General features: G+C 47.3%; 1 protein-coding gene across 1 annotated transcript; it reads left to right on the forward strand.

The window, feature by feature from the left end:
- Window positions 1-358: 358 nt before the first annotated feature.
- On the forward strand, window positions 359-58,452 carry LOC8035399 (ATP-binding cassette sub-family G member 1-like). Its single transcript, XM_040503620.2, has 13 exons — window positions 359-437; window positions 2,815-2,934; window positions 5,335-5,452; window positions 6,721-6,907; window positions 20,258-20,403; window positions 21,101-21,224; window positions 22,002-22,116; window positions 28,009-28,154; window positions 29,225-29,326; window positions 34,814-34,982; window positions 36,276-36,376; window positions 57,369-57,524; window positions 58,105-58,452. The coding sequence occupies exons 1-13, from the start codon at window positions 359-361 to the stop codon at window positions 58,450-58,452; spliced, it is 1,911 nt and encodes a 636-aa protein (XP_040359554.2).
- Window positions 58,453-72,089: the final 13,637 nt, after the last annotated feature.

Here is a 72,089-nt window from a genome sequence, read left to right on the forward strand (position 1 = left end):
GTCCCTTCCCCCTTTGGCGGCCGTGGCGCCACGGCCAGGGTGTTTACCGAAGCCACCGGAACCAGTTGGCGAGGTCAGAGGCGTCGAACTCGACAGCCCGCCTCGGGCATGAGGCGCATGACGTCAGAAAAACCAGTCCACTGTCACATTCATCGCAGCGACGCATCGACTATCCCGCATTATTTACTTTCGGTCGAGGAAAAAAATAAAAGGAGAATGAGAAGGGGAATCGTTAAGCGAGGGAGTGGGAGAGAGAACTCGAAAAGATTGAGCGGGTGTGGTGCGCAGTTGCGTTGAGAGAGTGCACGCTGAACGTTCGCCAAGGTGCCAACCCTTCGCGTGTCGGTCTGTTTCACCCATGGTTGAGAACGGATGCCTCGGAGAAAGCGAGCGCCTCGGCGAGGTGTCCTTAGAACCGAACATGCGGAACGTCAAAGGTGAGCTCATGCTGCAGTCGCGCGTACTAGGATAGGAGAGTGTTGCGATTCATTATATTTCCATCAGAGGCTATGCGCGAGTACAACATGTGTTTCGGCATTGTTGTCGATTGCCATGATTCTGCGTTTCTGAAAATGACAGTTTAGAAACGCAGGCCTTGAAGCATCTTATACGGAGCGCAAGTTCGTCTGCTTCTTTTTCAGAAGTTCTGGTGACGTCAGAACGCCGAGCTCTGATTGGCTTTGATTGAAGGATAGTGGGTAGACCTTAAAGCAAGCAGCCTTAAGGTCTATCCAGTATCCTTCAACCAGAGCCAATCAGAGCTCGGTGTTCTGACGTCACCGCAACCCCTGCAAAAGTAGCAGAGGAACTCGCGCTCCGCATTATCTCTCTCCAGCCAATGATATTGCTGCATTCGCCGATAAGAACGCAGACAAACGGATTGAAAAGGTAGGGGCGTGAACATGGTATACCACGCCCTGCGCTTTTGAGGCTGTCACTGACCACAGTACTCGTGACATCATATCATCGCGAATCCCAGGATACCGTCTTACCAGGACGCTGCGGCGAGGGGTGTGCTTAAGCCGCGGTCACGCTGCTACTGAATCTTACAAAAGACAGTCTGCAGACACCATGTGAAGCGCGTTTCCTTCCACACTCTCAAGAAAAAGGGCTGTATCGTTACAACCTTTGTCCCATATAATACACCCCAAAGCTTCATTTCGACGTACTGAGCCCTATAGTCGAACAGACGGCCCCAAATTTTACGAGGGGCTTGATAACGGTCCGATATAACTTACTGAATAGCTAAACTTCGTATCAAAGACTACATAAAAAGAACACCGAGTTGTTTTTTTTTTTTTTTTTTTTTTTGCGGTAGTGTCTAGAAAACCCCGATTATTTTTTTTTTAGTCAGTAACACGTACATTAGCTATTTTAATAAGTTGTACCACACGGCTATCAAGCCCCTCGTAAAATTTCGGGCTGCCTGTTCAACTGTAGGGCGCTGTACGTCCAATTAAAATTTTGGGGTGTATTATATAGGACAAAGGGTGTAGCAATACACCCTTTTTTTTTTAAAGTGCAGTATGGCGGCCCTGTCAGACTGGTCATACAAAAAAGTTCTGCGGACATGTTCGAAGCATACATACGCGTGAGGGAAACATGATTCGAACAATGCTTGAGGCTTATCCGTAGATAATGCTTTCATCATGCATGCAGCGAACGCCGCGCCGCCTCTTTCGTATCATACAGGAGCAGGGTGACTGCGACTTTATACCCATATCTGTTGCGCTTAAAGATCAATGTTATCCGAGAGCCAACACTCTTTCCCGATTTCACTGGTACCACACGCATACACACATCTCGTACTCTGGTGCGAACTTAGCAACTTTGTGAATTCTCTGCGATTGCCTTCGCTTTCAATTTTGGAAGTTCTCTAATATTCTTAACTTTATTGTTATTTTGCGGTAAACTTCAATAAATCACGTTTTACGAAAGAAAAAAAACGCTCCACTCTACTAAATTGAACCGTGCATGGGAGCACAATGAGCTGCAGAAGCACATAAACTAAAACCGAAGGGTGGCGAACCCAGAAACTTGTATTCATCAACTGGCTCGACCCCTCATCCTTGTATCTTTAGCTCTGCGATTCCGTCATCATTGAACGTCATGACCGCTGAATTGTCACTACTGAATTCTAAGCCTAACCTGTGGCACTCTGCGCAAATCATTAGTGTCTGAAGCCCTATGTTGCTATCGGCCATTAGCGCTACATCATCAGCATACGTCATACCTGGTAATGACTGCTTCATCTTTGACCTTGCCTGTCGTATGAATGGTAAAACCGAAGATTGTTTTTTCTGACTTTTCTTTTAAATCGCGTGGGGGCGTTGTTGCGCCCCCACGCTGTAGAAGAGCTCCCATTGTTTCTAAATCGAAGGCAAAGGTCGTATGGAATGCCACTGTCTAGCTAACCCCGGCCGGGACTGCACAGGTGGCACGAATTACGAGGCACTATACACAAGACTGTGGTAAACAACGTGGTATAAAACGAGCCAGTTTGCTTGGAGCGTAGCCGGTGTTCACGTTTACAGCAGTGTGACTGCGGCTACAATGATTGGTGTACAACACAAAGCAGTACGCCTAACGTAATGCATTGCAGTGTACGTGGTTAGTAAGGCGTTTACTCTTTTTGACACAGAAACGGCGTTAACATTAGATTATGATGTCAATCATTGCTTCACATTAACTGACCTGACCAAAGAAAAAAAAACGGGAATTTGTATTTAGAGTGTTTTCTGCTAGGTTCTTAAAAACGTTTTTACAGTTCTTGCAGATTTAGTAACCCAGCTTTTTCTTTCCTTATTCTTACAGTTGTAGTCGACACCTCTACCTCCAACGGACACTTCGAGGCTAATCATAATGGCAATTTACGCATTGATGGGATCAGCGTGGAATGGAAAAATCTTACATTTCACACAAAAATCGGCAAAGGTGCGTCGTGGTCAATGCCTTATCAGCTTGCTCCGTTTAGTTTTTAAGAAGTACTGAATGGCCGCGTGATAAGCCGATTATATCTGCTTGACCGGTTCCTTTTTTTAAGGAAACTACACTACCTCATTGGTTACGTGTAACAATTAGGCACATTATTTTCGTTGTCTGGAATCAAATAATAGTTTCAGAAGCAAGGTATCATTCAAAGCCTTCTAGATAAAAGAAACAAAATAGTCGGAGTGTGGATCTTCTAGCATGGATGATTCCTTGTTGTCATAATTACCCACAAGCTAAAAAAGACAAATTCTCAACTAAACGAATTGGCTTTGTGCACCAACAAATATGCACAACAAAGCGCGATTTAGCTATAGTATCATTTTATTTAAGAAAAAGTAATACTATCTTACAATCGTAAGTTCTGTAACAACCGAAACGCCAAAAATATGTTGGTTTAAAGAAAACTTGCACACCTTGTCGCGGCACTGAAACCATTCAGGTGACTTTCGTTACACCCGCGCTAGTACTCCAAGCGTCTTATGCCTTATGGTTCGTCTTAGCGTTCTCCCCGCAAAACTCGTTAAGCCTTGTTCTAACACTCCTGCTCTCTACTCTATACTCCGCGTCATTAGTTGCGCGCAGTACAGGCGAAGGCGACGCCAGGCGAGGGGAGAAAGTGCAAAACACTAAAAAGGCTGGGAAGGAGGAGAGAAACCTCCTTCCCTCTCTAACTTTCCCAGTGCTCTCACTTTCTCCCCTCGCCCTTCATTGCCATCCTTTCTTGTCCCACCTTCCTAGTGCTCGCCCTTTCTCTCTTCGCCTGGCGTTGACTTCGCCTGCACATCACACAACTAGTGACACGGAGTATAGCGCTTGACATTGAATATTTTAGAAAGGGCTCTCTTAGACCCGGCGGATGGAGAGCCATGTTGTGCAAGAAAATTCGAAGCCCCCCCCCCCCCCCCCTCCCCTTAAAAAAAAAAGGAAAACAACCACTACCATTACTTAAATATTTGAGGTCCTCACCGAGCTTTGGTGATGACATATGCTCCCCCAGAGAGGGTGTATATATGCACCTCGTTTTGAGGTGTACTTGTACACCTTTATGGGTGTAGTATATGTGGCAGCACTTACACCCCCTGTGGGTGTACCCACTACACCCTTTTTTCTTAGAGTGAAGTATGAGACGTCGTGCTGAGCTCTACCACACAGGTCAGCATCTTACTTTTTGGCACAGACGGTTTTCCGGTTTACTCGTTTCAGACGCTGTTCGCCCTGTTCAAAGTGTAGGATCAGAGTTTGTGAAGTCCGGGGGCAAGCCAACTTCGTCAAAGATCAAGAAAGATGCACTGAAATATGGCCCGCAGCATACCCCTTGACGCTTTTTGTATAATTATTAAGTTTTGAGTTCTTACTGAGTGCCTACGAAACAATAATCATGTCCATGCTCTTGTTTTATGAGCATTTATATGGCCTTTTGACCGAAGGCCTCGGCGATTTGTAAACATCCTTCAACTTCCTGCTGCTGCAAAGCGTTTACAACCAGCACTTAAATAATATTAATCCATTTGCTCTGTAGTGAAGATATAAATATTGGCGGACAAAGAAATATATTTTAATGTCAGCAACACCGTAATAATTTCTAATTCTATAATTCACATAATATTATTTGAATGATTCAGTTGAGCCGAGGCGTTCCAGAAGGGCGAGTGGTCCATACCTCGGACGCGGGCAACGACACGCGGAAAGTAAAATGGCTGTTTTTGCGTCTCCTCAGAACGAACAGAAAGCTTCTCTGGTGCGTATTTCATTTGATTTAAAGCGCACTTCGCTTGAGCCAACGCCCCATTTCGACATCAAGGCGACAACCTCACCGTCGATTACGTTGTTTGTGTCTAAGTTTTCTTAATATAACATCAATCCTCGGCCAATCTCACAATTGGGTATGCGCCAACAACTCAAGGCGAACGACAACAATAACAAAATATAGCGGAGAAATGATTCATAGGTGCCATAATACATGTATACAGGCAGGAGAAAAAAGATTTAGGTAGATTTGTATTTTGTTTGATGATGTGCTCGATGCACAATAACTAATGTCGATGTTAATGAACAAAGGCAAATAAACTCTACCAAGGCAAGCAATTATCTGACAAAATAATAACATGCTGTCACTCATTCGCGTAAGCAAAGAATGGAGGGTATCTGAAAAGCTGAAGGAGTTTCGCTGACCTCCCTAAGAGTGAACGTTATATGGCGTGAAGGTCATTGTCAGACGTCGTTGAGACCCATGTATGTAAAGGCCTTTAGCGCGAGCGAGACCTTTGGTTGTCCGTGAAGCGGACGCATGCGCGTACCTTGCCATTACGGTGGCATGATGGTCAGTCTCTGCCGATTTGACAGAGCGGAAATCCCTGGTGAGCAACCTGAGCGGGGTGGCTCGGCCCGGAACGCTGACAGCCATCATGGGTTCCTCTGGCGCCGGGAAGACGACGCTGCTCAACATCCTCACGGGGTTCTAGTGAGTGCAGAGCACAACCTGCATGATCACATTGCGAGTGCTGTCGCGGTGGGTGATAGAGAAGGGGCGACGCTGGGATTGGCCTCGGCCAGCCAATCAATGCGTTGAAACGAGGTACGTGGTAGCGCATATACCGTCGGAATCCACTCTTTTGAGAAGTTTCACAAATCTACCGTTTTAAAAATCGTGATTCCGTAGGTTCTAGAATAAAAACATATGCCAGCGGGAAGGTAGCCAGCCTCAACGGGCTTCTGGGGTCCCTGCCGTAGATGAAAGATTTAGCCACTTGAGATTTTGCGTCGTCTTGTTTATTATTTTATTTCCTCCGTGACTCAGGGTTTAGATACTAATGTCTCCCAACCAGCTCGCCCATACAATTTCGCATGTCGCAATACTACCGCTGCTTGCCTAGTGTTTTCAACGTGCATCACGATACACGATGTACGCTTATACAAATTCAAACGAACATTGATTAGGTCTTAATCCAGTTCCCTGGGTTCTGCAGTGCGAGCTGTCGCACTACGTGCTCCGGGCCGCGCTGGGTTAACGTATTAACCCACCGATCCCCCGAGTACCCGTAGAGTTCGCTCTTTGCCAAGTTATTACTCAAACAAGGTGCAGATTACCAATCGGGCATCGCTGTGTCGTACACACAGCGATGCCCGAATGGTAATCTTTATTTTGGTAATGAAGATGACCATGACAACGGTTAAAACGAGCTGACCAGGCTTTAGACGATTGATAGGTGTAATTGTTCGCGTATGCTGATATAAGTTTGAGCTATGATGACGTGGATAGGTTAAAACAGACATTAATTATTTAACTTGAAAAAAAATCAATTCGAGGATGAAGCCGCCCGCAAACTTCGTGCGTCAGAAAGGACTCTCAACGTCGTCGGGATAGGCAGGAAAGAGATGACGATGTCAGCATTTTCTGCAATTTACAAACGTACTGTTCCCCAACCCCTCGCAGTACTTTTATCGTCACTAACAGCTTAAGGAACGCTGGGCGTGGAAAGTCTTTACCAGTTTATTTTTGTTCCGAAGCCAATCCAATGAGACCGCGACATGAGACGCCAAAGAACGAATCGGGAAGTGGGAAGCGCAAACGTAATAAGCCGTATAACCTGCGCCTCGTAAACTGTCACTGACCATAGGTGAGCGCAGGCAATTCAGCCCTATGACTCTGCTCTGTGGGTTGCTTACAGCACACTTTACAACTGCCTCTCACTCTCGGCTTATTCCCATCCCTCCTTTCATGTTCAACAGTGACGACAGTTACGAGGGCGAGGTTCAAGTGAACGGTTACGTGCGGGATCGGCAACTCTTCAACCGGCAGAGCTGCTACGTCATGCAGGAGGACCGTCTGCTACCCGTGCTCACGGTTCAGGAGGCCCTCACCATGAGCGCGGACTTGCGTCTGCCCACGCTCACCGAGCGAGAGAAAGCCAACGTCGTGAGTTCACCAACTCCATGTAACGCTCAAGCCGCGGCCACGCTGGTGATACGTCATGCGAAAGACAGTGTGTCCGTTGCAGACATGATGACAGAAATGTCTGCGGACAGGCCTCACGCAAGTTTGAAGCATGATTGCTTCTTAGATGCGTCATTTGAGTATGTGTGCAAAGGTTTTCTATGGCCAAAGTGACAGGACCATCGCACCTGGAAAACACCTGCCTCAGACACTGTCTTGATACAGTCTTTTCTTTGATGCATTACCGGTTTGACCGCGGCTTCAAGGCACGGTTCGTGCCTCTTGCAAGTAGCGACATATTTACGGTGTCTACTGGAGGATTTAGGAATGAAATGACGGAGTTTTCAATAGAGATGTGTGAATAGTGGTTTGAATCGAAAAGTACTGCTTCATTCATATAGTCTTCACAGCAAAAAAAAAAAAAAAAAAAGTCATGGCGTACCGGCGTTTGCAGTGTTAAAGTTGGAGTCCCTGCCAGCAACGCAGGGCGTTGCTTATACTGTTGAAACGTCTTCATTGGTGGTTGAGCGTTCTTGTCGTATACTGTCGCAAACTCACGGAGATATAATAAGGTGCTCGACTCCCCGCGCCCTGCCTTTGTTAAGCTGACAGCGACGTTGGAGTCTACGCCTTCAACCGGGCGCCAACTGACCATGTCATCCATAGCTCTTAAATCAACAAACTATAGGAGCGCAATGAGTAGCCTGACTCAATAGAGAGTTTTAGGAAATTGTTCCGATGCCTCTGATAACGACACCCGATACTCCGCCGCCGCTTCCGCGCATGCATAGCATTATTATCGGGTATAAAAAAAAATGTAAAGAAAAAAAAAACGTTATTGGGTATCGTTATCGAGGGTATCGGAGGTATCGGAACGATACACTAAAACTCGCTATTAGAAAGGGTACACCGCTTGACGCAAGGACACGAGCAAACTCGAGAAAAACTGGCGTTGTAGGCGCTGACTGGCATCTGTGAGAAAACACGCACGTGCCAACAAGCTTACAAACAAAACGAAAACATCTTTTTGGCGCGTCCTTGCCGCTTGCGGGCTTTTTTCCTCGTTTCCTGCCCCGTAGGCCTGTCTAACAGCCGCACTGGCCTTTGAACACGTCCCTTTCCACAATATTTGCTGCTAGAAGTTGTCGAGATTCCTCCGACGGCATTCCGAAACAATTTTATTACCGCTGGTCGTTCGTTTTGACGCCGTAAACGCCGCCATCTTGAAAACAGTCGGTGAAGTTAATTGAAGTCCTTTGACTCCATGAATGCGTTGGGGTTGTCTAATTCCGGTACAGTCAAGGGAAACCGAACCACGCCGGGCTCCGTTTGGTTGCCACTATAAAGTCACAAGACACTTCTGGGCCCGTTTGCTCGAAACGCTAACCGCAGCAAAAGTTAGCCGCAGTACCTAGGAGTGGGATTTTGAAATCACGTGACTGGCTCTGTAGGGATGCGGGGAAATATGGCTGTGCCCCAAAGAGTGAACGCCGCTCGCTTTAAAAATACTGTGCTTAAAAAAGTACTGGACTAAAAAAAAAACTTTAGAAGGCTTGGAGTGACAGTCGATGCTTGGTTAAAAGACGTAGCTTCTTGGGATTTCTGCTGTGTGAATACATATTGAAGAAGCTAAAACCTTAAAAAACTGTGCCTCTTAGCAAAGTATTTTTTTGCAAAAGGTTTCTATCTATGTTTTCTCTACCAGCTTCAACTTAACTTTATGTTTATTTATTGGTGCTCAGCAACATCATGCCTTCTATGTGGTGCGTCCCAACAGAGACGAACAAGGAACACACAAACACACACGTAAACACAAACACACACGTACACAGAAACACACACATACACACATCAAAACTTTACCACTCTACACAAAAAATATCAAGTTAAACATATACAGACCAGAAATGCATATATCATTTTATAGTTTTGACCTTACCAAGTTTATCTCTTTTTTTTTGATAGCTGAAAAGCAGGGAGATATCAATTGAAGGTACCGAAATACCAAAAAACGAAACTTCCATTCAGGTTACAGAGGGAAACTGGCTGTCACCCGCTGGGGTGACAGTGAAAGTATATGCGCACACTAAAACATTTCGCATCCTTAATTAAGGGTGAATATATGGCGTTCCCGAGACGTACCGCCCATGGCGAAACGTTTTCGGAAATCTTCTTTCGAGTAAAACGTCCTCTTTAATTATAAAATAAAATGATGTTGCATGAAGCACTCGTCAATTTTTGAAAAGCATGAAAAGATATGGAAAAGGGTGCTACTTCGGAGAGAGACGAACACTATCCTTGAAGGGTGTTCGCCCTTCAAAAACAATTTTAGCGGAGGTTACTTTAGCGACAATGTCGAATAATTATTTTCTAATGCTTTTGACCAGGAGATACATTTTTTGAACTTAGATATCTATTAAGCATTACGTAAAATATTGTCGAGAACAAACCAACGTACTTGTAACATTCGTAACTGCGGATGATGTCAACTGCGATTGATTGTCTTTGATTTGTCGAGTATACGCGCCGAGAAACTGATGGAGAGGAGCAGAGCCGTATATGTAAAGAGTTTGGCCATTCGTTGGGAAGTATAGGAGACAAATAAGGAGGCGCCATTGGCCGAAAGCGGGCTGGGCGTGTTCCAGTGCGTCTTCAGAAATTTGAATGTGACCAACCAGAAGCCGGGAATAATACCCTGGCGGTGGTCGCGAGAAACGAACCTGATAACTGCATTGGAGTAACTCTCGATGGCTGAAAATATGGTACACGTGATGTTTCAATCACGCTCATCCAAATTGATGGTGGAAGAGTGCGACTAGCGAAACGATCGACATAATGTGTACGCCAAGCGCCGAGGGCCGGGAATCTGCCGTCCGAGCGGTCACACTCTGTCCGCGCAAAACAGAGTTGAGCGGCGCATTCGTTTCTTACATCTTTCTGCATGATCATGATCAAAAGAACACGTGCACCCTATTTTCAACCACGAAGAGTTACTACACTTCACTCTTACGCGCCTATTTAAAACCATATACGAACATAGACCTTTGATCAGGCTTGTTTCTGGCTACCACCGCTAGGGGATTCTTTTCGGCTTCTGGTTGGTCAAGAGAGCATGCCAAGCCCTCTTTCCGAGTCTGCCGCACGCCCTGACCCTGCCCGCGCCTCCCATTGACCAAACTCTCTACATATACGGCTCTGGAGAAGAGGAGAGGGGAGGCACAAACGCGCGGGGACGTCGGAACGCCGAGCTCTAGTTGGACTGATTAGTGGGTAGACCTAAAGCTAGCAATCTTTGTCACCCCTGCACTCGTCGAATGCGTTAGAGCTCGAAACACCGGCGTCCGTCGTCTGGCTCTCGCATTCGAACGCGCTCGACGAGTGCAAGGGAGATAAAGACGGTTGCATGGTTTCATTTGCAATGGAACACGCGTGTAGGGGTGGGCAGGCTCTGGGGGTGGCTATTTTGATCTGCCTGAAATTATACGGATATTATAGCCCCATTTCAGCAATGAACGAGACATTTTGTTTAATACTTCGTAGAAAAATTATGAAATTGAGCATGGTGAAATGCTACGTTTAGGCTTCTTGATTTTTGTACCCGGTTCTGTCGGTTGTTATAAATAAGTCAAAATTAAAATACTGATAGTAATTTTTCTTTTTAATGTATGATTATGTGGCCTACTCTTTGCTTTAAACTATATAAATCTGGCATATTCCAAGCCAGAAAAAAAAATCCATCTTTGAGTTCTCGTTGACATATTTGAAGCGTTGTATCTTAGGATTCACCTTACATCTTGCTTATTGAATAGTATAAACTTCTAGGCCTATACATGTGCTTACGACTGGTACCACTTTTCTTCAATTTATTTCATAAAATAATTTATAAAAATTGTTTACTTTCATTATAAAGTAAATCTAGAACTAATTAAAAAGCCCCCGTTATTAAAAAAGGCCATCATTATTAATATTTTTTGTTATATCCCTGGAGAAGATGTTAACTTTGTGTGCGCATAATCAATGTTTTAACTTTTTTTGTTCTGTGTTTTGTGGAAGTTCTTAAACACGCATACGTACAGCTGAATGGGCAAAGGGGTGGTTTCGAAAGTTGGCCTCACTGCAGGGTGTTTCAGCCTTGAAAAGACACTGAAGTGAAAAAATAAAATGCAACCATTCAACTTTGGTACACTAAAGTGAAAAAAAAAAAACTTTTTTAAATGGTTTAATATTTTTGTCTTAAAATTTTTCATTGAAGTTTGTTTTTTCTTTTAATATTTCCGCTGTTAGGCGCAATGTAGGCGGAGATTTCGGCCCGCTCTAAGATCAGATAAGATCAGATTTATTTTCCTCAAAGGTATCCATTGGGATACATTACATGAGGGGGGAATAAATACAACATTCAACGAACAATAATAAAAGTAAACGGCAAAACAAACAAAAAATCATTAATTGATCACACTTTACAAATGAGAATTACAAATGTCGCGAAATTTATTGGTATTAGTTTCATGGACGATGTGAGCGGGTAAGGAATTCCAGTCGGCAATCGCAAGTAAAAGGGCGGAATTTTGATATTTGTTAGTTCTGGAGAAGAGAGGTTGAATTTTGAGTGGATGATCGCTACGCTTTGAAATGTAAGATGGATCTTGGAGATAGAGGCTACGAAATTCCGATGATGAGTAGTAGATGCCATGAAGGAAAACAAGACGGGCTAGTTTGGTTCTAACGGTTAGAGGTTTCAACTCCAGGCTGGTTTTAATATTAGTGATACTCGAGGTTCGTGAATAGTCATGCATGATGTAGCGTGATGCCTTGCTTTGAACAGATTCAAGCTTGTTAAGAACGTATGCTTAATGAGGCCACCAGATGATGTTGGCGTATTCGAGTTTGGATCACGCAAATGCTTTGTATGCGGTTAGTTTGACTGTCTGAGATGATCGGAAAGGTTGCGTTTGATGTATCCGAGTATTTTTACATGCACTTGAAACGGTGTTATTGATATCATCGCTCCAGGTGAGGTCCTCTAAAAACATTACTCTTAAGTACTTGTATGTTCGAAATTTTTCTATGTCTTCGTGGTTAATAGAGTAATTCCTTTGCGTGGAAGAAGGCTGACTGGCAAATGTTATAAACCTTGTCTTGTTAGTGTTCAATCTAGTTGCCTTTTGCTGCACCAAAGTGAAATCATGTTGAGGTATTGCTGTAGCAGTGCTTCATCATCTGGGTTGGTGATGCGCCGGTAGATAACACAGTCGTCTGCAAAAAGTCTTATGGAGGATGTTAAGCTAAGGGGAAGGTCGTTTATGTAAATGAGAAATAAAATCGGACCCAATACGCTGCCATGAGAGACACTGGACTTAACGGATAATTTTGAAGACTTCCTCTCTCCGACAGACCTAGCCTGTTTACGATTTTCAAGAAAAAGGGCGATCCATTGTATGATAACAGGATGAATGTTAAGTTGAGACAGTTTGTACAACAAGCTCTGGTGAGGTACGGAGTCGAAAGCTTTTTTCAAGATCAATAATTATGGCATCAGTAAATTTGAAAGAGCGGATGTGCTCGTGCAAATTAGTAACAACTTCAAAAAGTTGCTTTCACACGAAAACCTTGTTCTGAATCGATGTTGGTTAGTACAAATTAGGTCATGGTCAGATATGTAGCTAATGACATGAGAATATAAGACACGCTCCATGATTTTGCATGGACACTTGGTAATGAAGTTGGCCTACAATTAGAAATATGTTTTTATCACCAGATTTAAAATTGGTAGCACTTTCCCAAATCTCCAATCCTCCGGAAGGTACATCAGCTCTACAGACTGCTTGAAAATGAGATATAGTAGATGAGAAGATATGGTTCGTGTTACCTTCAAACGTTTGGGCAATATTTTGTCTTCGCCAGGTGCACAGCTTGGGCAGAGTCGATCAATAATTGCCAAAATGCCTTCTTGTGTAAAGGTCACAGATTCGCATAATAAGGTTGGGGGTAGTAAAGGATGCGCCCCTCCCTGAGGGCGCAGGTTGTTTTGTCCCGGTCCTTCCTAGAAGTCGTATGTCAGGGCCGGGCGATCGTGGACAGCCGCGAAGGATGGTCGCTTCTTGCACGTTGGTGGTGGTGGAGCCTCGAGGAAAGACGCTCAAAGTCGAGAGTAACGATTGATAAAAACAAATATATTAAAACGACAACAGCAAACTTGGTTACAGGACTCTACTGTCCGCTCACGGAAGCAGAAAGGCGAAAAAAAACGCGCCTCGGCGCAAAGTGCCCACCGCGCACGGTGAGGCTCAAAAGAAACTGCTCGTCGCTCGCGACTAAGCTACGCGGACCGGCGGACCGCGGGAGATAACTTGCTCCGCGCACGGGCTTGTTCAAACTCAATGTTTCCTCGCCAGCGCGGACGAGAAAACTCCCCGCTGACAAAGGGCCTGTCCAATCAGGACGATTATACAATTCTATTGGCCCCAGTGCCAGCGGGTCCTTCACCAATCACAGAAAGACCACAGAACTCGTTATTTTCCTTTTCTAAGAAGAGAAACAATGCTAAACCCCTAGGGGAACTCTTCAATCGGGGCGATACTTTACCGCTTTACGGGGAAAACACCCCCCACTTCGCTGCGTCAAAACAAATTGGCGCCGTGACCTTCGAACTTAGCGAGTAAAGCGTAATAGAGTCCAAGTGGACCCAGACCGGCGCCCCTCATCGCTAAAACCTCATTGTAGTAGTCTCCCGACTGGACAAGCCGTCACTGGGAACGCGCCGTGACGACAAAGCCGGGGAGGATGCCACTACCTCGCGGCGACAGGCAAGAATGTCTGTCTCCTTCCCGGGCCAAAGATTAAAAAGGGCTCAAGCCGCTCATCCCCCTATGCTCGGGGCGAGCCGTCGGGGTGCCCCCATCCGAACGGTTGAAGGTCGATTCACTCAGTTTCCAGGAAACGACAAAATTCTCAAGCGATCCCTACAGGGGTACACAAATTAAATCACAGGGCAACGAAAACTGTTCCTCAGTGAAAACATATACAAAATACTCGTTAGAAACGGTTGCTGAATCATTGTTGGAGAGCTCCTGTCTTTGCTCGTCATAAATCTTAGGCAAAGTTCGCTCCTGTTTAGGACCGATGGTCTTCCCAAAAATTTTGAGGTTTGTTTTTAATAAATTTAAAAGGTCACTCGCGTAATATTTATTTTTTGCCTTTCTAATTTCAGATTTGTACTTTTTTGTAGCACTCATTATATTTTGACCAATCTATAGCTAGATTACTTAACTTTGTTTTAGAAAACAGACGTTTTTTTCTTATTAGATAGTCTTTTAACCAGTTAGTGAACCATGGCAGCAATCGTTTTTCGCACAATTTTTGGAACGAAAGTGTGATGCTCAAGATGAAAGATAGGGCACCGTGGCTGCGTGCCCGCACTATCTCTTGGCGAGAAGCTCGAGTGAAGCACGTGTTCCTCCGGCCATGACGGTTGGTGCAACGAAGTCCCATGCAGCTCGGTTAGATCCGCGGCGACAAACAGGAGCGGGACCTGGGTTGTGAAAGGTGTTAGGTGCAGCATGGCTGTGTCGTGCCCCCTACTGCCCACAGATCAGTGGCCCCGCCCGTTACTACAAGATTGACTTGACTGCTTAGTCGAACACACCCCGAAGTCTAGTGCCTCCCTTTCGTGACATCCGGTGCGTCTAGTCTGGTGTCTCACTTCGCTGGCTAGTCGTGCGAGCAAACGCGCGGCAGCCTCCACCATCGCGTGCTATTTCACCACCGGCTAACCGGCTATCGACGTCTGCGATGCCCGTGAGACGCGGACACGAAAGCTGCTCGTCGGCGTCCGTTTCCGCCCCCGCCTAAAAACTTCTGCAACACTCAGAAGACTTGACCATGAAAGCGACGTTTTAGCGTTCCATCATGCACGAGCCACGGTTCTATAGAAGCGTATGTCAGCGTCTATCGATGTGCGCTAATAAGCGACCGAGGAAGAAGAAAAATCAACAAACTTAATATGCAGTCCTACCAGCTTTACTGTCCTTGTTGTTCTTTTTTTTTTTTTTTTTTTTTTTTTTCACATGGCATCCCCGAGCAATGGGGGTGAGTGTCATGACGCACAATTAAGACGCGACGTAAAAATGTTCGCTTTGGTAGGCCAAGTGCGCTGCAAAACTTGAGAGCTACTTGCCTTTCATGGTGAACAGAACAGCGCGAAAAAAGACGAGTACAGAGAAAAGGAACATGCACAATACGCAAGCGCTGACTTGCAACTGAATTTATGTTCCTTTTCTCTGGCCTCGTCTTTTTGTGCGCTGTTCTGTTCACCATGTCATCATACCAACTTGCCCAACTTACAACACTCCTGCTACTTGCCTTTCGTTGCGAATTTACCCCGAACATACACAAACTTGATGAGAGCCGAACGCCCGATTGCCTCCAGCCAAAATGGCTCGCAGATTCACCGGCGTACGTATGTTCTCGATAGTGAACCTTGGTTGCAATCACAATGGTTGCTCAATTCACAGGGCAGGGGCCGCTTTTACAGGAACATTCATTTTCATTCATCACCAACACACACAAAGGAACAAATCAAGCCAGATCAAGCAACATAATTGACGTGGGACGCTAGAGACCTTTCCCCGCAACAAACCCATGCAGCTGCACAGCGCTTATCATGGCGCGGTGGTGGCGCGTCGGTCGCACTTCTGGTCACCATGCCAGACGTGTATTCCTGCGTTGTTTTGAAAGGAACCAGACAAAAACCTGCCTTCTCGTCAAAACGCCGCGACTGGGGCCGTACCAAAAGTGTCGAGAAAGGTTTGAAGGTCAGTTTTCACGTGCTCGGTTCGTCCGAGAATCTGGATATGTGCCGTGAAAAGGGAAAAGCAGACGCCGTCGGACAACAATTGCTTGGGTGGGAAGCACTTTGGGTTGAATTCACGGATACTTGTGGTCATCACATTTGTTTGTTTGTTCCAACATGAACGCCGGAAAACCGTCCAGTTGTGCGGACCACCTGCGGACTACGTTCAGTGCGTCTTCAAGTTCAAACGGCCGCCTGATCGTTCAAACTGTCGTCTGCTTTTTCAAACGTTTCTGTTTGAAACGTTTCAAACGTTTCAAACAGGACACTACAAAACTCACGACTCCGGCAAATCGTGAAAATTGAAGCGGACGCTTCTATTTTTACGGTCTGTCGGAGTCGTGAAAATGTTTGCAGGAGTCGTGAAAATGTTTACGATCACGACTGCTCTCCTCGTGAGATTGACGTCACACGCCACCTGCGTCTGGCTCACCTCGCCAACGCCCTCGCGTACCGCCGTCGCTTCGGCTCGAAGGCCAAGGAGGTCCGGCTTTGGGTGGATTTGGGACATTCCTGCGTCAAAGGGTGCGTTTCGCCCGCCTCGGATTTGCTTTCTTTGTCGAGATTCACTTTCGTCGTGATGGCGTCCGACGCGGTTCCGTATTGTGAGCGGAGGCCTTGAGCGATTGACCGACAGCCAACAGAGCGTGTGAGTGGCTCTCCGGACCCACGTGATAAGCAGAGCAAGGCCGCCGTGGAGGAAGCGAGGGGGAGATTTGACGGAGGGAAGTTTCCCCCCGGGAAGAATTGACGGAGGGAAATTTCCCTCCGACGGCCGGAAGCGGATCGCGGCAGAGCGCGGCACGATTTGCCGGAGTCGTGAGTTTTGTAGTGTCCTGTTTGGACACCCCTTTAGACGACGCCGGCCCGTAGACCAAATGTTGGCCTGGTACTTGCGATAAGAAGTAAGTCCAAGTCTCAAAAGACTTAAATTTGAAAGTTGGTAAGCAGGCTCGATGTAAACAGTAGATACAAAAAGATGTTGATCATTGTTACCAGTGGCCAACACCGACTTGTTAGCCCTAATTCACTTGGTCCGATTCTGCTTGCGATTTTCAGTATCGACGTCGACTATCTCAACTACGGTTCACGCTTTTGCAGCCCGAGCGGCGTCACGACTGAAAATTGCGAGCGAAATCGCATCATGCGAATCAGGCTTTAGCGTAGATACTGCGGCGTCCACGTGGAATGAATCGCCACATGTCACATTATTCACGCGAAGTTTTGCGGTGTAAAGAGCCTCGGTAATTTCGCTGACGCCGCTCAAGTAGTCAGACATCGCCAGGAAGACCAAGGTTCAACAATTCGAACGCGAAAAAGGGCAGGGGGACTCACACCGACGCCGACAACATCGCATTCCAATGGTTTGTTTATGGGCGACGGCGAGCTTCTTGCCCACACCCCTATCGCACATGCGCGGCGCCGGTGGCGTCCGCTAGGGGCGCTCCGGTTTGTTTGTAAACATGAGTTGGTGTATAGGCTTAAAACCACTAAAAAAAAAACAAGAGTTTTTTTGTTTTTTTAGGCAGTTTGGTTGGGACACGCGTGTCAAGAAAAGAGTTTACGCTGGTCTTCCTTCTTCACCAAAGTAAAAAGGCTCAACGTTTTTTGTTTTTTTTGCGTCTAACACTGTAATTTTTGCAAACGAATATAAAAAAGTTAGTGGAACATTTACAAAAAATTCTTCAAAAACCTCTTTTTTTACTTTAATGTCTTTTTAAAGTGCTAAGGGCTGGAGGCTCTGAAGTGTTTGGGAAACGAAGGGACGACGAAAAGTGGCGGTAAAAAAGGAGAGGGGAGAAAGTTATGTGGCCGTGCCCTCATTAGAAGCCAAAAAAAAAAATTGCACTTATCCCTCCGCTGTTTCCACGCCACTGGCAACATATGTTTCCCAACGGAGTAATAGTGAATGTGCAGGCGAGCTGGTGATAAATAATCATAACGTAATACCTGAGACCGTGGTGCAAAAAAGTAAGAAACTTTAAAATAGAAAAAAAAAACATCTCGATTTTTTTCGCATTTAAACTATTTTGAGACGTGCTCTTTAGCGACACTCTACTACTGTGGTCTTTTTCTTCACCTTGAAAGTTTCTTAATTTTTCCTCACCAGAGTCCCTGGTTTTTCATTATAATGCATTTTTGTTTTCTTTCCTTTTTTTTGGGGGGGGGGGGGGGAGGGAGGAAAGAGGGCTGGACATTTTAATTAGGACACATGAGTCGGGCGGCATGTTTTTTTTTTATTAATCTCCGTTATTATGTATACTATTTTCTTATCTCTCATTTTGTATGTATTTCTCTGCGTTTAAAAACGTTAGAGGGAGACCTCTAAGGACATGTGAGCTTCAGACCTATTTGCTTTTATTTCAGTAGTCGTCCGGGCAACTCGGGGAGCGCACGGCTCGTAGATCCATCGACACGGAAGATCCAATGAGTGGAAAGATCCAATTGCTCACGTGACAGGCAATGTCCATCGAGGCGAAATGTCCAATTGAGACAGGATGTCCAACGAGTCTGAATATCCAACGAGATGGAAGACCCAAACAGGTCTGAAGGTCTACTGAGGCTGGATACCCAATGCGGCAAACGTGGATACGTAGGGTATTATTGTGCTGTACAGTTTGACAAGCTAGAACTTTAAGCAACAAAATGGTAAAAGTAAGTTTACAATCCGCAGTTCTGTAGATATATTTCTTCGTGACTTTGCTCTTTGTGAATAAACAGGTGGTGATGAAAATCATCCCTGAAATAAAGTTTACCTGAGAGATTCGCGCAATTTTCTGACGAATTTAAAATAAATATTCATGATGTCTTGGCCTCGGTTATCGACAAAAATATATGTCCCATTTAAAACGAGCCAAGCTTTTAAAAAAAAGCAGACTTCTCTACACGATGAAACCAACTGTGCATAGCTTGCAAGCACCTTCAGGAAGCTCAAGTATTTATTTGTGGAACCTAATCAATTAATTACGACAGATTTTCGAACTTTCTGCTGTCACACTCCTTTGCTAGTAGTTATTTTTTTATTATTATTATTGAAACGGTTCGTTGAGGCTCTGCAAAGTTGAGGCTGCAGTTGAGGCTTCGCGAAGTTGCACGTCTTTTTTCTTCTTCTTTTTTTTTTTAGCAGTTGTAGGTGTTTCGCAAAATTAGAGAGAAGTTCAATCAAGACGAAGAAAGCAAAACACAAACAGGGGGCAGAGACAGACATGCACAAGCTTCCGTCTCGATTGGACATTCCGTCTCGATGGATGTTCTGTCACGGTGGACGTTCAGGCCTGGTTGGATCCTCCGTTTCGTTAAACAACTGCTGAACAATTTGAAGAAAAATTGACGCGGAACTTCGCGGAGACTCCACTGCAGAAAGCCCGATATTGATGTAAGAAACACGTTTTATCTCGGTTATTGTTTTATGAATAAATTTCGTGGCAAAAAGGAAAAGGCTAGGGCAGTAATTAGGCTTCAAGTATAAAATGTAAACACATACAACAATGAGTGGTTCGTGCATACCGGACTAGCTGTTTACTCAAAAGCGCTACGGAGGCGAAGCTTCGTAGAGTGATAGCAAGGTTGCCGCTTTCGGCTTGCGGCACCTTTCTTTAAGTCTTCAAAAGGTGACAACATGAACAAGATAAATGTATTCACTTTATGCGTTACTAAGCGTATACTTCAATAACTGTTAAGTAGCCCCTGTGAACACACCAATGCTCGTAATTCTGTTTACGTAACTGCAGACGTCCTGGTAGGGGGCAGCATGATCACTGGTGTATGAGTGAAACGTAGCAATTTCTGCGTGGAGCCTCTCGGTCCTTGCCGAGATGGAGCTTGATGTTGATCTTGCCGCGACGAGCGGCTCCATAAGAAGATCCTGGATACTATTCTATGTGGCGTGCTGCGCAACCTGGAGGAATTCAGGTGATAGTGAAGACAAAGGCTATCTTTGTCTCCACTACAATCGTCGAGCACGTTCAAATTCGAAAGCCAAACGTCGGACGCCGGCGTTCTGCGTTCGAAGGAGTCGACGAGCGCAATGAAGACAATGGCTGCTAGCATATGGTCTACCCACTAATCATTCCAATCAGAGCTCGGCGTTCTGACGCCCCCCTTTCTCTCGTTTCCTCCTCTCGCTCAGTTTCTCGCCGCATACGCATAAGGCAATAAAGACGTCAACCTAATCGTGATGCCTCTTTCATGCGTGATTTACTGTGTCTGTATTGACCTTTTCTTATGCACGTGAAAGCTGCATGTGGTGATTGTTGCTTGTAAACGTGTTGCTCGTAAAAAAACATCATGAAGGGGCTTCGGAGATTGTCCGCATCCTATTTGCAGAGTGTTCACCAGGATACTATGGATATTCTTGTGACTCCCTTGAAGTTTTAGCCCTGGATTACTATGACTCACACTCTCATGAGTGTTGAATTTTGTAGTGCATACTATCACATTATGCTGGAAACGCTTAGTCATTGTAAACAAAAAGTATTTTCTAGGTTCAGCGGTCAGTGCGAGAGTGGGGGCTCGTCGAATGCTGCCACACGAGAACGGAAAACTTGTCTGGTGGTGAAAAGAAGCGTCTCGCCATTGCGCAAGAACTGGTCAGCAACCCCGCTGTGATATTTCTGGATGAGCCAACGAGGTGGGTGTTTAAGAAACCTATGAACGTACGACCTTCAATTCAAAACACATACCGTCGGTGTCCTTCCGCTGTAGTGATGCAACGACGGAAAAGTATTTTTGCTAACCACATATCTCCTTTATGTTATGGAGTCGAGCAGTCGCCAAGTGCGAACCCACTTACAAATGTGTATTTTAATCTTTCTTTAAAGCAGGTTACCTAGAGTCAGAACCGGCGAATCTTTTTATTCTTTACGCCATCCGAACCTTTTGCGTTATATTGCACTGAAGTCTCTCTAACCAGTCGAGTGAATGAGAAGGACGATCGCTATCTTGCTCCTATTCGTCATTCAATCTCAGCGGCAAAAGAGGGAGCTCATTTTATTTCTCTCTTAGCTGGAAGGAATTTGTCCAGCTAATAATCTTGACTTGTCGAGGAAGTATCGTGCTAATTTCCAAGAGTTAATACACCGCACTCATTATCACCTTAAATATACTGAACGTCTCACATAAAACAAGAATTGTTACAATTAACTGCAAGAATATGGAATGCTTGCTTACGGCCTTAGGGAGAAAGTCTCTTTTCTCCGTATTCAGACATAGAATGACGAACAATTATAATCGAACCTTCATTGTAATGGCTCTCAGCAGCAGTAATATTAACAAAATTTTATGAACGTTATTAAACCTATGTCTTTTTCTTTCTCTTTACATTACAGTGGCTTAGATAACGTTTCAAGTTTAATGTGCGTTCAAGTTCTAAAAGGCCTTGCGCGAAACGGCCACACGGTCGTATGCTCCCTGCAGGCACCCAGCGCCAAACTCTTCTCTCACTTTGACATGGTAAGATCTGCAAACGACAGTTCATACCTCAGAGGGTACGCCCAGTAATTCGAAGCTCCGGTCGATTTAACACTCTTCAAAGTCCTCGTATTTTGGTGATCTTTTTTGGGGGCAAATAGAGTTATTTTTAGTTACCTGTCTCCACGCATGGATACCTATGAGTGATCACCACAAGTTGGTCTACGTCCTTCTCTTGAAGTCAGACCAAGCAGAACACATTTCTTTGCGGAAACACGTCGCCTCGGAACACCGCTCCTGCCGCTACATAATTAAAAGAAAGTAAAAATGCCGAAAGCCTCGTTCAAAATATTTTAGTTTTTGAAAGATATTGACAAGAAAGGCATATTTCTTACGTGTGTTTAGAATAGCAGCCGTCGGGATATTAAAACCACAGCTGTTGGCTATAAGCCACCGGCATATTAAGACCAATGCCACAGGTCATATATTTCAGAATGTTAATCATAGTAGAGCTATAAATTATATTAAAAATATTTCTTTTATATTTTATTAGAAATTTACCAGTAGCATCGAGTGCATTCAATCGAATAGTGTCTTCTTCACGCAATTATTTGAATTAACGACACACTGTCAGTAGTTTTGCTTCTTGGCTATTATGATTATCTCTGTAGATTTCAATGACTGGCTTTTCGGTTCAACCCCACTTAGGATTTTTTTCGTAAATGTACTGCTTTTGTAGACCTCAGATTAAATCGTACCGTGTCATTTGTGATCGTTTTTGTTTAATAATTTATATCTCGCTCTCAAACAATCTTTCAGCTTTACATGTTATCTGAAGGGTGCTGCATCTACAACGGACACGTCAGCAATCTCTTGGGATTCTTATCTCAGCATCACCTGAATTGTCCTGAATACCACAATCCTGCTGATTACAGTAAGTTCGCTCAAACCGTTTATGTGTTGTGGCTGTTGTTGTTGTTTCTTTGCGCTCAGCGTTTTACGTGTCAAAAAGATCAAAACGTAGCCGCCTGCATTCGCTTTGTACGAGCTTGGTTATGAGGGGGAATCTCGATGCCTTGAAGATCACAAATATGTTGAAATAAAAGTCACTAATACGACACCGGCTCTTCCAGAAAGAACACTTGGCGGAATTTCGAGACATGTTCCCAGCTAAGCCTATCACTTGGGAAATTCCTTTGTCTCCTTCTCTCAGTCTGTTCTTTGTTCAATTATTTTCAAAAAGGCGAGTCATTTCGCCTATTTCAAAAACTTTAGCGGCAATCTTGTGTAGTATTATAATTTTACTTTGTAAAAACAGAATACAGCCCGGCTTGCACTAACGTGCTACAAGCAACGATTTATTAGAAACCCGTTACGTAATCTAAACAAATTTAAGGCTTTGCTAACAGAAATCAACAGTGCATACCTATTTATTTATTTGAGTACCCTAAAGGCACGAAGGCATTACACAAGGGAGTGGGACAAACAAATATATCGTACAATCAGGTATATACAAATACTGTAAGCAAGGTACTGAAAACATTAAAAACGTAAATAAGTTATGGTATTATAGAACAAAGCAAACAAAGAGGCTATAATATTAACACAAATAAGCAGTCACCGCATCTTCAATAAATCAAAGGATAGTATGTTTACTAAATGTGCAGAAAGGTAACTTTATTCGGAGGACGTCCTGGGGATGAATGAGTTGTAACAAGCTGAACCATCGTCATGAAGAATTCCAACTTTAAATTGATGATCTACGTAATGTGAATTAAAAGCTGAATTTAGCTTGGGTTTGTCTCTCAGTGAAGTATTAAAATGATAAATTTTATAAAAAAGATACAGACGAAATTTGTTTAGGCGTAATGAAAAAGGACGAGCTTATAAACTAGTTTTTATTGCTGAGACACTAGCTGCGTGATGATAGTGAATATAAAACAGGCGGCCGGGATACTGTAAGGCCTCAAGGTCAGCCAGTAGCAGTTTGGAACGGACAAGAGTTTGACTCATTATAATAGTTTTAAAGACAGTGAGGCTAACCTAGAATATCCGCTTAAGTACCCAGGCATAGAATTACCGTTAAAGATAATGTGATCAGTATCCGTTTTCCATGACACGTCAGAAGTGATGCGAACACCAAGGTACTTGTAGCAACTTACAGATTCAAGAGGTCATATCAGAAATTTAGTAGATAGAAGATGTAGAGATTGAACGGAGAAATTTTCATAACTTTTACATTTGTTAGTATTAAGAGACATTCGCCACAAGTCACACCATTCAGCTACCGCTTGTAAGTCCTTCTGAAGGAGCGCGATTTCAGTATTTTTAGTAATTTCACTAAAAATTAGTCAATAATAGATGAAGATACACACAATTCATTAGTTTTAGGATAGAGGAACGCGCAACTGAGTTCTGTTGCTTTTTTTTCTGAAAACCGCAATAATCCTCGCTTTAAAAAATAAAAAAAAAAGCGAGGAAGGAGAAGCATATGAGTAAGCAGATAGTACAAAGACATACAGTGCTGATTGTACTAACTCCATAGCGTTCTCTAAAGCCGCATTCTTAGTGCTCGCGAATCACACAAAAGACGCGGAGTTCGCCGCGGATACATCTCAGGCATGTTCCAAGCACGTTCGCTTCGTGAATTTATACGCTTCCAACATGTCCGCAGACAGTCTGGTTACGACCGATGCAGACGGCACTCATTACAAGTAATCGAATTACTTGTACTCGAGTCCTTTTATGGGTAATTTTGTAATCATTTGAATACACGTAGTAAGGAACGATGACGAGAATAATAAGAGCACTTTTGGAAGTACTAAAATCAGTTGTAACCCTTACAAAATTATTTTTCTTCCTTGTTTTAATGGTGCCCTTTGCTTCTACGAGTTTCCCTACTGAGGCATCGTAGAACCAAGTCTCCGACAGGAGGCTGGTGTTACCGAAATCGCTTAGATTAAGAAGATTAGCGGCCGATGACTCGGTGATTCTGATCCAATAATGGACAGTTCGAAAGACCCGTTTTCCAGCCGGCAGAAAAATCGGAGGTAATCGGATAAGTAAAGATTACTTTTTCAAGTAATTGATTACTTTTTGTTAGTAACGTTCGTACAAGGAAGGGACAAGCCTCAGACTATCTACTCTATGACGTATTAACACTGCGACCGCGGCAGTACAGTTCAATTATGCAAAGCATAAAAGCAAATAACAAGACGAGTTGTTTTTTGTTTTGTTTTCTACGAGATTTTTCAATTTTTGTCTAGCTCTTTGCACTGTATCTATCCTTCCTCAAATTATGTCAGGCATAAAGCTTTTTCTACTTGAAATGAATTGAGAAAAGTGACGTGCTACGATGCACCGTTTCACTACGACGAACCGCACAAGACGCCACGCGTCATCGAAGCCAATTACAATGTCCCGTGGGTGTTGCGGGACTTCCTAATCGCGTAGTCTCTTGAAAAGTTTACAGCGCTGGATTGCCTGGGTGAAACAGCCGTCCGTGACGGTCCGTTGCATGGGTAAAACAAAGCTTAATCTCCGCTTTTTTTTAGACTCCATAGAGAGCAACGCACCAGTTACAAGTGAAGCAACTACAAACTGATTGTTTGAAATAAACGATAATGGGGTGATTGTAAAAACATCTCATTTTCGCTCCGTAGCCAGTGAGATTGCTGCCTCAGCCCAGTGTTGTACACGTTCCTCAAAAAAGAGGAACGAAAGCTCGTTCCTCGTTTTTTCTGATTTTTGGAACCCGTTCCCGTTACAAGTTACATCTAGGAAAAAGGAACTCGTTCCCGTTAGTTAAAAAAAATGGAACGTATCGTTACATTTTTTACTCATACTGAGCCATTATTTCTTAAATTCAACATCATGAGGATTGCCAGTGTATACGAGTACCGTTTGCTATGTTCTTATTTATTTTCGACCGCTGAGTTTGCTTCTTTTTTGTCTAATGTATCCCATCTGACAAAACGTGAATCCTTCATCCTTGTCAGACGCAGAGAGTTCTGGAACGTGCCTCATTTTCGTACAAATTATGCACTCCAATCTATTGCGCATAACCTGCCTTCATTACTTAACAAGTTCCTTATAGACCACAATGATATTCACTGTTTAACAAAAAAAGATGTACGTGTTTGTTTTGTTTAGTCAAAGTGTATTCTGTAGTACTTGTTTTTTTTATAATGCCCTGTAAGTGCAGGGGCACCAGGCCCAGTCAAGCTACCTCATGGAAGCTTTTTGTCTGGTGCCCTCAGCACAATATTGCTGAAAATAAATATTACTTACTTACTTACTTACTTACTTACTTACATATACGTCACATTTGAATTTGGGTACTTATAAGTACCCAAATTCAAATGTGACGTATATGTAACGATACGTTCCATTTTTTTTAACTAACGGGAACGAGTTCCTTTTTCCTAGATGTAACTTGTAACGGGAACGCGTTCCAAAAATCAGAAGGAACGAGAAAAGGGAAAAGGGAAAAAGAAAGAAAAAAGGGTGTCAAAAGGTGTATTCTTACACCCGTTGTCCCATATAATACACTCCATAATTTCAAATTGACGTACAGTGCCCTACTGTCGAACAGAGGGCTCGAAATTTTACGAGGGGCTTGAGAGCCGTGCGGTATAACATTTTAAATAGCTGAAGTACGTATCAAAGACCACATAAGGAAAACACCGAGTTTTTACAGTAGGGCCAAGAAACCCCGGAATATTTTTTTTCGTGTTCAGTAAAACGTACATTATATATTTTAATAAGTTTTACCACACGGCTATCAAGCCCCTCGTAAAATTTCGGGGCGTCTGTTCGTTTGTAGGGCGCTGTATGCCGAAGTGAAGTTTCGGGGTGTATTATATGGGACAAAGGGTGTAAGCATACACCTTTTGACACCCTTTTTTCTTGAGAGTGTACTATATTTGGTATAGTAAGTATAGTTAAAAATCTCAGCTTTTAATCATATTGATGTTTGTAGTGGACGATTTAGACGAGCCGAATTTACTTTTACCCTACATTGTACGAGCGTTTTACAGCAACCTCACACGTTTCAATTGAGCAAAGTCCCTTGTTCGAACCTAGCAACAGTTACTTCTCGATATTGCTGTCTGCAAGACGAGCAAGTCGAGGAGAGGGTAGGGCTTTTGAAGGGTCAGTCTTAAAAACTACAAATACTTCTTTGTAAGGTTGGCTTTGTTGTTCATTTTGAAGGCGGGGGGGGGGGGGGGGGGGGGGGGGGACAAGAGAAGAAATAATTTTTTTTTGTGTATCTTTTAAGTTACCAATGTTCGGGGTACAAGGTTGCGTTCGATGTCTGGCAGTCTGTGATCTTTTTGTAACTGTAGGTCTCGTTATGGAAGTTCACAAGTGGCTGTAGTCGGCCTTAGATTTCTGGGCGTGTGAGGATTCGTGGAACCAAAGAAACTAGCTGAGCTTGAAACAACCCTCTTTCTTTGTCCTTTCCTACGACTAAAAGCCTTGCTTTTCTACCGACGTTTCGGGCACTCAAAAAAGAATCATTGTCCACCAGCTCTCCTGCACCCGAAACTGTTAGCAAGCGAAGACCACACAAAATAATTCATAAGATTAGTAGCCAAAAAAGTAGCGAGATCCTGCACATCGTAAAGATATTGTTTTTGTACTTTCAATATTTCCCTTTCGAAACAAAATAAAAATTACCCCACTGGACAAAAAAAGGAACGCCGTTACTCTTTCCGTTCCAGTAAAAATGTAACGCGTTCCCGTTCCAGTTCCAGCGATGCAAAATGGAACAGCGGCGTTTCTTCGTTCCTCCTAAAAGGAACGCCGTTCCGTACAACACTGTTTCAGCCACGTCGTAAAATGAATCACAAAGCATGAAGCGTGGACGTAATATATATGCCTTGCGTTTTTTAAGCTGTCATTAGTGACTTTTAGTAAACCTCTACCGTGCTCCGCGTGCCGGACTACCGCGGAGCCTTTGAAGTATGGTTTTAAGCGCATGCCTAGTGATACACAGCGCCGTGCATAGAAAGGGTTTGGCAGAGCCATGGCGTGCACCATACGCAGATAGAGAGCTTGGCATGCAGTCTTGGCCAACAAGAAGCCAAAAAGAATCCCCCAGCCGTGGTGGCGACAAACAGTTTCCATAAGAGCATAAGGGTTAAATGTAGTAACTTTGCATGGCTGAAGATAGGGTGTACGTGATGTTTCGCTTATGCTCATGCAAAAAGATAAGAAACGAATGTGGTGCTCGAACTCTGTTTTGCTCGGACAGAGTGTGGCAGCTCGGACGGCAGATTCCCGGCTCTCGGCGCCTGGTGTACGGATTATGACTATCATCCCGCTAGTCGCGCTTTTCCACGTTGATTTAGGATGACCGTGATGGAAACACCTGCACCATATATTCAGTCACCGAGAGTTACTCCGATGCACTTATCAAGTTTGTTTCTCGCGACCACGGCCAGGGTATTATTTCCGGCTTCTAATTGGCCACATCCGAATTTGTGAAGATGCCCTGGAGCACGCCCAGCCCGCTTTCGGCCAATAGCATCTCCTCATTTGCCTCCTATGCTCCTATCCTACGCCTATCTAAGCTCTCTGTATGCACGGCTCCTATCCTATGCCTATCTAAGCTCGTTGTATGATGCCACGACCGCGGGTTCGCGCGCTTAAAAGCACGCTTCAAATGTTCCTGTAGTGCGATCCGCGGAGCACGTGAACGGTCTGCTGAAAAGTCCCTTTAACTATAGCAAGTAAGAATTACCGATCTAAATATTGCGTAGTTTTTCTTTTTTTGCATTGTTTTTTTGCTTAGAGCTGACCTGCTGCTCGTGTATTTCAGTTGCGGAGGTGGCGGCCGGAGCCCATGGCAACCACGCAGGAAAACTGGCCAGTCATTTCACCTTGCCTCCGCCTCCGCCCGCCCCGTCTGACGCCAGAAAAACAGAGTTCGAGACCAAGTACGGAGGACGAATCATGAGTACACAGGTTCAAATACCACTTGGAACTCATTCGGTGAAAAAGACACCAGATGCGGAAAGTGAAAGCTCGAGAGCGTAGACCGGTCACACCGCTAATGCGTCATACTAAATGAAGTCCGCGCACACCTCCTGAGGCATGTTCCTTTCATGTATCACATTGGTCATAGAAAAACCATCTGCGGATATGTCCGAGGCTTACATATGTATGAATCGCTTCAAACATTCTTGTTTTGCGTCCGCGAATAATTCTGTCATCATCTCCATAGTCAATACCGTGTCATTTGTATGACGTATAGAGCAGGGTGGCTGCAACTTAAAAGGGTCTACGCAAAAAAAAAACAACAAAAAAAAAAACAACAGAATTTTGGGCTCATAATGTTGGAATTGCCTTCGTGCTCACACCATTGCCCCTCATGTCTTTACGGTCATTCGTACAGATTTAAAACCGCCGTGCGTCTTCGTATATTACAAGTCACTGAAACGGTAAATCACTAAGATATAACTAAGAAACTCTTAAGTGACTACGAAGTAAACGAAGTTTAGATGTAAAAGTAAAGTATGCGATGTGACACTGAACATGACGTGAAGACGTAAAAAGGCCTAATCGATGTAACCAACGCAAACTTAATGGTTGGGGTGTGGCGAGTCCCCAGGGTCCAGTGAGACAGCATTATTATTCGTATTTTTATTAGTAGCAGGATCATCAGTATTATGGTTATTATTATTATTATTAATGCTATTATTGTAAGTATTACTATTATTAGAAAACAAGCCACGCACTGTTTTTCTAAAGCTCACATACTATATTCGAAAATATTTTCTTTCTTGGGGGGGGGGGGGGGGGGGAGGAAAAGGACATTAAGCATGCTGTTGTTACTGAGGTGAGTGTCATATCAGCATAAGGAATTTTTGTTCTGGCGGTTGAATACGCGCAGTCCAGGATTAAACGCCGGCGGAAGCTTGCATTTCTAGATGATCGATACATTCGCACTTGAACAGTATAGTTTCCAATTACGTGGTTACCTAAGAGCTACCTAACCTTCAACATTCAATGTGTTTTGTTGTTGTTTTTTTCAGGAAAAAAAGAAAGTTTACTCTGCTCATTCGTGTAAAGTGAGTCAGTTCTATCAGTTTCGAATTCTCCTAAAACGCTGCTGGCTCTCAACGACAAGAAACAGGGTGAGTCAATCATCGTCCCTCAACTCGTTCTAAAATGCTATTACCCACCATTTCTTTTTTAAGTATTCCACAAATTGTGATTGTTCGTTGCTATTGTTAATAATGTTCATTTCTTTCAGTTTTACTTTTTTCTGTGTATCTGCTCCCTTCCTTTTTAATGCCTACAGTCCCAGACAGTACGTTTTATGAATACATCAATAAATAGGTACACAAACAGAAAATGATCTGAACTTTGTGAAGTCCCTGAGAGCAGAGCGCAACGCGACGAGCTTGCAGCACCAAATCTTGATATTACTTTGATTGTAATAAACCAACTAGGAGGGTACGTTCGTGGCTATTTGGGCTGGGCGTCGAATAAAATTTCCATTCAGATTAGTCGTTATCCTTTAATCAAATATTTAATCAATTAATCGGTCTCGTTCATTTCTATGCATATATATATATATATATATATTATTTGTTTTGCTGCATATGTAATAAACGGCGCAATATAAAATTTTGACTATAAATCAACCTCGATGTGCAGTTAAAAAAAGTGAAAGCCGTTTACAACTCCCTGTAACGCCGAATTAGAGCGCAGCTCTTGAGGAGGAGGAGGGAAGGGCCCTGGGGGGGGGTTCAACTAACCAGGGGGGTCACGTGACCTTGGGGGGTCACGTGACCTTGGGGGTCACGTGACCCCCAAATGCCGATGATGTCACCACTGACGTCACTGATGACGTCATCAGTGACAATGACGATACGGTTACCGATGACGTCATTAGTGACGTCACTGATGACTTCACCAGTGATGATGACGATGACGATGTGGATGCCGGTGACGACATCAGTGACGTCACTGATGACGTCATCAGTGATGATTACGATGACGATGCGGATGTCGGCAACGTCATCAGTGATGATGACGATGACGATGCGGATGCCGGTGACGTCATCAGTGATGATGACGATGACGATGCGGATGCTGGTGACGTCATCAGTGACGATGACGATGACGATGTGGATGCCGGTGACGACATCAGTGAGGATGACGATGACGATGTAGAGGCCGGTGACGTCATCAGTGACGATGACGTCATTGGGGGGTCACGCGACATCGGCGGGGGTCACGTGACCTCAGGGGAGTCACGTGGCTTCGGGGGGTCACGTGACCTTGGGGGGGTCACGTGCCCCCCACGAGGTCACGTGACCCCGGTGGGGGGCTCGCGCGGTGCATTATGGGACATTTCCCATGATGCACCGGGGTCACGTGACCTCGGGGGGTCACGTGCCCCCCCCACGGGGTCACGTGACCCGGTGGGGGGCTCGCGCGGTGCATTATGGGACATTTCTCATGATGCACCGCGCGGTTACGCCGACGCCGACGCCGACGCTGCTCAAGCCGGAAACGGGCCCCTAAGAGCTGCGCTCTAAAACAGTTCAAAGAGACTCACTCTCAAAGGATATTATTTTATCTGCATGAGGCAAAGATGTTCGTTGATAGTATCTGGCAAGAGCGACCTCCTTCGACTATTCGTAATAGTTTCTGCTAAACTAAACGGACATTCGAGGGGCATTTAAGTAGCCGGGACATGTGCAACCTTCCGGACTCGTCTGTAGTTACAAATCTCTCCCCTACAGTTTACGCTAGAGTAAGCTTTTACCTAAAGGTTGCCCTTATACGGCTGCACTCTTCCACGCCTGCGTGGTGAAGGCGTTTAATTTTTTTTTTTTTTACTTTCTTTTCGTTCGTCAAACCTTTACCGATTAAGCGGTTAAAACCATGTAATCGCGATTAAAGCAATAATCGATGAATCGGTAGGCTAATCTATCAATTTCCCATCCCTAGTGGCTATCGAGCTTAAAGGAAAATTTACTTCACTGGCAAAACTATGGTCACGGACAGATTAAGGCCGCGCTCACACTACTCACATATCATACAAAAGACAGCCCTCAGACACTCTATCCATCGTGTTTGTCCACTTTATGTTCACGCTCGTTGGATCGCGATTCGTTCTTCGGTGTTCTATTGGCTAATGAAATAGTCGAGCCATGTTCCGAGTACCTTAAAATGTCAGCTTTATACAGACTTCAAGTAAGGAGCCTGATGGGTGAATACAGCCAAGTTGTGAATTCGTAATACCCGCACGTGGGATTACTTGAATCAGCTCAGTCGGTAAGAAGGTGGCCTGTAGCTCGCCTGGATGGTCAGGCAGCCTCAGAACCCGAAGGGGACGCATTTTGTTTTCCACTGAGACGACAGGATACCTGGATCGCGAAAGCCCTCCTTATCAACTAAGGTGGCTTTGTGGAATGCAGAAGGGCAAGGTGCTGCCGGTATGAGTGATTAGAAAAAACAAACGCAAAAATCCAAACATATCATGAGCATAAAAAAGAGCAGCGTTCTCGTTTTCCCGTGTGTACAAGATAGGGGTCTCTTTCAACGCGAGTCCTTCCTGGACAAAGTGCCAAGCTTTATTTCGGCTCTGAACGTAATTTTGTGTTGTTTTTACAGGAGGCTGCATTTCGTTTATGTTTCGCATTGCGTGAGATCCAACTTTTATTTATTTTTTCTTTATTGTGTATTTTTGTGCAAAAACAAAAACATGGCAAATGTGCTCATACTTGCCATGTTTTTTTTTTCGCAATGACGTTGGTGACGTATAGTTGTTTTCTGCTGCTTTGCCTTCCTTTGGCCTTGGCTGTTGCTCCATTTTCTTTCTATTTTCCTCTTCTCATGCCCCGACACGACGCGTTCCTTAACCAATCATTCTCGCTTACGTTACCCACTATAGTGACTGAGAACTTCATAAAGGCGGTGTGGCTCATTATCTTCGCGTTCGTTGCCATTCGTCCTTCCTCGTTCTTATCGTCCCTAATGCCGCAATCTCGTGGGCCGACGGACGGAAATGGAACGCTCAGAACTCGCCGCGCACTGCTTTTCTTGCGATAAATTCCATCGGTAAATATGGAGCGTGTTTTTGAAGACAAGGCCTGAGCATGACGTCCTCTTCGGTGGACTACCGGCCCGCCCCAAGCGGCAAACAGACTGAAGCTTGACGAGAGTAGCCGCAAAGCGGCCAACGCCTCTGTCTAGGCGGCGTCGCGTACTATACTCGTTTTCACCCCAAAAACAGTAGAAAAAAAAAAGTCCGGCTTTTTGCGCAGTATTACTGATTTCCTCCTTTATGTAGATAACCAAGATATATATGTAGGTGCATTTTAGATTAGATGCATGCTACCTTATCAACACGTACACGCTTCAAACATCAAGAGCATTGCTTCTTCCTCCAACAACCAAATCCTGTAAGAACTACCTACTTCCCACGGCGAATGAACGATGTGCAAAACTTTTTTTTTTTTTTTTGAGGTGGAAGCCGCTTCCAAATCACACTTGTGCCTATCTCAAATACTCTACTCAAGATACTGTATTTCAATTACTTTTGGTAGCAATTTGGTGTCTTCCAAATACATTTGATTGAGAGTTTTTGCTTCTCTATCTTAATTACATTTCTCGCTATCTTGTACTCACTATCTCAAAAACATTTTTCAATAAAAAAAATATATTGGTCGTGGGGGATATTTTACTTGAACACTCCAGCGCAAAGCCGAACCGATTGCTAACGTAAAGTGGAGCGGGAGGCCGAATATTAAACAGGGAATAAGCCAGGACAAAAGACGCTGACTCGAAATGCCAACAAAAGAAGACATGGAAGGAAGTGAAAAGAAGGCACCAAAGAAGAACAGGGTCACTTACGTTATCCCCAAGACAACTTGAAGGCGAAAGCCCGAGCGCCGATTCATTAAAGAGAGACATGATTTACGGATGTGGAGGTACCCGGGCGGAGGGGTACCCCGTCTGACTACTGAACGATAGGTTGTTCGACGCCAGCCGAGGAACAAGTGCGAAAAGTCTTTTTGCGGGAATATAGCGCCGCCACCGACTCTGGCACAAGTAACGCCATCTCGGGGTTCAGTGACGAACCGTGGATTTTGGTACCTTTCGTGTCGCCGGTTTTCGTACCTTTCGTGTCTCGACGTGTTTTCGCTCATGGACTTTGAAGATCGACTGAACGATAAGACATATAAAACTTTCACCTTAAAAAAAAAATTTTTTTGCAGCGGAGCTGTTTATGGCTAGGTTTCCTTTCCTTCCGCTCTCCCGAAGTGGCGTTCCCGTCGCGCGTGTCTACTTTCCGCCGGGTGCCAGTCCCTTCGTGCGTGTCTAGTCTCCTTCGGCTCCTCGGGGCGGGTCTGTGCCGTCTGCTAACCAGCTTCGCTGGTCATCCACCTTTACAGAGTGGAATGGCTCATGATTTTATTTTTGCTTTTTTTTATGTTTGACCCCGCTGAGGCCAATATGCCAATTACTTTTAGGAACTGTCTCTGGTCGAACCCTGATAGCCCGGCCCTTTCATGAGCACAGAGATTGTAACACCAATATAGGAAACAAGCTACGAGCAGGATGAGCTCTAAATTGCAAACGGAGAGTCCTCTCAAAGATATACGCCTTTCTGAACGGGCTCTTGGAGCATTGTGTGGCGAAGATGATAAAAATGTCAACAACCACAAGCAAGACAGCAGCGCTCCTCTGTGTCCCCTTCTACCTTTATTATTGAAGTTTCGTGATATTTGATTGCAGCGTTCGGGGTATTCAACTCGAAGAAGGCGCGACAAATGCCATGCCCACTATACCTGAGCCCTTCGCAATATTTACTTAATTCTTTTGCGTATATAACTTTCCTTAACGTGCACTTCAGATATAGTGACTACGACACCTTGTGAAACGGTACGTTCAATGTGTGAATTAAAAAAAAAACCAGAGCATTCCGATTTTAGCGATGTGACTAGGTAGAGTACGCTCTTGTTGTTCATTTGTCCGAAAAAAATAATATTTTAACATGCACCAGCAATCACACTACTCTGCTGGGGCTGCGCCTCTACTGGGGTTGCATAGAATTTCGCTGGAATTTTGTATTTGTTCTTGCATTTGCTACTTTAAGATGAAGTGTTCTAGAGTCACTGAAGTCGAAACAAATTACGCCATGCCGAAGTATCTTCAAAAGTAATTTAATTACATTTCTAAATATTTCTACTCTACTGAAGATACTTCCCAAGGAAAGTAACTTTAGTAGTAATTTAAATACTTTATAAAGCAGGAATTTAGTAACTTATATTAAATATGTATGTCGAGTATTTTGTCCAACCTGCTCCAAATCCACCGAGAAAATTCCCCTTTTAGTTTGTGACTACGGGTGATGTTTATTTTTTTTTTTTTGGTGGGGGGTTCTTGTGGGTATTGTTTTTTGTACCATTACTCGATAAGAAAGCGTTCGCCTGAAACATTTTGTTTTAGTTTTTGTCCCTTCCGTCCGCATGTTGTTCTTCAAACTATATGCGTTCAAGAGATAATTGGTTAGTGCTCCGAGTGTGAGGCAGGGCAGTATGCATCCAGCAGCTTCTCAGAGTCAATGACGATACCCGTGTTTTGTGTTGCGCGGATGCCAGGTCGCGGCGCCGCTTCGATTTGCCGGGTACGTGGCCTTCGCCATCCTCCTCATCGCCCTCTTCTACAACATCGGGAGGAAGGCGACAATGGTCATCCACACCGCCAAGATGTACTTCACTGTCATTGCCATACTCTACTTCCAGTCGCTGATTCCGACCGTAATTGTATGTGAGTTACACTTATTTTCTTTCTTCCCGCAAAACCATAAAATTGAGCAGTCGAAAGGAAGTGTGTTTCCGTAGAAAATGAGAAAGACGAAGAGATTTGACATATATTTTGGTTAGGGCTCGGGTTTGCTAAAGTCCAAAGACATATTGCGAGCTTTTTTAGAGTCAATCAAGCTGCATCATAAGTGCATCGACATGGCGTTTGTTGTATTTGGGAATTTTCTATCCTCGGCTAAAGCAATCACGCGCAGAAAGAAATAAACGCAGGATTATTGAGCACATTTCTACACTTTTACAAGAAGCTGCAACTATACTGCCCCGAAAAGCACTTAGAACGTCGACAAGCGGATTTACTTTAATTTGTTTAAATAATTTGAGAAGAGCGAGCAGTACTGCACCCAAACAAGTCATATCATACGGTCTTAGTGGTAAAAAAAAACAGGCTATTTTCCTTGAGATTGAGAATGTAGGGGTATTTGACTTCCTACCGATTATTTTTTTATTTGAAGAAACTAGTTATATAAAAATGCAGCAATATAAACCCGGGCAAAGGGAAGTGAGAATCATAGCGTGTGGGTATCGCGCGTTTTTTCTGTTGTTTTTTTCTTTTTCTTTGTTGCCATGATGTCGCTGCATTACATAAATGTCACAATAAAAAAAAGTCGATTAATTATTTTCTAGAGTGCAACGCGCTTGGTCAGTACTCAGAAACTTCTAAAAGTATCAAATTTACAATTATAAAAAAAGTATTTCAACATTTACTGAATGGGGCACAAATAAGTTGTCATACAACGCTCTCAAGAGGCATAAAGGGTGATTCACACACTTGCGTTGAGTCCAACCGCGTGTGACTGCAATCGGGTTTTAAGTCTCTTACGACCGCGCCGCTCAGGAGCAATGGCGGTTGTGACTTAAAACTCGGTTATTATAGCAATCCATAGAAGGATTAACGCCGCAATCCGCTGCAGTAGCACTCAATCAGACTCACGTACTTGTGTGAACCAGCGTTTAGAATACGCCACACGCAAACACTGATCTTGCATGAAAGCATATGATATCACGTAAAGCTCTGGAACATATATCTACATTTTTGTTTTGCACTAGAAAAATAATAAATTATACAACATGAGATTTTGAGTTGGGAACAATTTTTTCATGAATCCCGAAGTTTCAAGCATATTTTATGCAGTGTTTTGTATACTGAACAAAAAAGAAAGATATATATATATATATATATAATAAACGATCTATTTTGGATAAATTTGTTAATTGAAAGCAACTCGTTTCATTCCAGTTCCTATTGAAGTCTTGGTTCTGCTCAGGGAGAACCGCAACAGTTGGTACAGCATCAACACATACTACTTAGCCAACTACCTCGCCGAACTGCCTTTCCTGGTGAGTGAAGTTGTAGTAAATCGAAGCTGTTGAGAGAGGGAGATGAAGGGAAAGTTGAAAGGTACAGAAATTAACCTGAGCCAATGGCCTAGCGCGTACTCTGCAATCGGGAAGATAGGAGATATAGAAAACTCAAGGCGAATGGGGATACGATTATTAAAATAGTAATTGTAGGTAAGTAAGCAGGCTTTCAGAAGGCTCCTCTTAAAATTCCCGTTTTTGGAAGCAAAACAAATTCAGTAACTTTCGCTTTGGGCACCGGAAAAATACCGTACTTACATTTTCTGCTCAATAATTTGAAAACGTATTCTTTTGTTTTCAAGTCCGGTTTTGGAAAGACAAACATTTTTTTTTTCCTGACCAGCTTCATGGCACATTTTTTGTTGCCCTGTTGTCCTTTCATAGATTGAGAGATTGCTGTTTATTGTTTAGATATTCTTGCGACGCTTTTCTGGCTGGTTCCTTTATCGTCCTAAACAACCGATGCTTCGGGTCTCCCTGAAATGGCAACATAATACATCACACAAGAATAATCTTTAATCAAGTAAGATCGACTCAGATCAAGGTCTCTAAGCTCACTTTTTTGCAGGATAAAGTAACAGCCAAGCATGGTGAGCAATTGAATCCCAGCAAATGTCGAAGCTCACAGTACGATTAGATCTGAGAAAAAAATGGCTGCATGTTTGGTCATTCTGCCAAACGCGTTTAAATGCGATAGGTTTATAGGGTAGGTGGTGCTTAGTTCGGGTGGCGCCCAGGACAGGGTTTTGTATAAAAGCGAATTACGTCACACCACTGTCTCTTTGTGACGCTTCGCGCGCTCCTCTTCAGCACCATCCGGATATAAAGCCTTTAAGGTGAATTTTCTTGGTCACTAAGAAAGTGTAGGAGCGTTTTCTTGCCCATTCCACTCTTTTTCATTCCGCGCGCTTTTTCCAGACCACCTGTTTCTGCTCCTCTCTTTCTTTGCCCATTTTCTCCTCTTTTACTCTTTCCGCTTACGCGGTTTTTCGCACCACTTGCTTCTGCTCCTCTCGTTGCTGCGTGCTTGGTCCGAAGCTCAGCCAGCAGCGCACTAGGCTTCTACATCCGTGACCGGAGTTCAATGCCTAGCACCGATTGCCGTTCTTTGTTTTTTTTTTTTTTTTTTTTTTTTTTTCAATATTGTCACGGGTGGTGACCAGAATGACAATAAATAAACAGGAAGAAATAAACGTTTAATGTGGCGAACTTGTGCCGAAAACAAAAAGGAGAATAGAAAATAATAACAAAGCGTCGCGAGCGTCGAGGTCGGCGAGACAGCGGAGTCGAGCGCTGGGGCGAAACTGACTCGACAAGGTAGTGGGCGGCCTCTTATCTAGAGTGTGTCACTATCTCGAAGATTCGGCGAAAGCGGCTCGAGCGTCGCGTGATCGGGCGAGAATGAACACGCACTTTCTAGAAAACAAAAGCAGGAATAAATGATAGAAGTTACGTGCGGTACATGAATAGACGAGAACTTTCTGGGGGTCCGTGACCGAGCGTTGCTTTCTCAGCCCTGCGCGCGGCATTATCCCCCCCTTTAAAAGTGCATCGTCCCGATGCAGCACAAAAACGGAAAACAAAAAAACAAAAGGACAGCAGAATTGCTAGCCGGAGTTCACAGTCCACAGTTCACTCGTCGACGAGAGTGGAGAGTCCTATCGTTCGTAATACGGCTTCAGCCAGACGACATGCACCACCTCGGGTCGCGGCTGACGTCTCGCAGATGGGCGCGTTCCGTCGGGTAGAACTTCGTAGTTCAGATCAGTGTTGCGGAATGGGCACCCCCATTCCATTCCAATTCCATTCCGGGGAATTAGAGTTTTCGATAATTCAATTCCTTTCAACTCCTAGGAATGGAGACACTGAGCCCATTCCCACTCCTGGAATGGCTAAATCGTTCTATTCCATTCCTTTAATTCCTAAACGTAAAAATTGGCACTTGACAGCTACATTTTGTTGCCGGCATAAGCAGCGTAAAGCTGACATTATCAAATGCAGAGACAATTGCAAAAAAAAAAAAAAAAAATGAAAAAAAAAGAGCAAAATTTCTCAAAAAAGCACTGCTTTTACTAAGCGGACCGCTGGTGGCAGAATATGTTATTTACAATGTACTGCAAACATCGAGAAAGCCCCTTGATATGTCAATGCTTGTTTAAGACATCGGTCTCGCGACCACGTCGCTCGCAACACACAGCAAAACTTAAATCCACTCATTTTCTTTTCTTTTTTTAACTTTTTTTTTGCATTTGACTTTTAAGACATACGCGGCCAGGCGTGTTTGTTTGATAAGACCATAAAAAATATCTAGTTCGTGCGTGGCGCGGGAATAAGCTATATTACTGTATTCTTCAAATACAGCAACACGGCTAGTACACTGCTGGAAGCGACTCCATGCACAGCGGCAGAACACATCCTCTGATAAATTGCAACCTCTGCGGCGCAGCATGAGAGACCGTATAGACCATGTCACGAAACCTGTTCTAAAACGCACAAGTTCATGCTTGCTTTACGAATCTCGATATTTCTTATCATATTCAATTCAATTTTTGGCTGGTTCGCCTTCCCTTTTCCACCCTTCGCATACTCATTCTCGTGTTTCCTCTTCAGACGGCGAATAAAGTTCGATGATATACGCCGACTGCACCGTGTATAGTTTCGTTGCACAAATTTCAGCGTGCAGCTTGTTTATTTTCTTCGCGACTAATGTAGAAAAATGTCTTCTACGGTGCCATGACTCAATATGTATTTATCTTGTCTTCTCGTCCGAATTGTAATGTTCCTCTTCGCGCTGATCGAGTGGCGGGTTCAAGCAGCAGACGGTACCAACCGATTCATTCTTCTACCTCGGTGTCGGTAGTTCGCGTAGTGGCGACGGGTCGGGAAGTCAGCGTTGACAGAGCTCTTCCCATCAAGATACAATTAACGGGGTAATACCACGCCGTTCGAATTGACATTCCCCGTGTTTCCTCATTAGCACCGTCCAACTGACTTCTCACCGCCTCAAGGTCCAGGACAAGGAGCACGAATGCACACCGGACAGCCGAGACGCACGGAAGCCAAAACCTCAGTGGCAGCTAGCACCCAGCTCTCCTTCTCAGTTGCCCTCACAGCAACGGTCGCACCTCGTCTGGCGCGGGACGGTCTTTCTGCGGGTCTAGTCAGTTCGGTCACACCAAGAGCGGCGGAGCGGCGACGATAGTCTACTTCACCTTACGATGGACCTCAACAAACGGCACGAGAGCCATCGAAACCAATCCAGTGCTTTCTGAGTGCTGCGTCACCCTGCAGTCCCGCTCACGGTACTGGATTGCCTAGGGTGACTCGTAGCGTCCGCAGCGGTCCATCGCAAGGTGAAATAAAGTATGCAGAGACTAAAGTCAAGGGAAATGAGCGGGAATCCGCTAGCTTGCTTGTTACCCCAACCCACTAAAACATAAAACACAGAAAACAAGCATCGAAACAAAGACCAATAGGCGGACATACAATACAAATGCAGTACAAAAAACAAGCCTCGGCTGAGCAAAGCGCAAGAGGAGAAGAGGGAAGTGAATCTCGCTTTGGTTGCCGAAGCAAACCCACATTTCGCACTTCAAAGGAGTGCGCACGAATGAACGTGGAAGGCAGCAGGGTTGGCTGCCTGCTAAACAACGCGCCTCGAACTATAAGAAAACAATACCTGATCATCTTTCGACGGCGCCCAAGTCAACGAGTTATCAGAGCTCTGCGAGTTAAGAGTCGCTTCCGCTCCCAGATCTCAGTCTGTGCGCGCGCGTGCATTCTACAAACCGTCGCAACAACAAAAAAAGCATGACAAGAAGTACGATGAGGAGTTGTGCATAGCGGTTGCTTTCTTTGCCGCTCCCTTTTCTTTTGCTTGGTGCGTGGTTTCTTGTTTCGCTCTCGTGTAACGCCATCGAAGCCCGACGCCTGCGCGTCTGTGAAAGGCGCCACGTTACCCCCCTTTCCCCCTTTGCTCTTTGCTTTGACGCTTGTTTTTTTTGTATTGCATTTTGTTGGCGTATAAGTCTGTTAGGGCTCCTCGCGGGCTAGCAGTTTCCCGCTCAGTTTATTTCTGAGCAACTGACTCACTGACTGGCTCGGTCTAGCTGACTGTAAACACTAAAAAAAGAAAAAAAGAAGAACCGTGCCCATTCCATTCCATTCCGGGCAGAAGGCACCTAATTCCATTCCCATTCCATTCCCTTCAACGTTGCCGCCATTGCATTCCCATTCCATTCCGGGTCGTGAAAATGCGGAATGATTCCGGAATCATTCCAACTCCGGAGTGGCAACTCCGCAACACTGGTTCAGATCGCCGAGGCGTCGGATGATCTTGTAGGGCCCAAAGTAGCGCTTCAGCAATTTCTCACTGAGGCCGCGGCGACGGATGGGCGTCCATACCCACACCCTATCTCCGGGCTGGAAGTGGACGTCCCTGCGACGAAGGTTGTAGCGGCCGGCGTCGACGCGTTGCTGGTCTTGAATCAGGAGTCGGGCGAGCTGGCGAACTTCTTCGGCGCGTTGAGCAACCGCCTGGGCGTCGTCGCTCTCGTTGTCAGATGGCTCATGGGGCAGCATGGCGTCCAGCATGGTCGTTACCTTCCGACCATGTACCAGCTGGAAAGGGGTGAATCCAGTGGTCTCTTGAACCGCCGTATTGTAGGCGAACGTGACGTAGGGCAGCACCTCGTCCCACGTCTTGTGCTCTACGTCGACGTACATAGAGATCATATCGGCGATTGTCTTGTTGAGTCGCTCCGTCAGCCCGTTGGTCTGCGGGTGGTACGCAGTTGTACGACGATGGCTGCTGTGACTGAGTCGGAGGATTTCTTGGGTCAGTTGTGCCATGAACGATGATCCGCGATCTGTAATCACAACTTCTGGAGCGCCGTGCCGGAGGACGATGGACTCGATGAAAAACTTGGCAACTTCCACAGCAGTCCCCGAAGGAAGAGCTTTCGTTTCGGCGTACCGTGTGAGATAATCTGTGGCGACGATGATCCAGCGGTTCCCCGACGTCGAAGGCGGAAAAGGACCAAGTAGATCCATTCCGATCTGCTGGAAGGGTGCAGTTGGAGGAGAAATAGGCTGCAGGAGTCCGGCCGGCCTCGTCGGTGGTTTCTTGCGTCGCTGGCACTCGTGGCATGATCGTGTGTATAGGTGGACGGTCTTGGGGAGCTTCGGCCAGTAATACTTTTCACGAATACGGGCCAGTGTCCGGCTGTAACCAAGGTGTCCGGATGTCGGGTCGTCGTGGCAGGCTTGGAAGATCTCCTCTCGAAGGTCATTCGGGATTACCAGCAACCACGGTGTGTTGTTGTCGCCGAAGTTCTCTTTGTAGAGTACACCTTGTCGGATGACGAAGGTCGGCAGTACTCGTGAGAAGACACGTGGCACGGTACTCCTGCCCCCTTCCAGGTGCTCGATTAATGCGCGCAGCTCAGGATCGTCCCGTTGACGTCGTGCCATATCGTCGGTGTTCACTGCTCCTAGGAAGCACTCGTCGTCATTGTCGTCGCTGCAGCCGGAAGGTGTTTCGGCGGGGGCTCTGGACAGGCAGTCGGCGTCGCTGTGCTTGCGGCCTGACTTATAGACCACTGTCATGTTGAACTCCTGTAGTCGAAGACTCCATCGAGCGAGGCGTCCTGACGGGTCCTTCAGGTTCGCAAGCCAGCAGAGCGAGTGGTGGTCCGTGACTACGCGGAACGGGCTCCCGTACAAGTACGGACGAAACTTCGTTATTGCCCAGACGACCGCAAGGCATTCTTTCTCAGTCGTGGAGTAATTTTTCTCCGCCTTTGACAATGTCCGACTTGCGTAGGCGATGACTCGCTCGATGCCTTCTTGCACTTGGACTAGTACTGCGCCCAGTCCCACGTTACTTGCGTCCGTGTGAATTTCTGTTTCCGCATCCTGGTCGAAATGTCCAAGTACAGGAGGAGTCTGGAGTCGTCGTTTCAGTTCGTCGAATGCCTGCTGTTGCTCCTCGGCCCATTCGAACCTCTCGGCGTCTTTCGTGAGATTCGTAAGTGGTGCGGAAATCTTTGCGAAATCCCGAACGAAGCGTCGATAATAGGCACAAAGTCCAAGGAATCTTCGCACGGCCTTCTTATCTGTCGGCACTGGAAATGCCGCGACGGCGCGAGTCTTTTCGGGGTCTGGGCGGACGCCTTCGTTACTAACGACGTGGCCAAGGAACTTCAGTTCGTCATAGGCGAACCGGCATTTTGACGGCTTGAGTGTGAGTCCGGCGGTCTGAATGGCTTGAAGAACAGCTCGGAGTCGTCTCAAGTGCTCGTCGAAGTCAGCTGAAAATACTACGACGTCGTCAAGGTAGACGAGACAACTCTGCCACTTCAGCCCTGCCAGTACGGTGTCCATGACACGCTGGAAAGTTGCTGGCGCCGTGCATAGTCCGAAGGGCATCACCTTGAACTCGTACAGTCCATCCGGCGTGACGAAGGCTGTCTTCTCTCGGTCTCGTTCGTCGACCTCGATTTGCCAGTAGCCGCTCTTCAGGTCCATCGATGAAAAGTATCGAGAGTGGCGCAGCCGGTCTAGAGTGTCGTCGATGCGGGGGAGTGGGTAGACGTCTTTCTTCGTAACCGTGTTGAGCTGCCGGTAGTCCACGCAGAACCGAAGAGTTCCGTCCTTTTTCTTAACCAGCACGACTGGAGAGGCCCATGGACTGCTTGACGGTTGAATTATGTCGTCATTCAGCATCTCTTGAACTTGCTGATGGATCACCTCCCTTTCCTTAGCGGAGACTCTGTACGGCGATCGATGCACAGGGCGCGCGTCGTCCTCGGTAACGATGCGGTGCTTGGCAACCGCGGTCTGGCGCACCTTCGATGACGTCGCAAAGCAGTCGCGGTATTCGGCGAGGAGGTTACCCAGCTGACGCCGTTTAGGGTCCGGAAGCTTAGGGTCAATGTCGAGCTGCGCTGGCGACGTACTGTCTTGCTGGGGCGGCGAGGATTCGTCAGCAATCGCGGTGATTTCGGCGGGGTTTCGGAGTTTCTCGACGTGGCCCACGGCTGCACCTTTCGTGAGGTGTTGCGTTTCGTATCGGAAGTTCGTCACGAGGGCCACAGTCCGCCCATCCTGAAGTTCAGCTACTCCCCTTGCGACGCCTATGCCTCTTCCCAGGAGCAATTGGAGGCTTCCCTCGAGAAGAACTTCGCCACAGGAAGCTTCATCGATCCCGACAAGTACGAAAACACTCGACCGCGGTGGTAGGTTTACGTGGTTTGCGAGGACTCGGACCGTGGGTGACGTCGCTTGGGGTTCCTCCGCTGGTGGAGCTGGTTTTCGTAGCGTCAACTGGTTTGCCCCGAGGTCGATGACGGCGCCATACTCGCAGAGAAAGTCCATTCCGAGGATAACGTCCCTCGAACAGTCTTGCAGAACGACGAACTTGAGAGGGCACGTCTCACCGTGGATCTCGACGCGAGCAGTGCATCTCCCGACTGGTGTGATGAGATGTCCTCCGGCGGTTCGTATTTGGGGTCCTTCCCACGGCGTCATGACTTTTCGAAGGCGGCGGGAGAGCCTCCCACTCAAGACTGAGTAGTCTGCCCCGGTGTCCACAAGTGCCGATGCGTCGTGGCCGTCGATTATAACGTTTAGGTTGTTCGACACCGATGCAGGGACGTCGTTGTGATCCGTAGCGCCGAGAGAGTGGGAGCGCTCCGTCGTTCTTGGAGGCTCTTTACTACGTTCGTCTTCGGCAACGCCACCTCCAGGCGTTGCCGCACTTAGTTTTCCCGGCGACGCAGGGGAGACACGCTTTCTCGGCGGGGTCGTGACACTGGGGACGCTGAACGTCGTGGCGATGGGGAGCGGGCTCCACGGCGGAGAGACGACACTGGGGAGGGCGAGCGTCGGAGGTACTCCTCAATGTCGCGAGGGCGTTCGCCGTACCTCGGGCGTGGGTCGTTCGGGTGGAAACCGCGCAGCCCAAGTCGACGGTAGGGGCAGCTGCGGTAGATGTGGTCGGCTTCCCCGCAGTGGTAGCAGAGCGGGCGTCGATCAGCCGTCCTCCACACGTAGGTCTTTCGCGGCGCAGCTTGTTCTGGGTGGACGTGCGCCCGATCTTGTTGGCGTCGGGAATACTCCGGCGCTGGAGGCTCACGTCGGGGTGGCGCCGTATACTGGTGAGCTGGGGGCGGTGGTCGTCGGGTAACTGCGGCGTAACTCAGCGTGGGCGGTTCGGGAGTGGCGCCGACGAGAACTTCTGGCTGCAGCGCCTGATGAATTTCGTCCCGGACAATCTCGGCGACTGAGGCCGTAGCCGGGCTTGTGGCAGCAGGTAGCAGCTTCCTGATTTCCTCCCGCACGACGTCCCGGATGATGTCGCGGATGTCCGGGATGCTGCAGCTGGACGTCGAGAGGGCAGCGAAGCCGGGAAGTCTCTGGTACCCTATTGGAAAAACCACCATGAAAATCAAACTGGCCAAGCTGGTAACTAAGCTGGTCAATCTGGTCAATGTGGTAGTCAAACTGGTTTAACTGGCAATCAAGCCGGTTTAAGCTGGGCAAGGTAGAATTTAAGCTGGTCAGTCTGGTTTAAGTAAAAACCAGCATGGTCTAACTAGAATCTGGTTTTAGATTCAATCTGGTGTAGCTGGGAGCCAGTCTGGTCCTAACTGGTCGAACTGGTTTTCCATGGAGCCAATGTGGTCAAGCTGGGAGACAAGCTGGTCATGCTGGGAGACAAGCTGGTGATTCTGGTCGAACAAATAATTGTGGTGGTCAAGCTGGTCATGCTGGGAGCGCGCACGCCAAGGTCGGCTAAATATAGCCGAAATGGCGTTGCTGGGAGCGCGCGCGCCAAGGTCGGCTTAGGATAAAACGAGGCCACGTCCTGTTCTTTGTCCTCTCGTTTTTGGAAGACGACAGGGCGCGTCAGGCGCGCTGCAAGCTACATTTGTGCGTGAGAAGAGAGAGAGAGAGAGAGAGTGGTAGGAACGGAGAATTTTAGACGCGTTTGGTTATCTTCGGCAGATTTTCGAAGGGACGGCTGTGTGCGCGTTGTTTGGAGACTAGTTGAACGACGATGCAAGCGAAGCGGGTTTTGAGGAGACAGCGAGCGGCAGTCCGTTCAGTGCGGGAAGATGTCGGACGTCCCGAATGAAGCGTCGCTTCGTGTCTTTGAACGTGTGTGTGCTCGTGAATGACGGTGGTGCCAAGGAGTGTCGCCAATGCCAGCCAAGCCACACGAATTTCCTCGCCTCTGCCGACCACGCAAGTTGCCGCTTCGCCCTCATCACTGGCGGGACCCCAGGTTCGCTTCTCTCATCCGAGTAATTTTTTCTTTAGCTATGGCCTGTTTTTGGTGTGTGTCTAGTATTTTTTGTGTTGAAAGATAAGCAATCTGGTTTTATTAACATTTTTGGCTTTGTACCGAGAACCACTGCCTGTGCGTCGGTTAGTACTGTGTGAGCGCCGGGGATATGTAGCATCACAGTTCATGTGAGGCGGCCGCAAGTACGAAAATAATAAATTGGATGCCGAGTTGGCTTTTCTGAAGAGCTTGGCTTGTTTATCCTGTGCATTTATTTAAACAGTTTAAACTGGTTGGGAAGTCCACCAGCATGACCAGTATAACCACCATGACCAGCATGCCAAACTGGGCATGCTGGGGCAAATAACCCAGTTTGAAGCTGGGACCAGATCAACCAGCATGACCAGCATGCCAAGCTGGGCATGCTGGGGCAATAACCCAGTTTGAAGCTGGGACCAGATCAACCATCATGACCAGCATGCCAAGCTGGGCATGCTGGGGCAATAACCCAGCTTGAAGCTGGGACCAGCTTAAGCTGGTTTTTTCAATAGGGTAGTGCGAGGCCCGCGCGTGAAGGGCACGTTCGATGTTGGTGGCTTCAGTGATGAAACCTTGGACAGTGGTAGGCGGGCTCCGCACGAGGCCCCCGAAGATGTTTTCTTTCACGCCCCGCATTAGGATCTTCAGCTTCCTTTCTTCTGGGGCGTCAGGATCCGCGCGGCTGCTCAGTCGAAGAACATCTTCGACAAAGCTAACGACGCTCTCATTAGGGCCCTGAACCCTCGCTTGAAGGAGGTCTTCGGCGCGTTCTCTTCGGTGTTGGTTGGTAAATGTTCTTCCCAACTCAGCCTTGCATTGCTCCCAGGTGGTGATTGATGCTTCATGGTTCTCGAACCAGTTCCGCGCGGTTGCTTCCAAGGCAAAGTAAACATTCTGGAGGCACTGTTCCGGTGTCCACCCATTATGGCGAGCCACTCGTTCGTACTGTTGTACCCAGTCGTCGATGTCTTCGTGGCTTTCACCGTGGAAGGGAGCCGGTGTCCGAGGAGCGACGGGTAGGTAGACGACGGCAGGGGCGGCGGGGCTCTGCGACTGGTTGGCCATCGTCGTCGTCTTCGGCTTGGGCTTGTCCAGTAACGAACCGTATTCCGGATCCTCTCCCTTGATGCGCCGGCTGGTCCGGGTTTCGGGTTCCGCGGGGACTGGTCTCCTCACCGGGTTTGGAACTGGACTTGCACTGCGGGTTCTTGGAGGGGAACGCTGCACGGGCATGCGGTACCCCGCACCTCCACCAAAATGTCACGGGTGGTGACCAGAATGACAATAAATAAACAGGAAGAAATAAACGTTTAATGTGGCGAACTTGTGCCGAAAACAAAAAGGAGAATAGAAAATAATAACAAAGCGTCGCGAGCGTCGAGGTCGGCGAGACAGCGGAGTCGAGCGCTGGGGCGAAACTGACTCGACAAGGTAGTGGGCGGCCTCTTATCTAGAGTGTGTCACTATCTCGAAGATTCGGCGAAAGCGGCTCGAGCGTCGCGTGATCGGGCGAGAATGAACACGCACTTTCTAGAAAACAAAAGCAGGAATAAATGATAGAAGTTACGTGCGGTACATGAATAGACGAGAACTTTCTGGGGGTCCGTGACCGAGCGTTGCTTTCTCAGCCCTGCGCGCGGCAATATCGTTTAGCGGTTACGGGCTGACCGACCTAAATATCTTGCGCTCACGCAACTCTTGAGGTCGGTTGGCCTTATGAAGCTATCCTTTTAAAATATGGTCTGCGCAGGGACAATAAAGGAACGAAACATCATGATTATTCTCCCTGCACACAACACATTTTTGTCTAATTGTATTGTGAGCTTCGCCATTCGCCGAGACCCTTCCGACGTCTCCGAGTTCTGCAGAAAAGTGAACTCACAGACATTGCTTTAGAGCGTATGATGGCAGCATCGGGGGCCCCAGAAGGATCCAACAACCGAATGATGCAGGCGAAGCTGCTCCAGAACAGGCGATTCTTCTATCCCCATGTTCAGCTGGGCGAACTCATGGATCGCGGCGATTGATCCTCCGCCTTAGAGTTGTGGCGTCACAAGCCTAAATCGAAGAATCGGAATAAAGATACCTTGACACACCAATTAGAGACGCGTTGCAGGCACCATTGCATTGCAACAAACGTTCCAAACTCCGTTTCACCTTAAAAAAACGCTAAAGTGGGAAAGAAAAATTTTAAAAGGCGTAACTGGGACACGTGGCTTTTTTCATAACTTCTTCTCGAAAAAAACGTTTTGATGCAATATTTACAGTATTAGACGCGATTTAGGGAGCGGATACGGCCCGTTATATAGCCCGCCCTCAGGTCAGTGGCCCTGCTCATTACTACTGGATTGGCTTGGCTGCTCGACCGAACATGTTAGGAAGCCTATTGTCTCTATTATCAACACATCCGGTGCATCTAGTCTGGAAGTCAGACACCGCCTGCTAGTCGTGCGAGCAGACCCTCGGCAGCCTCCAGCATCCTCTGTTACACCACCGTCTATCGTTTTCTGCCATGCACAGACGCCGACAGGAAATTTGCGCGTCGGCGTTCGTTTTGGCCTTCGTCCGTCTGCTATTCCGCCCCATCTAAAAATGTCTGCAACGCTTGCAAGACGCGACCATGGCCGTGTTCCAAAATTTACTCGATCGTGACTCTGAGGTAAGGGTTTTATACCTTGGGTTCCGAAACCTAGCCGCGTCCAACGCTTTTCGATCAGTGTTGTCACGTGACACTACCCGCTGGAGTAACTCGAATCCAATTGGGTAAGGCTTGGAACACAGCCCATGAAAGCGGCGTTCTAGCGTTCCATCATGCACGAGCCACGGTCCATTAGAAGTGTTTATCGAAGTACGGTTAAAGCAACGAGGTAGAGGGACTTCGAGCAATAAACTGGCAGCTGAAAGTGACCCCCAATTATCCATCCACCGACATGTTGCACATTTTTTACCACTAGACACGTGACCTTATAGCTTTAAGTTTAGATTTTAACGAAGTACAGCGCATAAATAATTGCTTATTCATCTTTAATAACAGTACTGACGAGATAAGTTATGTTTCGCTTGTTTTAAGTCCAAAATGTGCTTTTACGACAAAATCTCGGGCAACTTCGCAATGCCTCCGCTAGATGCCGTCAGCCACGGTGCTGTATTTTGGGTTTTTATCGGAGTTAGACACTGATTGCTGGGGCTAACAGTGTTGAAAAAATAGTTAATCATGTTTTTTGCAACGATCGCAATACAAATATCGGCTCAGTTTTGCCTCAGAATTAGGTGCGGTCACGTGTCTAGTGGTCAAAATTGTACAACATGGCGGCAGCCAGGGGGGGGGGGGGGGCACTTTTGCGTGGTGGACGGGATACCAGTTTATCGCTCTTAAGGCCCTCTACTGCGTTGGGTAAAAGCGACTGAGAGGACTAACAATAGCGAGTTTTAGTAGACCGTGTTTCCCGCACCGCTAAGCCCCTCCACTACCCGGAACTCTACAGCCAAGGCCATCGGCGCGCAGGCGCAGTGGCAGTTTCTTGGTAGCGGAGAGCTGGCGGAGGGGGGAACGCGGTCTACTAAAACTCCCTAATATCAACAAAATAGATATGTAGTCCTTCCAGCTTTTTTATTGTGATTTTTTTGCATGGCATCCTTGAGCAAAGTGGGTGAACGTCATGACGCACAACTAAAACGCAACATAGAAATTACGAAAATATCCTCTGGAGAAGGAAAAAAAAGAGGGACAAAGGACAAACACGAATCTCCAAACAGAGCTATGTGACTGGTGCGCCACCGAAAAAATCCGCCTGCTTCGGGTATCGAACACGGGACCCCTCCATTTTTATTCAAGCGCTTATACCAACTGAACTATAGTTCAGTTGGTATCAACCCTGGTTATAACCAGGGGTGAGACGTAGAGCAAACAGGTTTTATCAACTGCCACCAGTCTAACACCAACAAGGGGGAAAGGCTTGCATTTTAAGGTTATGATTATAATGCAATTAAATGCAAAGGTGCAAGCGAGCTGGACAAGCTAGACAAAGACCAGGCGGATTTTTTCGGTCACGCAACAGTCACCTAGCTGTGGTTCGAGATTTGTGTTTGTCCTTTGCCCTTCTTGTTCCCCTTCTCCAGGGATTTTTTTCGTCATTCTTGTCCAGCTCGCTTGCACCTTTGCATTTAATTGCATTTTAACCTAGAAATATTCACATTGGCAGGTTGGGTGCAGTGCAAACTGTAAAGCTGCATTCCTTTCGAAGTAAAATGACGGGAGCAAACCAGGACAAACTTGATGCGAGCCGCTGGCCCGATTGACTCCAACAAATCACTCACAAATTCTCACCTCCTTCTCGGTATTGAAACCGTGGTCGCGACGGTCGCGCAATTCACAGAGCAGTGGTTCCGCTTTTACGGGAACCAATGTCTTTATTCAGCATCAACACGCGCCAAGGAACAAATCAAGCCAGATCAAGCGATATGGTTGACTTGGGACGCTAGAGGCAAGTGCCGCTACCACCCGCTGCGAACCCAGGCACCCGCACAGCGCCAACAGCGCTTCCGAAGGCGTGTGCTTGCGACAGTTGTTTGCTGCAAACTAGATCGGTTGAGGAGATCTCCCTCCAAACACCTCGGCGAACGCAGAACGACTCGCACTCGTTAAAATAGACGAGCTCGACGAGCAGCTCTCGTTCATCACTCCCAACGAGAAAGAGGGGCTTAGAGCGATAAACTTGTCTCCCATTCATCAGGCGAAAGTGACCCCCCCCCCCCCCCCCCCCCCCCACTTGGCTGGCGCGATGCTGTACAATTTTGACCAATAGACACACGACCGTACCAAATCCTGAGGCTTTTGCGCAAAACTGACCCGAGATTTATTTTGCGACACGATAAACTATTCTTTTCAATAGGGAGTTTTCGTGGACCGTTTTCGCCGTTCCGCAAGGCCCTCCGCAAGCCGCTACGATAGCGGGAACTCCACAGTCAAGGCTATCGGCGCGCAAGCGCAGTAGCAACTTCTTCGTTGCGGAAGGCTTAGCGGAGGGGGGCAACGCGGTCTACGAAAACTCCCTAATACTATTAGACCCAGAGATCAGTGTCTAGCTCCGGTAAAACTCCAAATTACAGCACCGCGGCTGACGGCATCTAGCGGAGGCATTGCAAAGCTGCCCGAGTCTTTGTCGTCAAAGCACATTTTGAATTTAAAACAAACGAAACATAACTCATCTCGTTGGTACTGTTATTTAAGATCAATAAGCAATTATTTGTGCGCAGTACTTCGTTAACATCTAGACGTAAAACTATAAGGTCACGTGTCTAGTGGTCAAAAATGTGCAACATGGCGGCTGCCAATTGGAGGTCCCTTTCAGCTGCCAGTTTATCGCTCTAAAGCCCTCTACCTCGTTGATCACTCCGCAGACGCCGGCAGTCATGTTTGTTATCGTTTAAAACCGAAGCGCAAAGGCAATCTCGGGATGTTTTTTGAAAACAATAATGGCTCTATGTAAACTATGTATTTCTCAAACATAAAAATATTTTCAGAGTCCATGTGTTTTTGATTCCCTGCCCGATCTCAATCAATGATTGCACGCGCTTAGCTGGCTCGTTATCGCACTTCCCCTCTGTGCATTCTTTGTGTTATCATTTATTGGCGTGTCCCATTTCGTCTTTAGACACATTTTTGGAGCACTCGGTATCCGTATAGACATTCGGCTGCGGTCGACCTTTATTCTGGTGGCGAATCTACAGCTATATTGTCACGGGTGATGACCAATAAACAAGAAATGAACAGGAAGAAATAAACGTTTAATGTGGCGAACTTGTGCCAAAACAAAAAGAGAATAGAAAATAATAACAAAGCGTCGCGAGCGTCGAGGTCGGCGAGACAGCAGAGTCGAGCGCTGGGGCGAAACTGACTCGACAAGGTCGCGGGCGGCCTCTTATCTAGAGTGAGTCACTGTCTCGAAGATTCGGCGGAGAAGGTTCGAGCGTAGCGCGCTCGGGGCGAGAATGAACAAGCAGTTTCTAGAACAACAAAAACAAGGATGAACGATAGTTATGGCCGCAGCAAGAATGAACGAGAACTTTCTACAAGTCCGTGACCCTGAGCGCGGCATTATCCCCCCCCCCCCCCCCTTTAAAAAGTGCATCGTCCCGATGCAGCACAAAACGAAGAACAACAAACAAAAACAAATCCAAAACAAAAAGGCAGCAGAATCGCGAGTCACAGTTCACAGTTCACAGTTCGCAGTTCACAGTTTACCCGTCGACGGGAGTGGGAAGTTCTATCGTTCGTAATACGGCTTCAGCCGGACGACGTGCACCACCTCGGGTCGTGGCGGGCGTCTTGCAGATGGGCGCGTTCCGTCGGGTAAAACTTCGTAGTTCAGGTCGCCGAGGCGTCGGATGATTTTGTAGGGTCCGAAGTAGCGTTTGAGAAGCTTCTCGCTGAGACCACGGCGACGAATGGGAGTCCAGACCCAAACCCTGTCTCCGGGCTGGAAGTGGACGTCCCGACGGCGAAGGTTGTAGCGGCCAGTGTCGACGCGTTGTTGGGCTTTAATCCGGAGTCTGGCGAGCTGACGGACTTCTTCTGCCCTTTGGGCAACCACCTGGGCGTCGTCGCTTACGTCGACAGCCGGTTCATGGGGCAACATAGCGTCCAGCATTGTCGTTACCCTGCGCCCATGCACCAGTTGAAAGGGTGTCACTCCGGTGGTCTCTTGTACGGCCGTGTTGTAGGCAAAGGTGACGTACGGCAGCACCTCGTCCCATGTCTTGTGCTCCACGTCGACGTACATGGAAATCATGTCGGCGATGGTCTTGTTGAGTCTTTCCGTGAGCCCGTTGGTCTGCGGGTGGTACGCCGTGGTGCGACGATGGCTGGTGTGGCTGAGACGCAGGATTTCTTGGGTCAGCTGTGCCATGAACGATGACCCTCGGTCTGTGATCAGGACTTCGGGGGCGCCATGCCAGAGGACGATGGTCTCGATGAAAAACTTGGCGACTTCCACAGCAGTCCCTGAAGGGAGGGCTTTCGTTTCGGCGTACCGCGTGAGATAATCTGTGGCGACGATTATCCAGCGGTTTCCCGATGTTGACGGCGGAAAGGGGCCAAGTAGGTCCATTCCGATCTGCTGGAACGGTGCGGTCGGAGGAGCGATCGGCTGCAGGAGACCGGCCGGTTTCGTTGGCGGTTTCTTACGTCGCTGGCACTCGTGGCACGATCGGGCGTAGAGGTGGACGGCTTTGGGGAGCTTTGGCCAGTAATACTTTTCACGAATACGGGCCAGTGTTCGGCTGTAACCGAGGTGTCCCGACGTCGGGTCGTCGTTACATGCTTGAAAGATCTTCTCCCGAAGGTCGGTCGGGATTACCAGCAACCACGGTGTGCTGTTGTCGCCGAAGTTCTCTTTGTAGAGTACACCTCGTCGAATGGCGAAGGTCGGCAGTACTCGTGAGAAAACACGTGGCACGGTACCCCCACCCCCTTCCAGGTGCTCGATTAATGCGCGCAGCTCAGGATCGTCCCGTTGACGTCGTGCCATGTCGTCGGCGTTTACAGCTCCTAGGAAGCTCTCGTCGTCATTGTCGTCGCTGCAGCCGGAAGAGGTTTCGACGGGGGCTCTGGACAAGCAGTCGGCGTCGCTGTGCTTCCGGCCGGACTTGTAGACCACTGTCATGTTAAACTCTTGTAGTCGGAGGCTCCATCGAGCAAGACGTCCTGACGGGTCCTTCAGGTTGGCAAGCCAGCAGAGCGAATGGTGGTCCGTGACTACACGGAACGGGCTCCCGTACAAGTACGGGCGGAACTTCGTGATTGCCCAGACGACCGCAAGGCATTCTTTTTCAGTCGTGGAGTAATTTCGCTCCGCCTTGGACAATGTCCGACTTGCGTAGGCGATGACTCGCTCGGTGCCTTCTTGAACTTAAACCAGTACCGCGCCAAGTCCTGCGTTACTTGCGTCCGTGTGAATCTCGGTTTCCGCATCCTGGTCGAAATGTCCAAGAACAGGAGGCGTCTGCAGTCGTCGCTTCAGCTCGTCGAATGCCTGCTGCTGCTCCTCGGCCCATTCGAACTTCTCGGCGTCCTTCGTGAGGTTTGTGAGCGGTGCGGAAATCCTTGCGAAATCTCGAACGAAGCGCCGATAGTAGGCACATAGCCCAAGGAACCTTCGCACGGCCTTCTTGTCTCTTGGTACTGGAAATGCTGCGACTGCGCGAGTCTTCTCTGGGTCTGGACGAATGCCTTCGTTACTAACCACGTGACCTAAGAACTTCAGTTCGTCATAGGCGAACCGGCACTTTGACGGCTTGAGAGTGAGCCCGGCGGTCTGTATGGCATGGAGAACCGTGCGGAGTCGTCGCAAGTGCTCGTCGAAGTCAGCTGAAAATACTACGACGCCGTCCAGGTAGACGAGACAGCTCTGCCACTTCAGCCCTGCCAGTACGGTGTCCATGACACGCTGGAAAGTTGCTGGTGCCGTGCATAGTCCGAAGGGCATCACCTTGAACTCGTACAGTCCATCCGGCGTGACGAAGGCTGTCTTCTCTCAATCCCGTTCGTCGACCTCGATTTGCCAGTAGCCGCTCTTCAGGTCCATCGATGAAAAGTATCGAGAGTGGCGCAGCCGGTCTAGAGTGTCGTCGATGCGGGGCAGTGGGTAGACGTCTTTCTTCGTAACCGTGTTGAGCTGCCGGTAGTCCACGCAGAACCGAAGGGTTCCGTCCTTCTTCTTAACCAGCACGACTGGAGAGGCCCATGGACTGCTTGAAGGTTGGATTATGTCGTCATTCAGCATCTCTTGAACTTGCTGCTGGATCACCTCCCTTTCCTTAGCGGAGACTCTGTACGGTGATCGATGCACAGGGCGCGCGTCGTCCTCGGTAACGATGCGGTGCTTGGCAACCGCGGTCTGGCGCACCTTCGACGACGTCGCAAAGCAGTCGCGGTATTCGGCGAGGAGGTTAACCAGCTGACGTCGTTTAGGGTCCGGAAGCTTAGGGTCAATGTCGAGCTGCGCTGGCGACGTACTGTCTTGCTGGGCGGCGAGAATTCGTCAGTAATCGCGGTGATTTCGGTGGGGTTTCGGAGTTCCTCGACGTGGCCCACGGCTGCACCTTTCGTGAGGTGTTGCGTTTCGTTTCGGAAGTTCGTCACGAGGGCCACAGTCCGCCCATCCTGAAGTTCAGCTACTCCCCTTGCGACGCCTATGCCTCTTCCCAGGAGCAATTGGAGCTTTCCCTCGAGAAGAACTTCGCCATAGGTAGCTTCATCGATCCCGACAAGTACGAAAACACTCGACCGCGGTGGTAGGTTTACGTGGTTTGCGAGGACCCGGACCGTGGGTGACGTCGCTTGGGGTTCCTCCGATGGTGGAGCAGGTTTTCGTAGCGTCAGCCGGTTTGTTCCGAGGTCGATGACGGCGCCATACTCGCAGAGAAAGTCCATTCCGAGGATAACGTCCCTCGAACAGTCTTGCAGAATGACGAACCTGACAGGGCACGTTTCACCGTGGATCTCGACGCGAGCAGTGCATCTCCCGACTGGTGTGATGAGATGTCCTCCGGCGGTTCGTATTTGGGGTCCTTCCCACGGCGTCATGACTTTTCGAAGGCGGCGGGAGAGCCTCCCACTCAAGACTGAGTAGTCTGCTCCGGTGTCCACGAGTGCCGAAGCGTCGTGGCCGTCAATGACGACGTTTAGGTTGTTGGACACCGTTGCAGGGGCGTCGTAGCGATGCGTGGCGTCGGGGGAGTGGGAGCGCTCCGTCGTTCTTGGAGGCTCTTTACGTCGGTCGTCTTCGGCAACTCCACCTCCAGGGGTTGCCGCGCCTAGTTTCCCCGGCGAGGAGCGAGGGGTGACAGGCTTTCACGTCGGGGTCGGTGCATCGGCGAAGCTGGACGTCGCGGCGATGGCGACCGGAACTCTCGGCGGGACGCAGGCTCGGGGGACTGGGGTCGTCGAAGGTACTCGTCGATCTCCCGAGGGCGTTCACCATACCGGGGTGCGGGTCGTTTGGGTGGAATCCGCGCAGCCCGAGTCGTCGGTATGGACATCGGCGGTACACATGGTCGGGTTCCCCGCAGTGGTAGCAGAGCGGGCGTCGGTCGGCCGTTCGCCACACGTCGGTCTTCCTCGACGACGGTTGCTCCGGGCGGACGTCCTGGACTTGCCCTTCCTGGCGTCGAGGATACTGTGGCATCGGAGGGTCTCGTCGGGGTGGCGCCGTGGCCTGGCGGTTAGCTTGCGGCGGTCGTCGGGCCATGGCGGCGTAGCTCAGAGTCGGCTCCTCTGGCGTCGACATGTTGATCGGAACCTCAGGTTGGAAGGCCCGATGAACTTCATCTCGCACGACCTCGGCGAGCGACAGGGAGGACGGGCGATCCATAGCGGGGAGCATCTTGCGGATTTCTTCCCGGACGACTTCACGGATGATGTCACGGATGCCTGGGAGGTCGGTACCAAGGTTGTATCCGGATGTCGCCAGAGTAGTCACGCCAGGGTGTCGCTCGTAGTGCCTGGCGCGTGCTATTAGGGCACGTTCCATACTCGTCGCCTCCGTGACGAACCCGTCCACAGTTGTCGGGGGATTGCGAATGAGACCTCCGAATATCTCGCTTTTCACACCCCTCATCAGGTGTCGCAGCTTCTTCTCCTCTGTAGCCTGAGGATCGGCGCGGGCGCTCAGGCGAAGAACATCCTCGACGAAGCCGGTGACACTCTCGTTGGGGCCCTGGGTTCTGGTTCGCACTAGGTCCTCGGCTCTCTCTCGGCGGTGGTGGTTGCTGAACGTAGCCTTGAGATCGGTCTTGAACATGTCCCACGACGTCAAAGAGGACTCATGATTCTCGTACCAGTGCTTGGCGGTACCCTCAAGCGAAAAATAGACGTTGTTCAGGCGCTGCTCGTCGGTCCAGCAATTGTGGCGGGCAACGCGTTCATACTGGTCAATCCAGTCTTCGACGTCTTCGTATTGCTCGCCGTGGAATGGAGCAGCCGTCCGCGGTACGACGGGCAGGTAAACGACGGCTGGAGCGGCCGGGGTCTCCGACTGGTTGGCCATCGTCGTCCTCCTTGTTTGCCTGGTCCTGGGTGGCAAGGGTCCTAACTCCGGGGGTAGGCCAAGGTTCCGGCGACTTAATCGGGTCTCGGTCTGGTCCTCGTTGGGTTCTTGGGGGCTTGTGTTCGGACTTGCACTCCGAGAACTCGGAGGGGAGCGCTGCACGGGCATGCGGTTACCCCGCACCTCCACCAAAATGTCACGGGTGATGACCAATAAACAAAAAATGAACAGGAAGAAATAAACGTTTAATGTGGCGAACTTGTGCCAAAACAAAAAGAGAATAGAAAATAATAACAAAGCGTCGCGAGCGTCGAGGTCGGCGAGACAGCAGAGTCGAGCGCTGGGGCGAAACTGACTCGACAAGGTCGCGGGCGGCCTCTTATCTAGAGTGAGTCACTGTCTCGAAGATTCGGCGGAGAAGGTTCGAGCGTAGCGCGCTCGGGGCGAGAATGAACAAGCAGTTTCTAGAACAACAAAAACAAGGATGAACGATAGTTATGGCCGCAGCAAGAATGAACGAGAACTTTCTACAAGTCCGTGACCCTGCGCGCGGCAATATATTTACACTTTCTTTTATTTTTTATTCTTTTTACAGACGGTTCCTGTCATAATGTTCATCGCACTCATCTACTACCCGACTGCTCAGCCTTTGGAAGTGTGGCGGGCAGCGGGTGTCATGCTTTTCAGCGTACAACTGGCCTCTGTGGTGCAATCAATGGGCCTTATGGTGTCCGCAGTGGCCAAATTACAGGCGAGAAGTCTATTATTACTATAGTGTCATACAGATAATATTAGCTTGAGCAAACTTTTTGGCGAGATTAAGTAATATCGTGGCTACATTAGTTTGGAAGGTAGAAAATTTAGGATGTCAAATTAATTTCCTCCGTGTTTATCACTTTCAATCAATCAACCAAACGATAAATAAATTAGCCAATCAATTGATCAAATATTCAATCGACCAGCAAATTAAACAATCAAGGATTCAATCAATCAATCAGTTAAGAAATTAATCACTTAATCAAAGAGCCAGTCGATCAATCGATCGATCGATCGATAGATAAATCAGTGAATCGATCAATAAGTAAATAAACGAATAAATAAAAAAAAATCATGCGAGACAGTTGCAGACACTGGCGTAGGCAGGGAAACAAACTCAATATGTCTAACTTGTCAAAGCCTTTGCGACCTTACCTTTCATCCATTTCGAGCAGGGAGCATCTAGCTAAAATAAGCCGTGTCCCAGTTTGTCTCAGCAGCGTCGCGTAGTCTCCCTGAAGGTTTGTCCAACGCTGCCACATGTCTCATAGACATCTCTTCTCATTTCCTTCCAGACCGCCGTGTATGTGGCAATCCCCGTGGTGTCCCCCTCCTTTATCTTCGGAGGCTTCTGTGTCCAGGACCGGCTGCTGCAGCCCTGGGTCCGGTGGCTGACGTCGCTCTCTCCGTGCAACTACGCCTACCACGGCATCCTGCTGTCGGTGTACGGTTACGACCGCGAACCCTTGGACTGCGACGACGACTTTCTGTGCCTCTACGAACATCCGGAAGACTTCCTCGAGTTCACCGGCTCGTCGGGCAAGAAGCTCCACGTCCTCAGTTTGGCGCTGCTGCTCTTTGACGTCGTGTTTCGGTTGTTGGCCCTCGTGCTGCTCAGGTGGAGACTCTCTAAGAGAGAATGAAATGTTGACCGGTCCTGAATCTCTCGTCTTTTTGTGCTCTTTCTATACACTCCAGAGTTTGTAATCTAACTTGCCTGCGGGTCATGATGACAGCCAATCACGGAGAACGAGAGAATTCCAGCAAGTTACCAAGCGCACGCACGTGACACGGTTGGAACTGAAAAAAAATGGGATACTGCAAGGACGGTAATTTGGGCCAGTTGGCTCATGATCGAAGATAGGCGCCGAAAAAACAAGGACAAGAAGAGACGTAAACACTGGCGCAAGGACATTAAGTCAGTGTGACGTTTCACTCAATCATTGTCCTTTCGCACATCAAATGCTTTCATTCTAATCGTATTCTGGGCTTTTTCATTCGCTGTAGTGCGCGCCCTTGAGGAAATTGGGCTCGCAGAATTTTTTTTTACAGTCCGAGTTTTTTCACAAAGTACACCTAAATGGTTACGTTGTAAACCATACCAACGGATGTCGATGGTGTTTATGGTTGGAAAATATCCATACCATAAACACTTCGAGAGCAAGCAGAGTCAGAAGTGGATACTGCCCCGTGATGCACTGCCATTAAAAAGGACCGCCCATCTCACTGCTTGCAAAAATTCGAAAAAGGTTGATGATTGGGGCTTTGAGTATACATTCGGGCGCAGTATTCATCAAGGACGTCTCAGAGTGCACGGTCGATGTCATTTGGCTTCCGTATCAATGATATTTAGGCACCATGAAGCCATACAAGGGCCGAAGGAGAGGAACGGAGGGAGGAGCGGGGCTTAGAACCACCATTTATATTGCACTCATTAATCAAACCCGTTCTATGTACAGAGTTTTTTCAAGCCAGCTGTGACATGGTGATGATTTGTTTTAATGGGATATTTGGCAAAGGCCATCAGAACATTAATATCCTTTTCTGTACGATGCGTACTTCTCGCAGAAACATTTTGGCCCGCGTTTTGTGAAATACCCATGTATATTACCAATGAAACAAACTGACACTTGATGTCGCAAACAAGAAAAAAAACGATGATATCTTTTGCAATCGACCTAAATTATAATGTCGCGGAAAACGATCACTTGTTGCTGAAAACGACCAGCCGCTGCTACCAAGCGAGGACATCGTACGACCGTAAACCTACAAAACGCCTTAAAAGACACATGGAAAGTAAAAAAAAACTGTAGTTTTAAAGAGCCTGGTTGGAAAAAGAGTTATAAAACAAATTTAAAGCGAAAAAAAAAACACTTTTAGAGCTATATTTACTAAATAACAAAAGAGGCACTCTTCGTGGGCCCAGCGACGCATATTTAATTTCATTTCCTTGCCTCAAAGGCAATTTTTGAGAATGCCTTACATGAGGGGCGGTGGGCAGAAACGTACAAAACTATCATAAAGAACCATATAAACGTGACAAACCTGGCTAGTTATGACGGCGCACTGTTAAAAATATGCTTTCAACTTAATACACCAACAAGGCATGTAGTTGGGCTAGTTAGTGGTACATAATGTTAGGAGGGAACAGCGCAAAAAAGGACGTAAGACGAGGTCGAAGAAACACACAGACAGGGCGCTGACTTACAACTGAAAGTTTATTGCTCAATAAAGAAAAAAAAAAGAAAGTTTATTGCTCTGAAGAAAGAGAAATAAACACAGAAAGGAGGAAGGGGAGAGAACAAACAAATCAAACCAATAACATGCGGCATCACCCACGCCCACGCTCCGTCACACGAACCAGCCACACTTTCTTAGAAAATCCACCTCGTCATTTGCAAGGGCAACCGAAGGAGCGCTCACACACGTGTCAGCTCCGATAGACGCGATAAAAAATGCTTCGTCTATCTCCCTCGCAGTTTTGTTTTTGTGACGAGACAAAATCTTTATGTCACGCAATGACATAAAGATTTTGTCACCGACCGAGTGGCCCAAGTGGAAAAAACGTTTCGAACGTTTCCGCACATCCTCCGGACTTATCGCCAAGCCCGAGCCGCACCAAATAGATGCGTTGCTCTACATCATGGGAGACCAAGCGGAAGATATATATGGCACGTTCCAGCTGTCTGCCGAGGAGGCCAAGAAGTTTACAGTCTTCATGGAGCAGTTCGGCAAGTATTTCATCCCGCGGCGAAACGTCATCTTCGAACGAGCTCGTTTCAACACGAGAGTTCAACAAGAAGGCGAGTCTGCGGAAGATTTTGTCACGGCGCTCCACGCACTTTCGAAGCACTGCGACTACGGCGAGCTTCAAGAACAGCTCGTCAGAGACCGTCTAGTAGTTGGAATCAAAGATCAGAAGCTCTCAGCAAGACTTCAACTCGACGCCGACCTCACGCTTCAGAAGGCACTTGAGACGGTCCGACAGGTCGAAAGCGTACGTCAGCAGCAAGCTGAGCTCAATCCCGACAAGTCGACTGTCAACAAAGTCGCCGCGGCGCGTCAACAAGGAGCAAACCAAAGACGTTTCGTCAAGACTTCGGCGAAATTTGCTCACGCGAACGACGAACGACCTCACACAGAAGTGAAGTCATCTCCAAGCTCAAGCAAGAGCGGCGTTCAGAGACCGTGTCGCTGGTGCGGAAAAGAGCAGCACGGACGCGCCCAATGCCCAGCGCGGTCGGAAGTGTGCCGTAATTGCCACAAGAAAGGACATTATTCGTCTGTTTGCAGGTCTCGACGAGTCGACTTCGTTGAAGCGCCTGAAACCAACAGCGAACAAGGATTTTTAGGAGCAGTCAAGTCCTCCGAAACTTCGGAATGGGAGACTACAATCCTGGTTCAAGGCCAACCCGTAAAATTCAAAATCGACACGGGGGCCGACGAAACCGTCCTTTCACAAGCAACATTCGACATGCTCAAACGTCAGCCTCTGCTTTCAGAAGCACCTCGTCAACTTTACGGGCCTGACGCAAAGCTTCTCGCAACTAAGAACGTTGCAAGACTCGAACTCGCTTACCGCGACAGGACAACAATTCAAGACGTCTACGTGCTTCACGACGTCCACACGTCCTTGCTCGGAAAGCCCGCCATCAATGATCGTCAGATACTTACATTCGTCAATGCCGTCACCCAGAAGGTAATCCCAAAAGTCTAATTTCCTTCACTATTCCAAGGTCTCGGCAAGCTGCAGAAAGAACACCGCATTCGCTTGCGCGATGGAGCGGAACCATTTTGTATCAACTCTCCACGACGCATCCCGATACCCTTGTACGAGAAAACAAGGTTGGAGCTACAGCGAATGCAGACAATCGGTGTCATTTCTCCTGTCGACGAACCAACCGAATGGTGTGCGCCCATGGTAGTCGTCCTCAAGCCAAACGGATCGGTAAGAATCTGCGTCGACTTTACTGGTCTAAACCATCACGTCCTGAGAGAATGGCATCCCATTCCTTCCGTCGAGCACACACTCGGACTGCTGCACGGCGCGAAGATATTTTCAAAATTAGATGCTAATTCGGGATTTTGGCAAATTCCACTGGACGAAGGCAGCAGGAAGCTCACCACCTTCATTACACCCTTCGGGAGGTTTTCCTTCAACAGACTACCTTTCGGCATATCGTCTGCTCCAGAGCACTTTCAAAAACAGATGTCTTTTGCATGGCATTAACGGAGTTGTCTGTCACATGGATGACATCCTCATCTGGGGTTCAACCGAAGAAGAACACAACGAGACGCTACGCACCGTACTGCAGCGATTAACCAAAGCTGGATTGACGCTGAACGAAAACAAGTGCCTATATAACGTCCAAAAGCTCACGTTCTTAGGCCATCAACTAGACTACAACGGCATCAGACCCGATGAAAGGAAGGTAGAAGCTATTTTGAAAATGAAACGCCCGACAAACAAAAGTGAGCTGCAAAGAGTACTGAATATGGCCACGTACCTTGCCCGCTTCGTGCCAAACCTTTCAGAGGTTCTTCAGCCACTTTCATCCTTGTTGTCGAAGAGGCAGGAGTTTCTTTGGGACTCTCCACAGCAACAAGCATTTGACAAATGGAAGACAGTACTATCTTCTCGTCCCGTACTGGGCGTATACGACCCCGGAAAGGACACAGTCGTCAGCGCAGACGCTTCCTCCTTCGGACTTGGAGCACTGATCCGGCAGCGACAAACAGATGGCAAGTTCGCTGTCATTCCATACGCCTCAAGATTGCTCTCAGACACCGAAAAGCGCTACGCGCAGATTGAGAAAGAGGCTCTTGCCTTAGTCTGGGCATGCGGGAAGTTCGAGGATTACCTGGTTGGAAAAACGTTCAAGCTGGAGACAGACCACAAGCCGCTCGTCCCCATCCTCATGTCGAGAACTCTTGACGACTTGACACTCAGACTCCAGCGGCTGAAGATGAGGATGATGCGCTACCAGTACAGCGTAGAATATGTACCAGGGAAGGACCTACTAGCTGCTGACACACTTGCCCGAGCACCTCTACAACAGACAGGGGACACAGACCTTGAAAAGGACGTCGAAGCTTTTGTCTGTTCCTTGAACAAAGCTATCCCAGTCAAGGACCATTGCCTACAATGGCTAAAAGAAAGCCAAAAATCGGACACAGTCTGTAACCAGCTACGAAAACTAAGCTCAAAGGAGTGGCCATCCAGAAGAGACTTGCCACAAGACCTGAAACCTTTCTTTGAGCACCGACACCAGCTCACCGTAGAAGACGACTTGCTCCTCTATGCAGCCCGTGTCGTCGTTCCTGACGCACGAGTACACAGCGCACCCGTAACATACACTCAACGTTCAGTCACACCAAAAGAAAGGGACACTTACACAGCGCTGACTTCAACTCTTTGTATATTCCCGCCTTTTCTCTTCTTTCACGTCTAATGCATAACCGAGGCCTCATCTTTTTCTTTCTTTGCTAAAGGTTAACTGTAAAAGTTTTAAGCCAGAAATTGAAAACCAAAAATTAAATGGAAAAATTAAATGAAAAATTAAAATTGAAATTACTGTAGATCAATGATGCAAAGCTAAGTAATCCAGCTCTTTTTGTGACAGCGCTATAGATGGATTACTAATACACCTGCCGTTTTGTCTGGCAATGTTCTCCGCTTCTATTATTTCCCTTGTGAGCTGGTCTCGACTCCTTGCCAACACCACACACTTGTCAAGTTCCGCTGTGCACCCACAGTCCCGAATGTGTATGCCAACATGTCCAGAGTTCTTGTTGATGGTGGACAGGTTGTGTTCTCTAAGGCGGTGGTTTAAACACCTACCCGTCTGTCCGACATATGTTCTTCCACAGGACAGGGGGAATGAGTAGACCACATTTTTAGTGCATCGAACGAACTTATTTCTGTGATTCGTTGTGCAGGACGTCGGTGTTCTTGATGGAGTGTTTACCCTCTTGCACAGGCTGTAGAGCTTGTTCGGAGCGGAGAAAATAACGTCCGTGCCTACTTTGTTTGCTATTTTCTTGAGGCCATGAGAAAAATGATGGAGATATGGCACAATCACTGCCCTATTGGAAAAACCACCATGAAAATCAAACTGGCCAAGCTGGTAACTAAGCTGGTCAATCTGGTCAATGTGGTAGTCAAACTGGTTTAACTGGCAATCAAGCCGGTTTAAGCTGGGCAAGGTAGAATTTAAGCTGGTCAGTCTGGTTTAAGTAAAAACCAGCATGGTCTAACTAGAATCTGGTTTTAGATTCAATCTGGTGTAGCTGGGAGCCAGTCTGGTCCTAACTGGTCGAACTGGTTTTCCATGGAGCCAATGTGGTCAAGCTGGGAGACAAGCTGGTCATGCTGGGAGACAAGCTGGTGATTCTGGTCGAACAAATAATTGTGGTGGTCAAGCTGGTCATGCTGGGAGCGCGCACGCCAAGGTCGGCTAAATATAGCCGAAATGGCGTTGCTGGGAGCGCGCGCGCCAAGGTCGGCTTAGGATAAAACGAGGCCACGTCCTGTTCTTTGTCCTCTCGTTTTTGGAAGACGACAGGGCGCGTCAGGCGCGCTGCAAGCTACATTTGTGCGTGAGAAGAGAGAGAGAGAGAGAGAGTGGTAGGAACGGAGAATTTTAGACGCGTTTGGTTATCTTCGGCAGATTTTCGAAGGGACGGCTGTGTGCGCGTTGTTTGGAGACTAGTTGAACGACGATGCAAGCGAAGCGGGTTTTGAGGAGACAGCGAGCGGCAGTCCGTTCAGTGCGGGAAGATGTCGGACGTCCCGAATGAAGCGTCGCTTCGTGTCTTTGAACGTGTGTGTGCTCGTGAATGACGGTGGTGCCAAGGAGTGTCGCCAATGCCAGCCAAGCCACACGAATTTCCTCGCCTCTGCCGACCACGCAAGTTGCCGCTTCGCCCTCATCACTGGCGGGACCCCAGGTTCGCTTCTCTCATCCGAGTAATTTTTTCTTTAGCTATGGCCTGTTTTTGGTGTGTGTCTAGTATTTTTTGTGTTGAAAGATAAGCAATCTGGTTTTATTAACATTTTTGGCTTTGTACCGAGAACCACTGCCTGTGCGTCGGTTAGTACTGTGTGAGCGCCGGGGATATGTAGCATCACAGTTCATGTGAGGCGGCCGCAAGTACGAAAATAATAAATTGGATGCCGAGTTGGCTTTTCTGAAGAGCTTGGCTTGTTTATCCTGTGCATTTATTTAAACAGTTTAAACTGGTTGGGAAGTCCACCAGCATGACCAGTATAACCACCATGACCAGCATGCCAAACTGGGCATGCTGGGGCAAATAACCCAGTTTGAAGCTGGGACCAGATCAACCAGCATGACCAGCATGCCAAGCTGGGCATGCTGGGGCAATAACCCAGTTTGAAGCTGGGACCAGATCAACCATCATGACCAGCATGCCAAGCTGGGCATGCTGGGGCAATAACCCAGCTTGAAGCTGGGACCAGCTTAAGCTGGTTTTTTCAATAGGGTGGTCTTTTTGCCCTGTCCCGATGACTTTTCTTAATTCGCTCATCATGCTTAAAATCTCTGAAAAGTCCTTCCGCCACTGATATTAACAAGGATGGTGGATATCCAGCGCGTTTTAATCTCAACACTTGCCCATCAAAGCTCCTTTGGATGGAATGGAAGACTTCGTAAGAGAGTTCTTAAGGCACAACCGCGCTATGCCTCTCTTTACGAGTTTTGAATGCGCTGAGTTGAATGGCAGAAGTGGCTTCTTTCCCCTTGGCTCGTAAGTCCAGCACGTATGGTACGGTGACGTACAAAGACGAAGATCTAAGAATCTCAAACTTCTTTCACTTGGAAGTTCGTGGGTAATCTCCAATGGGTTCATGCACCTTTTGAAACTGTTGAGAATGTATGGTACCAAGGCTGTCAGATTTTGGTCATCGGTGGCGAGGACAATTAAATAATCGTCGACATATCTGAATACTTTTTTAACTTTTGACCCAAGCGTAGAACGTGAGGCACGTTCTAAGCTTGGGCCCCAAGTTTGCAGTGGAACCCAAGAAGACGGCACCGGAGCTACTCACCATCATTAGGCAAGTGTCGCGACGAGCTCCAGAGGCCGAGATAGATCGATGCACCTCCGAGGGAGTGGACATGCTCGTTCGTTACAAGCCTTCAGCTACACCTCTGCCTATCAAGAGAGTAGAAGCATACCTCAAAGAACACTCACTGACACTTATGCCAGCTGACAAAGAAGGCGGTTTTGTGCTCATGCACAAGGAGACGTTCGGAGAAAAAGCTTTAACAGCGGTCGAATCTGTCTTCAGCAGCCACGACGAGATCTCCCTGGAAAAAGTGAAACGGGTAGCAAAAACGTTTTGTCAGTCACAGAATTTGAATCAACTTTGCTCCAGAATTGAACGCAGCAAAAACTTGAGCCTTCAATTATTCTTCAGCGCCAAAACTCATAAACCGGAATGCCCTCTTAGAGTAATAATTTCAGAAAGGGAAACATGGCAGAAGTCGGTAGGTGTATTTTTGCAAGAAAGACTGAAGCTGGTAGTCATCGATGATCCTTACTTGATTCATAGCTCTTATGACGTCATCAGCTTCTTCGATCAAAATAGCGACCTAGATCTAAGAGCATTCTCCATCGATATCAAGGATCTCTACTATTCCCTGCCCCAACCCCATCTCCTAAGGTGTATCGAGGACTGCATAGACACATATGGCACTACCGCCTTTCAGAATGCGGCAGGCCTATCCCAAAGCAAATTCTTAAACTTACTTGACATCTATCTAAAATCTACCTTCGCCACCTCGGATGGACATACGTATCTACAGAAGAGAGGGGTGTGTATTGGGTCGTGCATTGCACCTATCCTCAGTGACCTGTATCTTGCACACCTTGACAGGAATTTAAACCAAACTCTCGACGGGTCAAAAGTTAAAAAAGTATTCAGATATGTCGACGATTATTTAATTGTCCTCGCCACCGATGACCAAAATCTGACAGCCTTGGTACCATACATTCTCAACAGTTTCAAAAGGTGCATGAACCCATTGGAGATTACCCACGAACTTCCAAGTGAAAGAAGTTTGAGATTCTTAGATCTTCGCCTTTGTACGTCACCGTACCATACGTGCTGGACTTACGAGCCAAGGGGAAAGAAGCCACTTCTGCCATTCAACTCAGCGCATTCAAAACTCGTAAAGAGAGGCATAGCGCGGTTGTGCCTTAAGAACTCTCTTACGAAGTCATGCTTCCATTCCATCCAAAGGAGCTTTGATGGGCAAGTGTTGAGATTAAAACGCGCTGGATATCCACCATCCTTGTTAATATCAGTGGCGGAAGGACTTTTCAGAGATTTTAAGCATGATGAGCGAATTAAGAAAAGTCATCGGGACAGGGCAAAAAGACCAGTGATTGTGCCATATCTCCATCATTTTTCTCATGGCCTCAAGAAAATAGCAAACAAAGTAGGCACGGACGTTATTTTCTCCGCTCCGAACAAGCTCTACAGCCTGTGCAAGAGGGTAAACACTCCATCAAGAACACCGACGTCCTGCACAACGAATCACAGAAATAAGTTCGTTCGATGCACTAAAAATGTGGTCTACTCATTCCCCCTGTCCTGTGGAAGAACATATATCGGACAGACGGGTAGGTGTTTAAACCACCGCCTTAGGGAACACAACCTGTCCACCATCAACAAGAACTCTGGACATGTTGGCATACACATTCGGGACTGTGGGTGCACAGCGGAACTTGACAAGTGTGTGGTGTTGGCAAGGAGTCGAGACCAGCTCACAAGGGAAATAATAGAAGCGGAGAACATTGTCAGACAAAACGGCAGGTGTATTAGTAATCCATCTATAGCGCTGTCACAAAAAGAGCTGGATTACTTAGCTTTGCATCATTGATCTACAGTAATTTCAATTTTAATTTTTCATTTAATTTTTCCATTTAATTTTTGGTTTTCAATTTCTGGCTTAAAACTTTTACAGTTAACCTTTAGCAAAGAAAGAAAAAGATGAGGCCTAGGTTATGCATTAGACGTGAAAGAAGAGAAAAGGCGGGAATATACAAAGAGTTGAAGTCAGCGCTGTGTAAGTGTCCCTTTCTTTTGGTGTGACTGAACGTTGAGTGTTTGTTACGGGTGCGCTGTGTACTCGTGCGTCATGAACTACCAACTCGCCCGAACCTCTGTTTTATCGTCGTTCCTGTCTCGTGCAGAAAAGAGATCATGCACCTCCTCCACGAAGGCCACTTCGGCATCACGAAAACACAAGCAAGAGCAAGGGACTGTGTCTGGTGGCCAACAATAGCAGCAGAGATAACTGCCACAGTAAAGCAATGCAACGAATGCATCAAAACCACGTGCAATCGCAAGATGCCGCTTCTAAACACGGAATTTCCTGACCGACCATGGCAGCGCGTTGCAATGGATCTTTTCTACTTCAACAGCCACTGGTGGTTGATCATGACAGATTATTTCTCAAGGTACCCCGAGATAGCACGACTTGAGAAACTCACATCGCTTACCGTCATTAACCGCTGCAAATCAATCTTCGCTCGCCACGGCATTCCAGAGGTGGTAGTGTCCGACAATGGGCCTCAGTTCTCGTCATCAGATTTCGCTACATTTGCTCGAGAATACGGGTTCAAGCATACCACCTCAAGCCCATATTTTCCCCAAAGTAATGGACTTGCGAAAGCAGCCGTGAAATGCATCAAGAAATCAATGGAAAAAACGAAAGACCCAGACTTGACCCTTCTCTCTTACAGGTCGACTCCGCTGAAGAACGGCTACAGCCCCGCTGAACTACTTATGGGTCGACGTTTACGAACCAAGCTCCCTATTGTTCCCGAGATGCTCAAGCCTCACATGCCAGACATGAGAAAACTTCGCGACTTTGAAGAACTATACCGAGAAAACCAGAACAAAGACTTCAATCGACGGCATGGCGTACGCACACTGCCTGAAGTCCTAAATGGAGATGAAGTTTGGATCACTGACATCAAGCAGAAAGGTACAGTGCAGAGACCAGCAGAGGAACCCAGGTCTTACTTCGTAGACACTGACAACGGGGTTGTGCGACGTAACCGAACTCATCTTGTTCCTTTTCCTGCAAATGACCGGGAGGCGGAAGTCGTTGACAGCGAAGATGCTCAAGAGCCACGTACAGAATGTGAAGGCAATCTTCATTCACAGACGAGAAGTGGCCGATGCGTCAAGGCTCCCCAAAGACTTTGACTCTTCTGTATGGGGGAGATGTTGGATAGCGCTACACTGAGCAGCCGAGCAGATAGGGCTCCGCGGCTCGTGCGCATGAACTCGTGCCTTGCGCCCGTGGCTAGAACGTACCCGGCTCTGAGCCGATCGCCATATTAAACCTCTTGTTCTGCCTTTCTATCGTGTCACCGTTCCCTCGCGCAACTTGCAACACGACTAGCAACACTTACCACACTCTTAGAAAAAAGGGTATGGATAGTCCTCCCTTAGGGGAGGAACGGTCTTGTAACCTATGTTCCTTTAGAAAGGGATAAACTTTCGTCCTTGAAGCAGGGGAGCAAAGTACCTCCGTCGCGTCATATGGCGGCCCCGAATCGAGCAAATCGAGCCCAACAAGGCTTGACGAGGACGCTACGTCTTTTGTACGGGACGAGAGGAGCAGCAATAAAAATCGCAACACGAGCTTTCCGCGAACTGTGTTTATTTCCGAAGCCAGATTCTCCCCACTGGTACAGAAACTTGCGTTTCAAAAGCAGTTACCCAGACTTCTCGTCGTCAGCACTGCGTTATTGAACGGAGACAACCCATACCCAGTTACTTCGCGCACTTTGCGTCTTACCTTTCGTGTTCCTCGAGTCACAATTCCTTCGCCAACCGCACATCACGGAGAAGGGCAAACTCAATCCGCGAAACCGAAAGCCGCTCTCGAAAGAACTAACTCGAAGCCACTGTTTATCGCGTAGCGTGAAAGAAGATTAAATCGCTAGCCACCAGATGGCGGGTCAAGCAGAGTAATTGCAAGTAGCTAGGCTAGGTGGCGCTATAGGTACCGCCCAATTCATGTTCTACAAAAAAAAAAAAATCCTCAGGCCACTATTGCGCTTGGGGATCCTCTACAATACACACATTACGCTTATTAGTAGCACCAGGTGAACATACATTGAGCACATACACGGCACACACGAATATCAATACAACGGAACACCACACTAACCCGAACGCTACAACCGTGTCAGTCAGTTAGACTCTTGGGAGAAGGAAATCAAAGGGAGTGTTGCTGAGCCGGAAGCTCAATATGTCACCTTTCTACAACCGTGCTCTGAGTTTCCGTCTTTTATACTGGTCGTTTTGAACGGACAAAATTTTTCGGTGACTGAATAAGCAATAAAAAATATTCCCAGCATGTTGATTTTTTTCCAGCAATGTCATACCTCTAAGAGTATTTTGAATGGCTCAGGGGATGAATCTCTTATTAAAAAGCAAACGCTCGATCATGCCGTAATTATTTGAAAGCCAATAAATCAAGCCGCTCCAATGCGGTTCGAAGCCATGAGTTTGTTTCCCCGCACGGCACGTCGTAGCCTGTATTTCTATTGTAGTGTTTGTTTTTCTACTTGTGCTGTTCGCGCAAAGCTGCAATTGCCGTCTTGAATTAATCTCTGTAGAGCGGATATTCACTCAGCTGGAAGTGATGCTTCACGGGCTGAGAAATCGCTTTGCGATCAACTTGAATGCAGTCAAAGCCGCGACTTGCGGCAGGTGTTAAGTGTACGGAGCTACGTCGTGGCGAGCTCGAAAACTTCTAGCGCTCATCCCAGCGCGCCACTTGGAGGGCAGTTTCTCCAGGAACCGTAGTATATTTAAACAGCAAAATAAAGGGTAGTTTTTTTTTCTTTTTTTGTTCGATTTTACCTAGTATTGTTTTAATACTAAAATTCCACACAGTAAATATACGTACTTTTCGTCACGATTTCGTACTGTTGTCCTTTCTACATCATACAGTCACATTGGCCACTGTACGATAGGAACTTACTGTTCAGACCAGCGTTCCAACATGACTATCCGCACGTTGATCGACTGCACGTAATCCCTCAAGTGGTATTAAACTTTTCAATGTAAAGCGGAATGTCAACCTGCGACACCCCGCACCCTCCGATCACGGCCCGACCAGCGGTATCAAAGCCCGACAGTTTACGATCTCATCTTCTTGTTACACCACTGATACGCGAACACACGCATTGGCGGATGCAGGAATTTCCTGAGGTTTGGGGGGAGGTCAGGTGTTGTTTAGCGTACCATATGTTTAGGAACCCCCTCCCCCTCCCCTTCGTTTTACGCCCTAAATTTTACACAAGCAGAAATCAAGAGTGGGGTCAGGACATCCGGACCCCCCCTCTAAATCCGCCCCTGAACACACGGTCACATCGGCGATAATTCCAGTCTTCTATTCACAGCCCACAACACTGCCATCACGATGCTGCAGCTATGTTGTTGACACGCACAAATACAGAACCACGTTGAACGCCGGTTGCGCTCGGCATCGGAAAACAGAACCGAACTCAGCACGGAAGGCACCCAGGCAGCCGGCAGCAAAACTTGCCTATCTTGGACGTAGTTCCTGCGGTTTCCATAACGTCGAAAATGTCGACACAGTTCCACGTGGTTTCGCCAGTTTCGCTACTGCAGTTGCGTGCCGCGCGAGTCCCGCAATCCCAAGGAGGTTAGAAGTAGTATAAAAAGGGGGCACGTTGCAATATTGGTCAAGCCTAGTCATAAAAAGTTTAAAGGATTTTGTGCCCAGAGTGACCACAGATCTCTCTGGCTATTGGTGCGCGAGACATGCCACGTGTGAGATGGATGGTTGATTGTAGAAGGACTGCTTGCACGCTTGCGCGCGCTCCGTCCGGTAGGTTTTATCAGATCGAAGTATTCTAGTATTCGTGTTTATTAGTCGTATTTATCAGATCGAAGTAGTGTATTCTAGTTTTCCATAGCAAGACGAAGGCTAGCTACGGTCACGTGGTGTGGTTACGTTGGCATGGTAAGTGAGGAGAGTAAGGAGGAAAATAAGAAAGGAGGCGAGGCGTCAAGGGAGCATGGCTTGTGGAGGCTACGCGGCCGACGTCATGCCCTCTCCTACCCTTCTATCCTCCTTGCGTAATCCCGAGACAGCCATCCCCCAGTGTACGTGGCGCTGCTGGCACTGCTCCGGAACTTTGCTGTTTCTAGCGGCTTCGTTTGCTCGTTTGATAAAATTAGTTATAAAAACGTCAATGCAAC

Source organism: Ixodes scapularis, unplaced genomic scaffold, assembly GCF_016920785.2.
Source record: "Ixodes scapularis isolate PalLabHiFi unplaced genomic scaffold, ASM1692078v2 PGA_scaffold0__279_contigs__length_252992795, whole genome shotgun sequence".
In the NCBI taxonomy this organism is placed as follows: domain Eukaryota; kingdom Metazoa; phylum Arthropoda; class Arachnida; order Ixodida; family Ixodidae; genus Ixodes; species Ixodes scapularis.

What these genes read in the sequence shown, in the direction of transcription:
- LOC8035399 (XM_040503620.2), top strand. Translation starts at nt 359, where the DNA reads ATGGTTGAGAACGGATGCCTCGGAGAAAGCGAGCGCCTCGGCGAGGTG. An exon ending in TTTCTGGATGAGCCAACGAG is followed by an intron (nt 20,404 to 21,100) that starts GTGGGTGTTTAA and finishes TTTACATTACAG; the next exon opens with TGGCTTAGATAACGTTTCAA. An exon ending in CCACAATCCTGCTGATTACA is followed by an intron (nt 22,117 to 28,008) that starts GTAAGTTCGCTC and finishes CGTGTATTTCAG; the next exon opens with TTGCGGAGGTGGCGGCCGGA.